A 54,717-nucleotide genomic window follows, 5' to 3' on the forward strand; every position below is an offset into this window, starting at 1 on the left:
TTCACTTGACAATAGCCCATCTATACATTAAAAATGAATGCTCCATTTCTTTGTACACACAAGGCGATATCATGTTTTCAAAACCAGTAGTTTTCAAGTCACTCACAAAGAATGAAGTTTGCATAAGAACAAAAGCAATAAAATAAAATGTATTTGTCTCAAGGTTCTCATGAAAAAAAAACTATGAACAAGACTCAATGAAATTAAACACAGACAAATGTTTTCGGCGGCTGATACGTTGAACCACAGTGCAAGCTTTGGTCAAGAATAATTCAGTTGCTTGAATAGAAGGGACTTGAAAGAAAGAGTGTCTCTTTGGTGTGTTGATATGCTGCTCCTTTTAGTGCTTGAACGTCTTAAAAGAGCAATACCCCCGAAAGACTGTCCGAAAATGTATTCTGGAGTCCTGCTGATGTTCTTTGTCATTGCTGAATATATCGTGACTAACAAACCCAAGAGTGGATTAGGCACAGAGGATTAAACGATTTGCCGTCTTGAGTTTATATTACTACTTATAGTTTCTACTCTTCGAAACATGCATATAATATAACTACATGTTCTGTCTGCTTTTTGTTTGTTATGGAATGGAACCCTGAAGAGACATGCAGCGGTGGCCGTGCACCCAATGGCGAAAGTCCTCTGATCATAGAAGATCTGTTGGGTTGGACAAATGCACATGAAATTAGGCATGAAAGCTTGTCATTATGCCCAGTATTTTGGGCTTGGGATGCACTTCAAGCAGTCAAAACAATTGATGTGCTCTGCCTTGGCAAACAAGGAGGCCCGTGACAGTAGCAAGATCATCTGGGACAGAAAAAAACGGAAACGGTTTCAAAATGACAAAGAAATGGAGCGATAAACAATGCAAAAGCAGCCATCGCTCTCAAAGGTTCAAAGCTGTGCAGACAGTATAACTACCACCTCCATTTGAATTTACCTTGTTACGCGATGCTTGTTTTTGTTCTGCTGAAATGCAGACGGCTCCGATTGTCTTGCTATGGATCACGTCCCGCGCTACGCAGTCTGCGGTATGCAGAGCCGCCATCTTTAATCACAACTGAGTTCATCTGTCGATGGTTCTTTCCTTTCTCCCTTCTCTTACTCTGTTCTTGTCTCTCCGTCCCGGCCCCCTCTGCGATTGTTGTGGGGGTTCTTCTTTTCTGACTGATATCAAACCGCCATATCGACAGGCTCATGTGCTGCCTGGTAGGGGGGCAGCTCAAAACAAGCAGCATTGGCCGCTCTCCTTTACCTCGCCGCACATTCACTGACCACATTTCAACATTTTCTCCAAAAAATAGCGATTCCAAGGAAAAATTAATCTCAGCACTGAGGCCTTTGATGTGTGGAAGGCCGAATTCAAAGCTCCTCAATAGGGTCTATTGAATACATCTTTCTGTCAGATGTTCCGAGTAATGAGATTTAGAGGACTTTGATTGATCTAGGCCAATTTGTTGTCACCCGTACAGTCTCAGTCACAAATTTTACGGATAACTAAGGTAGAGACACAAACGCTTGATCCAACCAATCCGACTTTGTTGTTCTTCCGTTCTTCCGATGTACGAAAACCGAGAGCAAAAAAACATATCGTAAGTAAACAAGGGCTCAGCTGGAGTTCTATGATCGCGCCATTTGAAACCAAAACAATTCTGAGAGGCCTTTGACTACGTTTTTGTTGTTGCTTTCATCCCGACAACGCTCTTCATCCATTCTGACACCCCACTCACATGACTCTTTTCCCTCTTTTATGGTCGGAGACTCGATTTTAAGGATAATCTTGTTTTACTGTCACAGTTTTTTTGTTTGTTCCGTAAAGTACTTTTTTCGTACAATAACCAGTTAAGTCTCAAAAATGGTCGAAGCTCTCACCTGGCTCTCCTGCTGAGTGTGTCGTCGGTTCTGATTTCTCTGGTCCGCCATGACTGGGCGCAGTCGCCTGCTTGCCACTCTCGACTACTTTCTTATACTCATGAACCTGTTTCTGTTTCTTACTAGTGGATTGCTGAAAGATGTGCATCTTTACTTCATGTTGCAGCTTCTTCACTGCAACCCCATTGGAGGATGCGAGGACCAGATGATAGTCTGCAGAATCCTATTGTAACTATAGCAACAGACCCCGCAGGCATGAGTGATTTGCAACTAATTGCTTGGTAAACATTAGAAATAGCCCACTTACTATTAGCAGATATGATCACAGTTTGTGATGAGACTTAGGGGTGACAATTACAAAAATGAAAGTGGCTTTGAACAAACAAAGCTGAACGGAGTCCTCTTCCGCAATCCAGTCTGGTTTTATCCAGTCTGGTTAAAAAATAAACTCTCTAGTCATGGAGAGTGGTGGAAATAGCTGTGCTTTGTTATACAATCTGAAGTTGGGTTATTTTTTAGATCAAAGCTAGCATGTGTTTACTGGAAAGTGAAGATTGCGAAATGCCACAAAACACACAACAGCCACTGAGAAGAGGTATAAGCAGATGAGAGTAGTGAAAAGAACATTGGGGAAAAGGGGGAGAGATGATTATTGCCTTTGTTGTATAGCGTTATCAGCTGCTTACCTTTCATATGAATTTCACACTTGCTTGTCTTGTAGCAGCCAGGGTCAGATTCAACAAACCCTTCCCACAATGACCGATTTTCCATTCACACTACCCCAACGAACATCCATGGTGTCGCCTGCCACTTGCATTTGCCTTGATTGCGCCACACTAAAACAAATTTTACTTTCAGATTTTCGCTTGATTTCAGTGGTTATCTTTTCGCTCCTTTGGGCACATTGGTCAGCATCTGTAATAGAAACAAGAGAAGCTACAAAGCTCAAAGACATGTAACTCTTAAAAAGAAGAGAGCATCACAGGACAAACAGCTGGCCAGTGGTATCAAGGAGAGCCAGGATTAATGTTCGGGAGGGGTGAGGTGTTGGAGCAGTCAAGTCCTGACTTGGGGAGAAACATTTTCATCGAAGATGAGTTGTAAGTTGTCATGGACACAAGGATTTATTTTGTCTTTGCTTCTTATCCTGCAGATTCTCTCTAACACTCCCCCAGCGGAACGCAGACCTACAGAGAGGAAATATTCACGGAGAGGAAATTTGATCTAAAGTTTTGCCTGACGTTTTTTTGTATTTTTACCTGAACAAATGGATTAGAGAAGAAACAAAATCTAGAGCTAAAGTACAGTCTACAAATCTTTCATTTGGTGGAATTGACTATTATAGTACTGTAGATGCACATTTGACAAAATAGTCTGTGTGTGCATGGGTGTGTTAGGAACATATTGTCCTCTCTATATTGTGTTTGATTTTGTTCGTATTGCCACCTCCCAGCATTCTCTGCACATTCTCTGACTATGACGTCCTCACTACATCAGAGAGACTCGTCAAACAGATCCACTACGGCAAAAATACAAAGCAAACATTACCCCGCCACGTACACAAATGAAGACATCGACATTGTCTGACCACAGAGACAAACACTCAAAGACCTTCGTTTGGACAAAATAAACTACAAGTGCTAAGACTTCTGGCCACACAAGTGTTTTATATTGTACTCTGTGCGTGTATCAGGTAATATTCCATAGTGGTGGATTTCTCATTTGAAGCCGACTGTGTTTTCATGGACACACTCCCTCCCATATTTCCCCTCATGAATGGAAAAACAAGCCCTGCTTATCAAATAGCAGTTTGGCCAGTGTGTCTATAACAAGGAGCAATGCATTATTAAAAAGATAGCTACATTAAATAGTTGTCTTATTCTCAGAGGGAGAAAGTGAGTTTCTTGGTGTTTCGTCACATGAATAAAAATGCCTCATAATGATGTAATTTCAGGCTAAGAAATAGCTCTCAGGGTTGAATTGATTTACGATTCTGTTTACAGATTTACGGAGCTGTTCTGAGCACAAAATCAATGCTGTATGACATTACAAACTCCACGGGAGCAGGCACCATTGTTTCAGTCTCATTTCAAATGTTCCCCTACATTCTCCATGCCTCAGATACCTGTTCTTTACTATAAAGCCTAGATGTTCTGCAGCCTTTGTTCTTCATCCATAATGGGCAGTAAAAGCCTAGTTAAAGTCACTGAACAAAATCCTATCAACAGAAGTGCAATGGACAATGGATATGGCTTGTAATGACTGCTAGGATGAATGTCCTCCTGTGTGGATCAGGATGTCCAAGGCCAGAGCCTCATTTTCTGTACCAACTGAGCTCTGGACAGAACCTTGAGCTCTGGCTACTGGAGAGTGTGATATATCCTGGATGTTATAGGCAGGTGCTTGGCATTTATAATAAGGGCCTGGCAGAGCAGAAAAGTAAGAATAACCTACAGAGCCTTGCGAAAGTATTCGGACCCCTTGAACTTTGCGACCTTTTGCCACATTTCAGGCTTCAAACATAAAGATATAAAACTGTATTTTTTTGTGAAGAATCAACAACAAGTGAGACACAATCATGAAGTGGAACGACATTTATTGGATATTTCAAACATTTTTAACAAATCAAAAACTGAAAAATTGGGCGTGCAAAATTATTCAGCCCCTTTACTTTCAGTGCAGCAAACTGTCTCCAGAAGTTCAGTGAGGATCTCTGAATGATCCAATGTTAACCTAAATGACTAATGATGATAAATACAATCCACCTGTGTGTAATCAAGTCTCCGTATAAATGCACCTGCACTGTGATAGTCTCAGAGGTCCGTTAAAAGCGCAGAGAGCATCATGAAGAACAAGGAACACACCAGGCAAGTCCGAGATACTGTTGTGAAGAAGTTTAAAGCCGGATTTGGATACAAAAAGATTTCCCAAGCTTTAAACATCCCAAGGAGCACTGTGCAAGCGATAATATTGAAATGGAAGGAGTATCAGACCACTGCAAATCTACCAAGACCTGGCCGTCCCTCTAAACTTTCAACTCATACAAGGAGAAGACTGATCAGAGATGCAGCCAAGAGGCCCATGATCACTCTGGATGAACTGCAGAGATCTACAGCTGAGGTGGGAGACTCTGTCCATAGGACAACAATCAGTCGTATATTGCACAAATCTGGCCTTTATGGAAGAGTGGCAAGAAGAAAGCCATTTCTTAAAGATATCCATAAAAAGTGTTGTTTAAAGTTTGCCACAAGCCACCTGGGAGACACACCAAACATGTGGAAGAAGGTGCTCTGGTCAGATGAAACCAAAATTGAACTTTTTGGCAACAATGCAAAACGTTATGTTTGGCGTAAAAGCAACACAGCTGAACACACCATCCCCACTGTCAAACATGGTGGTGACAGCATCATGGTTTGGGCCTGCTTTTCTTCAGCAGGGACAGGGAAGATGGTTAAAATTGATGGGAAGATGGATGGAGCCAAATACAGGACCATTCTGGAAGAAAACCTGATGGAGTCTGCAAAAGACTTGAGACTGGGACGGAGATTTGTCTTCCAACAAGACAATGATCCAAAACATAAAGCAAAATCTACAATGGAATGGTTAAAAAATAAACATATCCAGGTGTTAGAATGGCCAAGTCAAAGTCCAGACCTGAATCCAATCGAGAATCTGTGGAAAGAACTGAAAACTGCTGTTCACAAATGCTCTCCATCCAACCTCACTGAGCTCGAGCTGTTTTGCAAGGAGGAATGGGAAAAAATTTCAGTCTCTCTATGTGCAAAACTGATAGAGACATACCCCAAGCGACTTACAGCTGTAATCGCAGCAAAAGGTGGCGCTACAAAGTATTAACTTAAGGGGGCTGAATAATTTTGCACGCCCAATTTTTCAGTTTTTGATTTGTTAAAAAAGTTTGAAATATCCAATAAATGTCATTCCAATTTATGATTGTGTCCCACTTGTTGTTGATTCTTCACAAAAAAATACAGTTTTATATCTTTATGTTTGAAGCCTGAAATGTGGCAAAAGGTTGCAAAGTTCAAGGGGGCCGAATACTTTCGCACGGCACTGTAACTTGTGTGTTGCTGTGTTTGTTGATTCTAGCCACTGGGCACACACTGGTTGAATCAACGTTGTTTCCGTGTCATTTCAATTAAATTACATTGAACCAACGTGGAATAGATGTTGACTCAGGGTCCTGTGTGGCTCAGTTGGTAGAGCATGGAGCTTGTAACGCCAGGGTTGTGGGTTTTGATTCCCATAGGGGACCAGTACAAAAATGTGTGCAGTCACTCTGGATAAGAATGACTCAAATGTATTGATGTCTGTGGGAAGTCACTACTGTATGCAATAAGATCCATCCTCATTATACAAGTGACTTTCTTATCCTGAATTTGGTTAGTGAGCTACAGATTTGTTACCAATTTTTACTGTTTTAACAATAGTTTTTTTTTAGCTCAAGGATCATAATTTAGGCCTCATAGAAATGCTTTGGGTTGTGGTTGATGAATATTGTAATCCACAAATTCCATAACTTTCCACGCTTCACCACTTTATACCCTGTATTTATGGATTTCACAATTCCTGTGAACTAACAAATAATCTCCTACTATTGGTGTTGTTTTCACCTCATTTCACCAACTGGGCAGCCCTGCACCTATCAGCATCCCCAGACTAAAGAACATGTAACCCTGAGATAAACCGCACACAATGAAATTCCACCAATGATCAACAGAGGACAAAGTAGCAGCCAGCAGCTGCAGTCACTTTTAATCTCAACCTACAATTCAGTCACAAACAAAACAACGAGCACGGAAACAAACAATAGACACCCTCCACAACTAATCTTGACTGACACATTCTGTATGTCATAGACACTACGGCAGGAGCAGAGCTCATTCAAACCATTTGTGTCCTGAACATTGCATCATGACATATTGCATTTCTATTGTCCTTCTCAAATCACTCTGCTCATGTTACTTCCGAAACAATCACAACTATTTGGGACTTCATTAGCTGTGGTGGAAGTTCTATTTATATTGGACATGCCTGTGCCGTGATGTAGCAAGCAAAGACAAACTAAACACAACTCGTGCTTTTAGATTTCATTTTTTGTTTTAAATATGGCTCAGTATAGTTGCTTGCTATACTTACTAAGCATAAAAGCCAACACTAGTGTAATAAAGACAATGTTAGCACCAGCAAACCTCAGGAATAGTTTAACATAAAACAGAGCAAGCTTTTGTTCGTCTCTAGGTACTGATGATTAGGGATAAGCAGGTCAAGGTTTCATCCACAACATCTGTTGGTTTTCAACACTGACTCACTCCCAATGGTAATGAGTCTTATTCATTTTGGAAAGCCTTTGAAACAACCCCTAGGATATCTGATCAAATGAAAGCCCCAAGGCAAGCATTTCTCTCTGAGGTTTTGGGGAAGAAGAAGATAGTGAGAGCTCCACCAGCCTCATGCATATTATATCCCTAAATGTAGAGGCAATACAAATGTACTGACTATCCTTATCAATACCGTAGAGCAGTTCAACTCGTTAGCTTTTCTGGGGTGCATTTTCCCAGTCTCAGAAATAACACTTACATTTATCTACAGTATACAGATTTGTATTTCTATAACGATGTACCCTCAGTAATAATGTAACACCCCCCCGCCCCCCCCCACCCCCTAGAAAAGGCAATTCAATTTGAATGTTAGTCCGTCTGTTCCCAGTGTTCTGCAATTAACAGTCTGAAAATAAGGATACATCTCACGCTTACATTTCCTGTCTCATGACTCTCCCTCTCCTCTCTCCCCTCCCCCATCACTAGCAGTATGTCTCCTCTCTCTCTCTCTCTCTCTCTCTCTCCCAAAGGTGTTTGTTTATTCCTCCCTCCAGGCTGTAGGACTGAAGCCCACTCCCACTGTCAAAGAACCCACCGACAGAGAAGATTAAAGGACCCAGTAAAACAACTGGTGTAACTCAGCTGACCAAACCATCTGTGCCTCTAAGAACACATTGGCAACAGCACAGAACACACACTGCCGTTAACAAAATATTATTTTTTACAGATTATATTGCATTTCTGCTTAAGTGTCTTGTCGTTTCTGCATTCCTGTTTAGGCCTCAATAAGTATTTTGAGCACAAATTACAGACGTGTTAACGTTGGGCCAGTAACCCGGAAAGTCGCTGGTTTGAATGCCTGAGCCGACGAGGTGAAACATCTGTCAATGTGCCCTTGAACAAGGCATTCAAGGGCGCCGTAATACTATGGCTGACCTTGTAAAACAACATATTTCACTGCACCTAAAAAATATATAAATGTTTGGCCAATCGCAATTACATTCATTTTACATTACTAGCTGGGTCATTCTTAAAATGTTGTGACAAATGTGTCCCATGTCTGCAACAATGAAAACCTGATTGAATATCACATTTTTGAAGGGTCATTTAAATATAAAAAGCTGATTGAATAATAATTTTAATTGGACTGTTTATTGCATAAATTGTGTGTGTGTGTGTGTGTGTGTGTGTGAGCGTGTGTGTACTAGCTAGCCTTGTCAAGTAATGAAAGACATTGCAGTGTAATAGCCTCCCCTTGTGGTTCATGTAAAACATTTTATTTTCCTTGTTCTTTTTTTTTACTCAAACCAAATGTCACTTCCAAAGTGACAGTTCATTTAAATAGGCCTATGCTAAAATACATTATATTTGACATGCATTGTTAGGGGCCCTACTAGCTACTCCCTTTCAAGTGAAATTGTGTTACTTCTGTCTTGACCTAACATGACCTATTTCCAATTTAAATAGTTTGAGTGTAGAACATACAAAAAAATACATGCACACGACATAAGCCATGAAAAAAATGATTCTAAATTTAAGAAATTCAGTGGAATTTAACTGCATGGGGCCACCACGAGTTCGCTGTGTAACATGTACGTCTACATGAGATATGGAACACTCTTTCATGCGCTAACCAGCGCAGGCGCGGTGGCCAAGTGGTAAGGCGTCGGTCTCGTAAACCGAAGATCGCGGGTTCGAACCCCGTCCGTGCCTTTTAGGAGATTATCAATACCATTTCTGCTAAATCAAAGATCTATGTAACATTACCATACTCGAAGTAGAATTTCTAATGGAAAGCGTGATTAGCCACAACAGTCACATTTTTGCTGATTTTCACTTCGACTGCATACATGACTTTTGAAACATTGTGTGGGACTACTTTACCATCAATAGGGGGTAGCAAACACTAATGTTTTTAATGCGTCCATACGATCTTTCCTTTACAATGTGTACATAACATTGTAGCTAGAGTGAAACGTGACATATAGGCAGCAACTGCCTAAATTAGTGTGCTAAACTGCGCAATATATTCATATTTTAAAAGAGACATGGGGACTTTTGTAAGAATTGTACATTAAAACAACGTAATGTTTTGTTTTTGTCACATTCCATTTCATCTGCATTTTCAAACCCTTTCATCATTATCCTTATTGTGAAAATCTTTTGGCGCGCGCGGAGCCCTGTTCTGGGCACCATAAACGCACAAAACAGTGTGAAGTTCCATAGATTTCGAGGAATACATTTCCCTGTTTCAATATTTGTATAATACTTTCAGGAAAATAAAACTCATAATTCCATTTACAGTAGACCTAGCATATGCCAAACTTTCCCCCGATAGCTGCAGAAAACAACGCAGGACAACGCCATCTCTGACTCTGATACGACCCCCCCTAGAATGTTTTTCTGAATTCCAACAGCCTATAATTAACAACAAAAACAAATATATTTGGATAAATGCCATATTGCTGTTGTCTGTTTTTAAGACTGCTTCACCCCCTTCACGGCCTCTCTTACCCCGTGGCGTGACCACGAAGCAATATTTGAGGCGCTGGTAATCGAGATTTTATTTTAATGCATTGAGTCAAATCCGCCAGACACTGCTGAGCTCACCACTAGGAGCACGGATACTTAAAGAAACAACAACAGATAAAATCAGACAGTCGTTCCTTCCTATCCTGCTGACTGGTCTGATATTATCATGGTAAGTTTAAAGCGATGTTATATCCATGACATACGGAAGATGTTTGGCTTGAGAGGTCGGAGGGGCTGACATGTCGTCTGTCTACCAGGGCTGGGAGGGCCAGCAGGTGCGAGGGTAATTCTTATTGCTGTCACTCCGATTATCTAATAATTATAGGACTTTGTTATGGATAATTTTGAATAGCACAATGAACGCTAAACTTGTCTGTGGATGTTTAGATAATGCTATTGTTTTGATATTAGGTTTAGGTCGTATTAAATGTGTTGTTCTTTTCAAGGGGTGGTCTCTCAGAGTAGCAGACAGATTGTGTCTGAGAGTACCTGAACTCTCTATGGAGCACCAGACACTGTCTGGGACTCAACTAACGCCCAGTGAATTCACTAAATGCACACAAGAGCTGTATATTAAAACATGTCGTTTTGCATTCTATACAGAAGGGGTATATTGCAGCAATATGATATTAATGTGCACATTATAATCCAGTTGTACAGGAAATGTCAGCTTGATGCTAATCAAGTGTGTAGTTTATGAAAGGATATGTTCAAGGATTGCACAGTGATTCAAATCATGAGGATTGCATAATCAGTAATCACATCATTTGTATAAAATATGCAGGCTACTGTAAAGCCGTTGTTCTTATGAAATCAGCCTTATTGTAGGATGTAGCTAGATTGACTAATTATTATAGCAGGCTGACACTGACACATTCTCAATAACAGTGAGTGGAAGTGTGTCATCTGTTTTATAGCCAGACAAAACCCCAACCTAGACCATAACCCAATGTCAGTTGAGGACAAAAGCTGAGGATGATGTAATATTGTATCTATAAGTAATTGTCATGTGTATGAGAATGTCAGGTGGCCTCCGTGTGGTCTCAGTCACGGGATCTTGTGGGCGAGATGAGTTTGATCAGAATCCAACTGGCCCGCAAAGTCCCGCTTCTGGGACTCACGCTCTCATCTTAAAACCAATTAGCCCAACTTTATGTTTGTTTGTATGATACTGTGATTATGTTGGGACAGAATAAATTGTCAAACTAGTGACAGTCGGTGGTGCCCAGTGAAGTTCAAATGTAACACCGCAGGGAGAATGAGGGGCTTTTGGGGGCACTTGTGTTTCAGTTTCACCATCATAATGCCCCTAAAAATCCTTATTGCTCTTGCACTGATCTCCTATCATTGTGCTTATGGGGGTGTAGAAAATACATATCAGATAAAACAAAAATTCATATCCGATTAAACTAAAATATATATCAGATTTAACTAACCCAACTATTTCTCCTCTATACATTTCACAGTACCCTTGGATTAATGTCCCAACTATCTTTATTGTATTGGATTCCATTACATAGGCTGATGATGAGGGTGATGATGATGTTGATGATGATGATCATGTAATCATAATTTTTTATGTTTAGTTTTAGGTCACCATATTTTTGATGATGATGATGTTGAATTGATGTTTTTGAAAATGTACTTACCTTCTATGTAGGCCTTGCTTTGTACTATTGCTAGTGCTCATGTTGAACATTAATATTGGTATATTTATATTGATGGCTGCCAACCCATGACTAATGACTAGCATTGTATGTACTACCTTTACATTTAGTATCTTTGTGATTCAAATGTGTTTTTTTATGTTTCTACGTTGTATGTGCTCCTTGCTGCAAAACCAATTGCCCTCTGGAACAAGTTATTGTTGAAACATGAACTAACATAGACCACAGAGTTGCAAAGAAAAGGCCATATCTCAGACTGGCCAATAGAAATAAAATATTAAGATGGGTAAAAGGACACAGACACTGGACAGAGGAACTCTGTCTAGAAGGCAAGCATCCCGGAATCACGTCTTCACTGTTGACGTTGAGACTGGTGTTTTGCGGGTACTATTTAATGAAGCTGCCAGTTGAGGACTTGTGAGGAGTCTGTTTCTTAAACTAGACTCTCTAATGTACTTGTCCTCTTGCTCAGTTGTGCACCGGGGCCTCCTACGCCTCTTTCTATTCTGGTTAGAGCCAGTTTGAGCTGTTCTGTGAAGGAAGTAGTACATAGCGTTGTACGAGATCTTCTGTTTCTTGGCAAATTCTCGCATGGAATAGCCTTAATTTCTCAGAACAAGAATAGACTGACGAGTTTCGGAAGAAAGGTCTTTGTTTCTGGCCATTTTCAGCCTGTAATCGAACCCACAAATGCTGATGCTCCAGATGCTCAACTAGTCTTAAGAAAGACAGTTGTATTGCTTCTTTAATCAGAATAACAGTTTTCAGCTGTGCTAATATAATTGCAAAAGGGTTTTCTAATGATCAATTAGCCTTTAAAAATGATCAACTTATATTAGCTAACACAACGTGCCATTGGAACACAGGAGTGATGGTTGCTGATAATGGGTCTCTGTACGCCTATGTAGACATTCCATAAAGAATCTGCCGTTTCCAGCTACAATAGTCATTTACAACATTAACACTACTACACTGTATTTCTGATCAATTTGATGTTATTTTAATGGACAAAAAAAATGTGCTTTTCTTTCAAAAACAAGGACATTTCTAAGTGACCCCAAACTTATGAATGGGAGTGTACATCTCTGTCAAATTGTTAATTTCATGCCTAAGGATAAAGAAAAGGTTATACCTGTATTTTGTTTATTTGTCATAGATGCAATTAGGTCCACAGTGTAACGTTTATAAATAGTATTACATGTACTGTAGGTAGAAGAAAAATTATAATTTTGTAGATTGTTATCTCACTTCTAATGATGAATAAATAATGATTGCATTGCATAAATCATAATTCAGTATGGTTATTGGCTTTATATCAATTGTGAGAGGTTTGCATCAATTACAACATGTAAGGAGGCGTTCAAATTCCTCAACATATTAACGCAGGGGAGTTTTGACTTCTTAGCATTTCCCTTTAAAGAAAGGAGCCATGTCTTCTTTCAAAGCCCAGATTGTTCCATCCTCGTCCTGAGGCAAAGGCCAGAACACACTCTTTCAGTGCTCAGAGCATGTGACACAAACACAAGCCACTGCTCAATATTTGTTTGTGTTAACATTGCCAATGTATCTCCCTTGGCTTGAACAAGCCCTTTGGTAGGGAGTTCACATAATGTCATGCCTACAATTTGTGCTTCTCACAGATGGCCTTGAGTGCACAATTAAGTTGTTTTGCACCTAGGTCCGCTCACTTTCACTCACGTATCACTTTCCTGTTAAATTCCAGATGACTGGGATCACTGAATTACTATACACTGTAAAAAAAAATAATAATGTGCTGGTTCTACTTTTTAAAAATGAACTGTTTGCCTCAGCTTTTTGAGTATTTCCAACATGAGGTATTACTATGTATAATATACAATTCCAAAACAGTTAGATCTACTTCATCTTTTTGATCAGTTACTTTCATTGATCATGTCAAATATTTGTTTATGTCTTTGATTATTTGCCATTTTAACCCATTGCTGAACACAGTGCGCATTGTAAGATGCTGCACGTGTCTTTAGCATTAAGGGTTGTGTAACCTTGTTGATGGTGGGAATGGGTGGTCTCATCGTTGAACGTCAATTTGCCTGATGGTTTTCATATCAGTTCATCATGATCCATTATACCTCATAGCACAACAAGCTGCTTAATACTGATACAGAAACATGCATATGAAGTTGTGTAAAAGTATCATAAAGTCAAACAATTTAGGACTACCCACAATCCTCTAAAAACGAGGCCACATGGCAAGTTGTTGTGAAATTCTTTAATTATTAAGCTGAGAGTAAATATTATGAATATGTAGTAAATTATACACTGAATATTAAATTGAATTGACATGTTCAAATGTCATGCTCTTTGAACACATACAAATGAAGTAAGGTATTACAAGTTTTGAAGTAAAACCTGAATTTGTATGTGAAAATCATATATTTTGGGGGATAATATTTACTAAGCCCCTGAATAATTTTGTGCAGTGTAGTGCAGTCACAGCAGCTGTGGATTCATGATCAACTAATTGTAATAACAAACCGATGGTTTAGTTCGATTACCAGAATGTTTTGTAAATTAGATGAGGGAGAATAGATGAATTGCTAGGTAAAGCCCTGCTTTATCTCAGCTCACTGGTCACCATAGCAACACCCACCCGTAGCACGCACTCCAGTAGGTCTATTTCACTCGTTATCCCCAAAGCCAACACCTACTTTGGCCGCCTTTCCTTCCAGTTCTCTGCTGCCAATGACTGGAAAAAATAGCAAAAATCACTGAAGCTGGAGTCTTATATCTCCCTCTCTAAGCATCAGCTGTCAGAGCAGCTTATCGGTCACTGTGCCTGTACACAGGCAATCTGTAAATAGCACACCCAACTAACTCATCCCCATATTGTTATTTATCCTCTTGCTATTTTGCACCCCAGTATCCCTACTTGCACATCATCATCTGCCCATCTATCACCCCAGTGTTAATGCTAAATTGTAATTATTTCACCTCCATGGCCTATTTATTGCCTTACCTCCCTACTCTTCCACATTTGCACACACTGTACATAGATTTTTCTATTGTGTTAATGACTGTGCGTTTGTTTATGTGTAACTCTGTGTTGTTGTTTTTGTCACACTGCTTTGCTTTATCTTGGCCAGGTCACAGTTGTAAATGAGAACTTGTTCTCAACTGGACTACCTGGTTTAAAAAAAGATCAATGGAATTTTGATAAAAAGGAACACTTTCAGTAGGCCATTTGCAATTCTGCTCATCTTCATGAAATATGCTGCACAGCAAGCGGGCTAAGACATAAAACAGGTGGTCAGTGGTCATTCACACCCATCATGCTCTCTGTATGTCCACAAGCCTGTAGCTACTGCTATCAGGAGAGCACTTCCTTCTATGTGGGATATACTGTGAGTGAGCAGAATAGATATTTAGATATCTATAACTAAGCCCATCTAAATAAACTCTCAAAATATAAGTAAATAAACACATCTATATCATTGTAAACATATCCCAGCCATGGACATATGGAATCAAAACTAATAATTTGCATTGTGAGATGTGATCGTGAAGTCGTAAACACCTTCCCTTGCTGTGAAGGCGCTGTGTGTGAAGAATATGGTCAGGCTGTGTTGAATCACAGCATTTGCTGGATTTCCAGACAGGTTTGTCTTTGCTTATCGTGAGGGAGGCAGTTACAGCTGGGGAAGTCATTATTGACACCCTATACCTTCAACGGAACGTTCCAATCTAAATGACATGGCAGAAAGGATCTGTGCCTTTATTGATTTTAAATAAAACATCACAGCGAATGCCTATGGTAATAATATTGAAATATGAATATTGCAATATGAGAATTTAAAATATTAAACTGTGAATGACAAGACGAGAAAACAACAGATAAACTATTAAATAGACTGATTAATAATGATAGTAGAAACTCTAATTGTTGGTATACAGTAATTTCTGCATCAGGTGCCTTGTGCCTCAAGAAGTAGATGATGAAGTAAATGACTGTCATAGTTGAGATATCTTTAAAAGGGACTGCAAGATATTAATCTGAGACATTTGGTGTTCAATATAATGAGATAATAGCATACGCTTGTTTGACTTTTTTCCAATGGATGTAATACTTTGAGTAATCTCCATTAAATGATACCTCAAATCCAAACGATGTAGAATGTTTTCTAATGCATTGCTGTGCATAAACCAAAACTATGTTGATTATATTCTGTGATAAACTAATAAACTGTAAAAATGAATCCCCAAAAGCCTCTTGCTATGACAAACTGATGTCAGAGGAGAGGAATGCACTGGAGAACCTAATTTTCTTCTGAAGTAGCAATGTACATTCACAATGACCTGCAAAATGGTTTGGATTGTCACAACCACCGTTAAGATTCCAGATGTGACCAATATATCTTGGTCCTTGCCAGTCCTTAGACTGTTGTGTTTCTAATTGTACAACCTTCCTCTCTAGAGGCTTCTTTTACATTAACATATAGTACTCTGCACTGAGTATACAAAACATTAAGAACACCGGCTCTTTCCATGACATAGACTGACCAGGTGAATCCAAGTGAAAGCTATGATCCCTTATTGATGTCACTTGTTAAATCCACGTCAATCAGTGTAGCTGAAGGGGAGAAGACAGGTTAAAGACAGATTTTTAAGCCTTGAGACAATTGAGACGTGGTTGTGTACAGTCGTGGCCAAAAGTTTTGAGAACGACACAAATATACATTTTCACAAAGTCTGTTGCCTCAGTTTGTATGATGGCAATTTGCATATACTCCAGAATGTTATGAAGAGTGATCAGATTAATTGTAATTAATTGCAAAGTCCCTCTTTGCCATGCTAATGAACTGAATTCCCCCCCCCCCCAACAAAAAAAAATCCGCTGCATTTCAGCCCTGCCACAAAAGGACCAGCTGACATCATGTCAGTGATTCTCTCGTTTGCACAGGTGTGAGTGTTGACGAGTACAAGGCTGGAGATCACTCTGTCATGCTGATTGAGTTCAAATAACAGACTGGAAGCTTCAAAAGGAGGGTGGTGCTTGGAATCATTGTTCTTCCTCTGTCAATTGCCGTCATCATTGCTTTGCAAAAAAAGTCTTCACAGGCAAGGATATTGCTCCCAGTAAGATTGCACCTGAATCAATCATTTATCGGATCATCAAGAACTTCAAGGAGAGCGGTTCAATTGTTGTGAAGAAGGCTTCAGGGCGCCCAAGAAAGTCCAGCAAGCGCCAGGACCGTCTCCTAAAGTTGATTCATCTGCGGGATCGGGGCACCACCAGTACAGAGCTTGCTCAGGAATGGCAGCAGGCAGGTGTGAGTGCATCTGCATGCACAGTTAGGCAAATACTTTTGGAGGATGGCCTGGTGTCAAGAAGGGCAGCAAAGAAGCCACTCTCCAGGAAAAACATCAGGGACAGAATGATATTCTGCAAAAGGTACAGGGATTGGACTGCTGAGGACTGGGGTAAAGTCATTTTCTCTGATGAATCCCCTTTCCGATTGTTTGGGGCATCCGGAAAAAAGCTTGTCCGGAGAAGACAAGGTGAGCGCTACCATCAGTCCTGTGTCATGCCAGCAGTAAAGCATCCTGAGACCATTCATGTGTGGGGTTGCTTCTCAGCCAAGGGAGTGGGCTCACTCACAATTTTGCCTAAGAACACAGCCATGAATAAAGAATGTTACCAACACATCCTCCAAGAGCAAATTCTCCCAACCATCCAGGAACAGTTTGGTGACGAACAATGCCTTTTCCAGCATGATGGAGCACCTTGCCATAAGGCAAAAGTGATAACTAAGTAGCTCGGGGAACAAACATCGATATTTTGGGTCCATGGCCAGGAAACTCCCCAGACCTTAATCCCATTGAGAACTTGTGGCAATCCTCAAGAGGCGGGTGGACAAACAAAATCCCACAAATTCTGACAAACTGCAAGCATTGATTATGCAAGAATGGGATGCCATCAGTCAGAATGTGGCCCAGAAGTTAATTGACAGCATGCCAGGGCGGATTGCAGAGGTCTTGAAAAGAAGGGTCAACACTGCAAATATTGACTCTTTGCATCAACTTCATGTAATTGTCAATGAAGGCCTTTGACACTTATGAAATGCTTGTAATTATACTTCAGTATTCCATAGTAACATCTGACAAAAATACCTAAAGACACTGAGGCAGCAGACTTTGTGAAAATTAATATTTGTGTCATTCTCAAAACTTTTGGCCACGACTGTATGTGTGCCATTTAAAGGGTGTTCTTAATGTTTTGTACACTCAGTGTATGTGTGTCTTCAAGAACCTTCCCTCTATTCATCATAGGATGAATGGATTTGTATGTGTGAGTGAATAGAAGATGGTGGCATGTATTCTTTCACTACGCTCATGCACATGAGTCCTCCTAGTGTTATTTAGTGGTCTTCAGACAAGGCAGAGCAGAGAGAGAAGGGCACACAGCCCCAGTTGACTGTTTAATCATCTCTGCTCACAGTTCTCCACACTGACAGCCTGCCAGATACAACAATCTGAGGGTGTGAGAGTTAGCAGGCCAAGAGCACGCACACACACACACACACACAAACACAGACACACACAGCTTTTAAACAAAATACCAGGTGGCATAGCAAGATGAAATGTGCCTTTTCTTGTCAATGCACATAATACATTGGACAGGACCACAAGATGGGATGACACATTTAGTTTCAGTCCTTCAGCATACATCAGATGCTGATCTTACTTGTAAGTAATACAACAAGTATTGTAGTTACTGTAATTGCAGTAATCCTGAACCTTAATACAGCGTAAGAACAATGTCATAACAACACTTGTTACAATGTAAGTGTTACACATTCTGATGATAAAAAAGTTTGGAATTGTTCCAATCGGAAATGCTTTATAACAATGTTAGTCAGGAAAAATATATATTTCCTTGTCCAAAACATCAAAACACGTGTGAAGCAATAGGCACGGTATGAAACCCTTCCAGCCAAGACTCGCACCCACATCTAATCCTATTGTAGATATGGCCATATTGAGTGCTTTATTGTTGCTGATGTCAGATTCCGTTGTCATTCACGATGGGCACTGTTGAAGTCCCATTTTGAAGCAGGACTACTTAGACAGAGAGGGACACACACAGAGACCGTGCAGGGGAACTCTGCTGGGTAAAGTATATTGAAAAATCTCACATGACAAGCCACCCTCACACAGCGAGGGGGATACATTTACCCTTTCTGCCTCAGCAGTTATATTTAGAGCTTCAGTAGAACCGGTGAACAGAGGACATCATGATGCATTCCCTAAATGGGAAGGAATTTAGATGATTCTCTTGATTCTTATGCTCGAATCAGACACCAAACATGATTAACACAGTAAGACTAATGATTGTAGGCTGTGCTCTCTTGGTATGACAATGTAATAATGACAATAGAAATTTGTCCAGCAAAATATTACCAAGTTGTCGCTCTCACTTAAACAAAATTAATATATGGCCATCCAATACTTCAAGATGGAGCTGGCCCTTAACTCGGTAAGTAGCTGTCTCCTGGGCACATGTGCATCCAACCCTGTCATCAAAAGCTGATTTCTCACATAAATGCACACATTGATTCAGGTAACAGACCATGTAACTAGGCCTAGAACCCCTAGACAAAAAAGCAAGTGAAACAATATTAATAGGCTAGTTATTGGGTTCGTAACAATATACATTTGTGTAACTACTGTGCCAAGGTCCCATTTGAATCACAAAAAATTATTATATGCCCAGTGTTGGAAAAAGTACTCAATTCTCATACTTGAGTAAAAGTAAAGATACCTTCATATAAAATGACTCAAGTAAAAGTGAAAGTCACCCAGTAAAATACTACTTGAGTAAAAGTCTAAAAGTATTTGGTTTTCAAATACACAAGTATCAAAAGTAAAAGTAAAAGTATGAATAATAGAAAATTACTTAGATTAAGCAAACCAGACAGCACAATTTCCATATTTTTTTTATTTACGTATAGCCAGGGTCACACTCCAACACTCAGACATCATTTACATTTGTGTTTAGTGAGTCCGCCAGATCAGAGGCAGTAGGGATGACCAGGGATGTTTTCTTGGTAAGTGTGTGAATTGGACCATTTTCTGTCCTGCTAAGCATTCAAAATGTAACAAGTACTGCTGTCAGGGAAAATGTATGGAGTAAGAAGTACATAATTTTCTTCTGGAATGTAGTGAAGTAAAAGTAAAAGTTGTCGAAAATATAAATAGTAAAGTGAAGTACAGATACCCCAAAAACAACTTTACTTAAGTACTTTACACCACTGAATATGCCTTTAGGGGGTGCGGATCATATGACTCATCGCACGTCTCGTTTTCTGAGACGTCTTTGTGAAGGCAACATGTGTTTAGCATTGAGCATATTTGGACAACATGCATTGTAGTAATCACATCTATAAACCATACTTGAACGTTGTCCTGTGACCTATGTGAACACTCAGGAGGGTCATCAAAAGTGGACCAATTGCTAGACATATGGGGATGTGCACTGCTTTATTTCACTGTCAGGCTGCCAAGGACGGTTTTTCACCACACTCAAGTGCATGGCCAGACCACACAATTGGACACAGTTATTGAAAATCTAGGTGCATGTACAATTCCCAAACAAAACTGGGGGGGAGGGGGGGTTAAAAGTTCCAATTCACAGCATAGCACATTTTCCTTACTGAGCAGTAAGTAGGATTTACATGAACTGAATCTATGATTCTTGTTAAATCCAGAATCCTTGACAGGCATCCCTGGAGACCAGCTCTGTGCAGTAGAGCTCAGCTTCCTCATGTGACTGCCAGGCCTTGGAGAGAAGCCCCCAAATGAATCAGTAGCAGGCCCTGGTTACTGCATTCTGGCCCAGGGCTCTCTAGCATGCAGACCCAGGAGTAACAGCTTAATTAACAACCACAATGGAAATGTACGGTACCTAAAGATATATCTACATTAGGCAAAGATGCCGGAAAAGAAATGCAGGTAGTGTTGTTATTGTCTTTAAATAGGCAGGTAAAAACACAGAGGCAAAATAAGATCCTCCTGTTGATTCAGTGGTTAAGAAATCACTCAGAGATATTTTGGCTGGTTGGGTTATGACTTTGGGATGTAGCCATGTTGTTGTGGGTCAATGACAAGCTGCACTGCCAGCTATTATGAGTCCACCGTAGTCGGAACATTGTGGAAAGAGGCAGGTAATATGTCTCTATGCTTCGGCCCTCTGGCAGAATGTCAACAAACCCCTTGACAGTGTTTCAAGGATGCTGTATTGACAGGGTTCTGAAAAACAAGGACTATTCACATGACAGACATGCTCCATTTTGCACAATGGTGCTTATTTTACCTTTTTCTTACATCAAATGGTGACAAATAGTATGAAAGACTCCCTTTGTTCAATCCATCATTGCAACTGATCATGTTTCTTACCTTTGAGAGGCCATTTGTCTAAGGGAAATGTTACTGTAAGTTGAATATAAAACCAAATGGAGTGTGTTCTATCCTCCCAGTTGAAAAGATCAAATAGGATTTAAAATGCTGACTGGCACAATTTACATAGAATATCGTGCAAGACCTACTCCACTGGGCACACACTGTTTAAATCAACGTTGTTTCCACGTCATTTCAATGAAATTACTTTGAATCAACGTGGAATAGACGTTGAATTGAAAGCTTCAAATTCCTCTGCGTACACATCACCGACTATCTGAAATCGTCCACTCACACAGACAGTGTGGTGAAGAAGGTGCAACAGCGTCTCTTCAACCTCAGGAGGCGGAAGAACTTTGGCATGGCCCCTAAGACCCTCACAAACTTTTACAGATGCACAATTGAGAGCATCCTGTCGGGCTGTATCTCCGCCTGGTACAGCAGCTGCACTGCCCGCAACCGCAGGGCTCTCCAGAGGGTGATGTGGTCTGCCCAACGCATCACCGGGGGCACACTGCCTGCCCTCCAGGACACCTACAGCACCAGATGTCACAGGAAGGCCAAAAATATCAAATCAAATCATCAAATCAAGTTTTATTGGTCACATACACATGGTTAGCAGATGTTAATGCGAGTGTAGCGAAATACTTGTGCTTCTAGTTCCGACAGTGCAGTAATATCTAACAAGTAATCTAACAATTCCCCAACAACTACATAATACACACAAATTTAAAGGGGTGAATGAGAATATGTACATAAAAATATATGGATGAGCGGCATAGGCAAGATGCAATAGATGGTACATACATAATAATGTAATGTAATGTATGATATAAAAAGAAAAACAAGTGACAGTATTTAAAGGTGCGCTGTTTAAAGTGACTAGTGACCCATTTATTAAAGTGGCCAGTGATTGGGTCTTAATGTAGGCAGCAGCCTCTTTGAGTTAGTGATTGCTGTTTAGCAGTCTGATGGCCTTGAGATGGAAGCTGTTTTTCAGTCTCTTGGTCCCAGTTTTGATGGACCTGTATTGACCTCGCCATCTGGATGGTAGAAGTGTGAACCGGCAGTGGCTCGAGTGGTTGTTGTCCTTTGAACGTCTTTTTGGCCTTCCTGTGACACCGGGTGCTGTAGCTGTCATGGAGGGCAGGTAGTTTGCCCCCAGTGATGCGTTGTTCAAACCGCACCACCCTCTGGAGAGCCTTGTGGTTGAGGGCAGTGCAGTTGCCTTACCAGACTGTGATACAGCCCGACAGGAGGCTCTTGATTGTGCATCTGTAAAAGTTTGTCAGGGTTTTAGGTGCCAAGCCAAATTTCTTCAGACTCCTGAGGTTGAAAAGGCGCTGTTGCGCCTTCTTCACCACACTGTCTGTGTGGGTGGACCATTTCAGTTTGTCTGTGACGTGTACGCCAAGGAACTTAAAACTTTCCACCTTCTCCACTGCGTTCCCTTTGATGTGGATAGGGAGGTGCTCCCTCTGCTGTTTCCTGAAGTCCGCAATCATCTCCTTTGTTTTCTTGATGTTGAATGAGAGATTGTTTTCCTGACACCACACTCCGAGTGCCCTCACCTCCTCCCTGTAGGCTTTCTCGTCGTTGTTGGTAATCAAGCCCACTACTGTTGGTTCGTCTGCAAACTTGATGATTGAGTTGGAGGCGTGCATGACCACGCAGTCGTGGGTGAACAGGGAGTACAGGAGGGGGCTGAGCATGGACACCCCATCTTCAAGGACACCCGAGCCATGGCCTGTTCACCCCGTTGCCATCCAGAAGGCAAGGTCAGTATAGATGCATCAAAGCTGGGACCGAAAGACTAAAAAACTTCTAAAAAGCTTCTATCTCAAGGCCATCAGACTGTTAAATAGCCATCACTTGCCGCCTACCACCCGGTTACTCAACCCTGCACCTTAGAGGCTGCTGCCCTATATACATAGACATGGAATCACTGGTCACTTTAATAATGGAACACTAGTCACTTTAATAATGTTTGCATACTGCTTTACTCATTTCATATGTATATACTGTATTCTTTTCTACTGTATTTTAGTCAATGCCACTCCGACATTGCTTGTCCTAATATTTATAAATTTCTTAACTCCATTATTTTAATTTAGATTTGTGTATATTATTGTGAATTGTTAGATATTACTGCACTGGTGGAGCTAGAAACACAAGCATTTTACTACACCCACAGTAACATCTGCTGAATATGCGTATGTGACCAATACAATGTTATTTTATTTTATTTGAATTGACGTCTGTGCCCAGTGGGACATTTCATGATCCATGGCCAAATGTTTTTTCTCTCGCTCCCTCTTTTTCTGTTATGGGATAATTGCATGGCGACCTAGTAGTCTGCATTCTTTGTTTTAGTATTGCCTAACTGAGAGAAGATCATTGCTAGTCCGCACAGAACCATGCTCCTAATTTTCACAAGTCATGGGGTCAAGGAAGAGGGATGGGGAGATAGGTCGGGCTGAGCTGAACCACGCCTTCTCTGCTGATTAATGCAGTGCAGCACAGCCTCTAACCAGAAGCACATGCAGGCCTTTTGCAGCCAAACCAAATTAATGAATGTCTATCATGAGACGAGTAGAGGACGGGGACAGAACAACAGAGAAAATGTTGAGACACACAGCTTTGTTGTATGGCCTCTTGTTTGGCAGAATCTATTTGGGCCATCTATGTTTGCATCTATAATGTCTCTTGTTAAAAGTGCAATAAAATATGCTATATCCACATAGAGGTGTCATGGCCGTAGGGGCCACAAGGGCACCTCATATTTGTGCTGTTTTTGTTCAAATAATTGCTAAACAGTTTATTATTATGCATGAATTATTTCTAAAAAAGACCTGTCAGCGGTATTTTGCAAAGCGGGCACACTGACTGGACCAGGCAAAGAGTACCCCTACATCCTCCCTAGTAAGTGGTTCCTTCCAAGGTGCACCATGAGCAAAGATGTGCTAGGCAGGATGCTCGGTACTCTAGTGCGTGCAGACAGTATCGTCAGTGAAGGAGGAGAGAGAGTGTTGATTGACACATAGCGTTTGATTAGATTTTAGCTGCTGGTGATGAGCAGGACTTGCAGGAGGTATGTTTATAAATGAATTTGATCAAGCTATGTAGCCTATTGTTTCCTTCTTGATGAATACATAAAACAAAAATGTTTTGTTGTTTTTTTGTAATACTAGTTAATACTAGCTATAGTATTCACATACATACATCATCACATACTTTGTGAACCCTCTAAAATAATGGGTGCATGACGCCCCTGTATCCATATACAGGTTATACTGAGCAGAATTGCATGGCTCCATCCCTCTGTACTTTAATGAGAAATACTCTTCTAACCCAACCTCAATTAATCAAAATTACTTATATTTCTCTCCTATTTAGCTAAAGTTATATCCCACAAGACAGGTTGAGACATGTTTCACTGCACATAGCAAAACCCTCAGTTGCTGCAAAGCATTTTCACAATCTTCTCCTGCAAGTCAGGACACTTTCCTTGTGAATCATCACACATTCCCCTTTGTCTTTTCTCACCAAAGAAGTGAAGATAAAAGTCATTCCTCTCCAAGTCATGAAAGAGAAGAGACAGATCCCTCTAACTTCCTTATCAGATTACACACACTCCAGTCATCGGTCGATTATAGGCCTGTAAGTTGCCATGTGAATGATGGTCAACATGGTGACTCAGCAGGCTGAGTGGACCTGAGTGGTAGGTTTATTGGGTGATGGTAGCATTAATAATCACAGCTGCTCCTCTTCATGTCTACATGAGTGGAGTCTCCTCAAAGGAGGAAGGGGAGGACCATCCTTAAAAATCAAAATAGTGAAACACTAAAAATGTTGTTGTTTTTAGATAAAACTATATTAAATATATTAATGTCACCAAATAATTTATTAAAACACTGTTTTGCAATGAAGGTCTACAGTAGCATCAACAGCACTCTGTAGGGCAGCACCATGGTGTAGCCTGAGGATATCAAGTTCCCGTCTTCCACTGGGTACATTGACAGAGAGGGATGCTGTGTTAGCTAGCTGGCTATCCAACACTGGAACTCTTGTTAATTTTTTACCAGCTAAAGATGTAGGGTGTGTGTAGTGGTCAGCGGTTATGATATGAAAGTTTGGCTTGGAAAGTTTTTTTTGCCTGGTCACAGACAGCTGATTTGTTGTGCACTGAAGTCCAGCGAAGGGAAAGGGTGAGAGGAGAGCACATAGATGAGAGTAGGAATTTTTGTGATCATGCTGTTTGTATGTGGCTACTATGAAAGTGAACTGTGTTTGCGTGTGATCAGAGGTGTATTCATTATGTCGAAAAACATTTCTTAAATTGAAGCAAACGGAACCAAACAGGGATAAACATACCTGAATGTGTCCAATAGAAACACTTGTTCGCAAATGTTGGACTAATGATTACACCCTAGATCACCTAGATGCAGGCAAGAGGGTGCAATGTGTCACTCACTGCCTGTCACCTTGATTACTAACATTTTTCTCTCACCCTATGCACATACAGTGGGGCAAAAAAGTATTTAGTCATCCACTAATTGTGAAAATAAGCATTTGGTCAATAACAAAAGTTTATCTCAAATCTTTGTTATATACCCTTTGTTGTCAATGACAGAGGTCAAACGTTTTCTGTAAGTCTTCAATAGGTTTTCAAACACTGTTGCTGGTATTTTGGCCCATTCCTTCATGCAGATCTCCTCTAGAACAGTGATGTTTTGGGGCTGTTGCTGGGCAACACAGACTTTCAACTCCCTCCAAAGATTTTCTATGGGGTTGAAATCTGGAGACTGGCTAGTCCACTCCAGGACCTTGAAATGCTTCTTACAAAGCCACTCCTTCGTTGCCCGGGCGGTGTGTTTGGGATCATTGTCATGCTGAAAGACCCAGCCACGTTTCATCTTCAATGCCATTGCTGATGGAAGGAGGTTTTCACTCAAAATCTCACGTTACATGGCCCCATTCATTCTTTCCTTTACACGAATCAGTCGTCCTGGTCCCTTTGCAGAAAAACAGCCCCAAAGCATGATGTTTCCACCCCCATGCTTCACAGTAGATATGGTGTTCTTTGGATGCAACTCAGCATTCTTTGTCCTCCAAACACGATGAGTTGAGTTTTTACCAAAAAGTTATATTTTGGTTTCATCTGACCATATGACATTCTCCCAATCTTCTTCTGGATCATCCAAATGCTCTCTAGCAAACTTCAGACGGGCCTGGACATGTACTGGCTTAAGCAGGGGGACACGTCTGACATTGCAGGATTTGAGTCCCTGGCGGTGTAGTGTGTTACTGATGGTAGGCTTTGTTACTTTGATCCCAGCTCTCTGCAGGTCATTCACTAGGTCCCCCCGTGTGGTTCTGAGATTTTTGCTCACCGTTCTTGTGATCATTTTGACCCCACGGGGTGAGATCTTGCGTGGAGCCCCAGATCGAGGGAGCTTATCAGTGGTCTTGTATGTCTTCCATTTCCTAATAATTGCTCCCACAGTTGATTTCTTCAAACCAACCAAGCTGCTTACCAGATTCAGTCTTCCCAGCCTGGTGCAGGTCTACAATTTTGTTTCTGGTGTCCTTTGACAGCTCTTTGGACTTGGCCATAGTGGAGTTTGGAGTGTGACTGTTTGAGGTTGTGGACAGGTGTCTTTTACACTGATAACAAGTTCAAACAGGTGCCATTAATACAGGTAACGAGTGGAGGACAGGGGAGCCTCTTAAAGAAGAAGTTACAGGTCTGTGAGAGCCAGAAATCTTGAATGTTTGTAGGTGACCAAATACTTATTTTCCACCATAATTTGCATATAAATTCATTAAAAATCCTACAATGTGATTTTCTGGATTTTTTTTCTCTCACTTTGTCTGTCATAGTTGAAGTGTACCTATGATGAAAATTACAGGCCTCTCTCATCTTTTTAAGTGGGAGAACTTGCACAATTGGTGGCTGACTAAATACTTTTTTGCCCCACTGTATGTTGTAAACTTTCAGTCACAGGCTAGGTTTTAGCAACCTCATGATGGGTATAGGGAACATTAGAGTACCATGTATTGTAAACAGTTTTTCAAGATGGTGAAACCTTGTTGTGTTCACTTTTATGAGAAACAGCAGAGCCTGCCAAACAGCTACAGTAATATTCAAAACATTGAAGCACATGAGAAATGTTTTCCAGTTCAGCCTGTCTTCGGTCATGTGACAATAGGTGTTGTGATGCAACACCACATATCCCACAAAGGGCTGCTCCGCTCCAAGAAATGAACTCCTTGGCAGTCAGAGGCTCTTTTCTTGGCATGGCCTGTGAGGTGGGAAATGGTAAAACAGGAGACCCACACGGCAGCAGTCTTCTCTCAGAATATCTAGTCGATTTTAGCTACTGTGGTTCCTCATGTTAAAATGTCTTATGAACCAGTGACACCTTGAATTACAGGTAAGAGAGTTCTCATAGCTAATAATGGTATTTGACATATTGTGTGTAAAGTGAATATACATATTGTGTAATGTAATGGAGAAATTGTAGGAGTAGAGTAAACTCATAGAGGAGTTAAATTATGTAAATGACACACCACATTATGTCCTCTTAGTCAAATAAAAGTGAGGAGCTTCTAAAAGGAAGTTAACAGGCCAACATGAAAATGAGGAATTAAAAGCACCCTCTCTCCTCCTGCCTTGGCATGTGACGACCACAGCATATGACTTCCATCGCCCATTACCCAGTGAAGGGCTGGACACAATTGAGTGAGTGTTGTTTGGGCCATGCCCTAGATACTTGTTTCTCCCAGTCCTCAGCTATATCTGGCCACTGTGCAGAAGCATCCACTCCCATTTCAGGCCAACTCACCACTGGCCACATTGTCTGCAGGCTGCAAGGGGCTTTACATGATGACCCATACCGGGAAACAAATACATTTTAATGTATTTAATGTCACGCAAAATGTACGTATTTCTAATACATATGGATACATTTGCATATTTGCTCAAATGCATGTAATCCCTGACAATATGCCAAAGTGGTTCCTAATTCGGCTTCTTAAATTACTCTTTACATAATGATCAATGGAGATAATTTTTTGGGGCCACCAAGCCAAAACGTTGGCAGTGATATCATTTAAAGTGTGATGGTGAGTAAAAACAAACGTAGGATTTCACCAAATTTTAACATTCTTTCATAAAGAGCACATGTTCAACTTCATAAAAAAACATATTTTCCTATCTCCCACCAAAAAATATATAGTAAGTGCCTCTCTTCAGCTTAATTAAATAATTAAGTTGTTAATAAATAAAAATTGAGTTGTTTTTGTATAGTTTTTGTTTTAGTTTTTAATGATTTAAACAAAACAAAAATACATTTTACAACGCTCCACAATATGTCAAAATGTAGATCTATGTCTTGTGCTTCCAATGAGTTATATTATACAGCTCTGCAGTAGATGGTTAGCGGTGTTATGGTGCGTTCGTAGCCAAGTGGGAAGTGGGAATTTACCACATCTGGGAAAAATCCAATTGAACAGCCCTTCAACTGGTAGTTACCAATGGTGTATATAAACCCTGGATTGTTGATGCTATGTATTGGCCATTGAGAGGCTTTGAAGCCACCAGTCAGCCATATTGGCTTGTCGGAGCAGTCCTCCATATTAATTAATGTAATTCTACAGTATTTCGGACAAAATAACATGTATTTAAGTATTTTTTATGTTGTCGTGGGGACAGTAACATTAGTCATCTGTAAATTATACTTTAAGGAGAATGTTTTTATATATTTTTTCTTTGTATGTTTAGCTCACATAGTACACTGTAAAACTATGCATCAAGCTGTCTGTAATATAATAAATGTGGTAAACCTTAATGTAGACCTTAATACATGCATTTCTATAGTTTATAAAAATATTTTCTACAAAGGTGGGGGAGTTGCAAAATCGAGACACAGTGGCTTCAACACAGCTCCCTCTATCAGTCACCTAGTGTATACAGTGCCTTCAAAAAGTATTCACACCCCCTGACTTTTTCCACATTTTGTTGTGTAACAAAGGATAAAAATGTATTTAATTGGCATTTTGTGTTAAATTTTGTGTTAATGAAAAATACTAATATTAATATCTTGATTAGATAAGTATTCAACCCCCTGAGACAACACATTTTAGAATCACCTTTGGCAGTGAATACAGCTGTGAGTCTTTCTGGGTAAGTCTCTAAGAGCTTTCCACACTAGGATTGTGCAACATTTGCCCGTTATTGTTTTCTATATACTTCACACTCTGTCAAATTGGTTGTTGAGCATGGCTAAATCACCATTTCAGGTCTTGCCATAGATGTGCAAGCAGATTTAAGTCAAACCTGTAACTCAGAACATTCACTATCTTGGTAAGCAACTACAGTGTATATTTGGCCTTATGTTTTAGGTTATTGTCCTGCTGAAAGGTGAATTCATCTCCCAGTGTCTGTTGGAAAGCAGACTGAAGCAGGTTTTCCTCTAGGATTTTGCCAGTGCTTAGCTCCATTCAGTAAAAAAAAATATCCTGAAAAATTCCTCAGTCCTTAACAATTACAAGCATACCCATAACATGATGCAGTCACCACTATGCTTGAAAATATGGAGAGTGGTACTCAGTAATGTGTTGTATTGGATTTGCCCAAATGAGAACACTGTAATTGGGACAAAAAGTTAGTTTTCCAGTAATACCTTTGTGCATTGTTGCAAACAGGATGCATGTTTTGGGATATTTTTAGTTAGTTAGTTAGTTAGTTTGTACAGGCTTCCTTCTTTTCACTCTTTCAATTAGGTTATCTTATTGTGGAGTATCTACAATGCTGTTGATCCATCCTCAGATTTCTCCTATCACAGCCATTAAACTCTGTAACTGTTCTAATGTCACCATTGGCCTCAAGGTGAAATCCCTGAGCGGTTTCCTTCCTCTCCGGCAACCTAAGTTAGGAAGGATACCTGTACCTTTGTATAGTGTCTGGGTGTACTGATACACCCACCAAAGTGTAATTAATAACTTCACCACGCTCAAAGGGATATTTAATGTTTTTTTGTTTTTTGTACCCATCTACCAATAGGTGCCCTTCTTTGCGAGGCATTTGAAAACGTCAGTGGTCTTTGTGGTTGAATCTGTGTTTGAAATTCACTGCTTGACTGAGGGGTCTTACAGATGATTGTATGTGTGGGGTGCAGAGATGATGTAGTCCTTCAAAAATCATATTAAACACTCTTATTGTACACAGAGTGAGTCCATGCAACTTAGTATGTGACCTGTTGAGCATATTTTCACTCCTGAACTTATTTAGGCTTGCCATAACAAAGGAATTGAATACTTTTTGTCTGAATACATTTCAGCTCTTCAGCTTGAATTCATTTGTAAAAATTCCGAAAACATAATTCCACATTATGGAGTACTGTGTGTTGGCCAATGACAAAATAAAACTACATTTAATTGATTTTAAATTAAGGCTGTAACACAACAAAATGTGGAATAAATCAAGGGGTATGAATACTTTCTGAAGGCACTGAATAGAAATGATTGATAATTACTAGTTAAATCAGCCATGAATCCCCATTGTCACAGGGGAATGGAAGCAGGGAGGTCCAATTGAATGCAAAAAAATCACAAAAATTGTTCAAACATTTCTAGCCCGTTTATCTATGGGTAGAGCAAGGTTGACGTGTTATGCTCGACCCGCTCAGTTTTTCACGATAAAAAAACAATAAATTGGCTCAAAAGAGTAGAACCAGTCCACCTGCTTTTAAACTATGATTTGACTTGTGAAATAAATATTTTTTTAAATAAGTTTCACCATATTATGTATGTAGTTCTGTCCTTGAGCTGATAGCCTCAGACAACAACATTGATGTAAAAGCTGATTCGGTGAGAGAGTTTATTAGCAAGTGCATCGGTGATGTTGTACCCACGGTGACTATTAAAACCTTAGAACCACTGCTTTTAATCATGGCAAGGTGACCGGAAACATGACTGAATACAAACAGTGTAGTTATTCCCTCCCCATGGCAATCAAACAAGCTAATCATTAGTATAGCGATAAAGTAGAGTCGCAATTCAACTACTCAGACATGAGATGTATGTGGCAGGGTCTACAGTCAATCACGGATTACAAAAAGAAAACCAGCCCCGTCGCGGAAATCGACGTCTTGCTCCCAGACAAACTAAAAAAACGTCTTTACTCGCTTTGAGAACAACACAGTGCCACTGATACGGCCCGCTACCAAAACCTACGGGCTCTCCTTCACCGCAGCCGACGTGAGTAAAACATTTAAACATTTTAACCCTTGCAAGGCTGCCGGCCCAGACGGCATCCCTAGCCATGTCCTCAGAGCATGCACAGACCAGCTGGCTAATGTGTTTAGGACATATTCAATCAATCCCTATCCCAGTCTGCTGTTCCCACATGCTTCAAGAGGGCCACCATTGTTCCTGTTCCCAAGAAAGCTAAGGTAACTGAGCTAAACGACTATCGCCCTGTAGCACTCACTTCCGTCATCATGAAGTGCTTTGAGAGACTAGTCAAGGATCATATCCCCTCCACCCTACCTGATACCCTAGACCCACTCCAATTTGCTTACCGCCCCAATAGGTCCACAAACGATGCAATTGCAATCACACTGCACACTGCCCTAACCCATCTGGACAAGAGGAATACCTACGTATGAATGCTGTTCATCGATTACAGCTCAGCATTTATCACCATAGTACCCTCCAAACTTGTCATTAAGCTCGAGACCCTGTGTCTCGACCCCACCCTGTGCAACTGGGTCCTGGACTTTCTGACGGGCCGCCCCCAGGTGGTGAAGGTAGAAAACAACATCTCCACTCCGCTGATCCTCAATACTGTGGCCCCACACGGGTGCGTTCTCAGCCCTCTCCTGTACTCCCTGTTCACCCATGACTGTGTGGCCATGCACGCCTCCAACGCAATCATCAAGTTTGCTGACGACACTACAGTGGTAGACTTGATTACCAACAACGGCGAGACAGCCTACAGGGAGAAGGTGAGGGCACTCGGAGTGTGGTGTCAGGAAAATAACCTCACACTCAATGTCAACAAAACAAAGGAGATGATTGTGGACTTCAGGAAACAGCAGAGGGAGCACCCCCCATCCATATCGATGGGACAGTAGTGGAGAAGGTGGAAAGCTTTAAGTTCCTCGGCGTACACATCACAGACAAACTGAAATGGTCCACCCACACAGACAGCGTGGTGAAGAAGGCGCAACAGCGCCTCTTCAACCTCAGGAGGCTGAAGATATTTGGCTTGTCATTCACAAACTTTTACAGATGCACAATCGAGAGAATCCTGTCTTGCTGTACCACCGCCTGGTACGGCAGCTGCTCCGCCCACAACCATAAGGCTCTCCAGAGGGAAGTGAGGTCTGCACAATGCATCACCGGGGGCAAACTACCTGCCCTCCAGGACACATACACCACGCGATGTCACAGGAAGGCCATAAAGATAATCAAGGACAACAACCAACCGAGCCACTGCCTGTTCACCCCGCTATCATCCAGAAGGCACGGTCAACAGGTGCATCAAAGCTGGGACAGAGAGACTGAAAAACAGCTTCTATCTCAAGGCCATCAGACTGTTAAAACAGCCATCACTAACATTGAGTGGCTGCTGTCAACATACTGACTCAAATCTCTAGCCACTTTAATCATAAAAAATGGGACGTAATAAATGTATCACTAGTCACTTTAAACAATGCCACTTTATATAATGTTTACATACCCTACATTACTCATCTCATATGTATATACTGTACTCAATACCATCTACTGCATCTTGTCTATGCCGCACGGCCATCACTCATCCATAAATTTATATGTACACATTCTTATTCCTTCCTTTACACTTGTGTGTATAAGGTAGTTGTTGTAAAATTGTTAGATTACTTTTTAGATATTACTGCACGGTCGGAACTAGAAGCACAAGCATTTCGCTACCCTCACGTTAACATCTGCTAACCATATGTATGTGACCAACAACATTTGATTAGTCTATTACCATTCTGTATTATGTCATGTTTATGTATTTTCTGGGGTTGGTGGGTTAAAATATTACTCGATGTCACAGAGGGTGCACAGGGGAATATGTCAAAATGCTGAATATTTGCACTTTACAAGTCTTTATTCATATTGAAAATCTGATTTATTGAATTCTCCATGTGACCAATATTAAAGGGCACTTCATTTCATATACCAGACTTTTAAAATGCAATATTGCTGCATCATTTCAACTTAACATATGAAATGTATTTAAAAGGCACTCATTTCGTCGAACGCCCCCAGTACACGTTAAGTTCTGCCAGTTGGAAGTTGGTTGCAATGCACTCGTCAATATTTTTTACAATGGTGGGGGATTGCCAAGATGGAGACACGGTGGCCTCTATTAGTCATCTAGTGTATCTATAAATCATTGGTAATTACTAGTTCAATCCACCATGACAGGGGGAATGGAAGCTTGTTGTGTGCAACAGGGAGGTCCAATTGAATACAAAAGCTACCCAGTACACGTTAAGTTGGATGTTGGTTGCAACGCTCTCGTTAAGTTTGTTTGTTTATTTGTCACACACGGTCACTACATGACTGATGATGCATCATGTCTGTAGTCATTTATGTAGTCATTTAAATGTTTCTTAGTGCTTTTGGTATGCTTTTGGTATGTGTCAAGTACAATAATTGGCGGCAGCCTATTAAAAGACTTGGAGGCTTGTCTTTTGGGAGTGTAGTCTCCCATGAGATGGTTTGTCATGACAGTTTATGTGTTAAGTTGCGTTCTGTAAAGGTTAAGCTGCTGTGGAGTCGCAAGATGGTGGGTACACCTGAATGGTTGTCGGACTTGGGGATTGAGTCAGGGGAACCCATTGAGGTGGGTAGGGGAAAAAAAAGAATCAATTGGAACATTTTAAGAGTAAATATAGTGTGCTGGAGAAGGAAATTGAACATGACGAGAATGAGGAGGAATTAACTGCGGTGGCAGGTGTCAGGAAGACCGCCAAGTTTGAGCCTCGTCCGATGAGGATAAATCCTTTTTTTGCTAAGTGGAAGTGATAGTTTTGGAGAGAATGTGTCCTTGCCTTCTGGCTGATCCATATGTATTGTCGGGTTGAGTGGAGAAGAGGTTGGAGAATGTTGGGTCGGTGAAAGTGACTCAAAGTGGAATTATGTTGATTATTTTGCTTTTTTGCCATCCAGAAGGACAAGAACTATGACTTGCTTTCCTCTCCCGTGGAGGGCGCTGTTGAAAGGAGTGATAACTGGAGTGGCGTTAAGTGTTGAGGAGGGACAACTGCAGTTGAAGATTCCTGGTGTCTGTGACTCCCTCCGTTTGGTGCGATGAGAGTGTGGTGAAACAGAGAAGACACTCTCTGTACTACTGAGTTTTGATGCAGAGTTTTTTACCAGATAAAGTAAAGTTATCTTCATGTGGCAGCTGTGAGTATGAGGGAGATTCCTAGATGTGAGAAGTGTGCAGGAGGAATGTTTAGTGTTGTTGTAAAAAGTTGTGTGTGTAAACTGTAGGGGTACCCATGGTAGGGGGTACACATTGCTTTGTCTCAGATGTGTCAGCTGAGAGAAAGGCAGGTTTAGGTTACCAGGATCAGAGTAGTGCAGAAGGTGTCATATGCTGAAGCAGTGAAGAGAGTAGTAGATGAAGATGGGTCCAGGGTGAGGATAACTGTGAGTAGGCAGAGGTCAATAGAGAGTGATAGGAATAACGTGCTTCAGTAATGCTGTTTTCTTGGCGTTGTCACCTTTACCGTAGGAATGAAATGGAAATCACAGAGGATAGATGTTGTGGTGGCAGCTGCAGAGAAGTACTTGGGTGTACAAGATTTTACTGCAAAAGAGTTACAAGGTGTTTTGAATGATAGTGTCCTGTCCTTCTAGGCTGTTGGCTTGGTGTAGGATCAGATAAGGCCAAAGCAGTGGAATAGTGATGAGGTTTTAATGGGTGTGGGGTTAGTTGACAGGGCAATGTTTTCACAATGTGTAATGAATTTATACTATTTAGAGCCGATACAGTTGGTGGCGGCATGCACCTATAACATTTGTTTGCTGACCGCCATAATACCAAAGAAGAAGAAAGGTTAAGCTTTTACAGTGCTAGTTCTACAGTCTTAATGACACTGACAAAAGTGCATGTGATCATTGTTAAGACACTCACCATTTCGTGACAATATGATTGTCACGCCCTGGTCTTAGTATTTTGTGTTTTCTTTATTATTTTGGTCAGGCCAGGGTGTGACATGTGTTTTTATGTGGTGTGTTTTGTCTTGGGGTTTTGGTAGGTATTGGGATTGTGGTATAGTGGGGTTGTTTAGAAAAGTCTATGGTTGCCTGAAGTGGTTTTCAATCAGAGGCAGGTGTTTATCGTTGTCTCTGATTGGGAACCATATTTAGGCAGCCATATTCGTTGAGTGTTTCTGTCTCTGTGTTTGGTTGCACCAGATAGGCTGTATAGGTTTTTGTGTTATGTTTTATTTGTTTATTAAACATAAATCTAAATAACCACGCTGCATTTTGGTCTGCCTCTCCTTCATCGGAAGAAAACCCTAACAAGGATTTGGCAATTTTTTTTATGTTTGCCATACATTTTAATTTAAGAATGTATTTCTTACAAATACATTTAAATGCATGTTGGAATATATTTTACAAAACATTTCCAAATACATAAATATATTAAGTACATCAATAATTACACTTTAATGTATTTCAGAATGTATTTTGAAATACACAAAATACATTTTCTGATGCATTTAACATATATTGTGAAGCTAATGTTTATATACACATATTTATTCATTCTGTATTATATGTGAAATATTTTGGGGGGCCAATTTCAAATATTTCACATACATCCCACAAAATGTATCTAAAAAATATATTTTACATTTTATTTTTTTCCGTATGGGGAGTGTCCAGTGTGAGCTAGAAAATTGGACACGCAGGCTTAGCTACTTCACTGTGATCTGTGAAAAGTGGATGCACTTACTGAAGTAATCAGATTACACTAATATGGTTGTTTACATTAGTTCACATGATGAAGACTGTTGTACTTCTGAGTTTACTGGTCGGTAGTGTCATACAGTATATAGCAACAGCGATCATCATCGGGTTATATAAGTGGGAAGGAATTTATGTGCAATATAGTTTGGATTCAAAATAGGAGTCAGACATAATTATCTCTTGACCCCTACTGCTCACACTTATTGGAAAACTATTTTAATTCATTTTGGGTCCTTGTGCATTACATGAGGTACAACAGTAGACAATGTTCAGCCAAACTAAAGTACAACTATTTATTTCTTAGCAATTTAATTGAACTATGATTCAGACACAATAAACATCTGTGCTGTCTTGTCCCTTCTCCATCTAGTCTCGGTTCTAGTTAACTATGTTTATGACACCACCTGCTGGTGCTGAGTACTCGCTGACACTACCTACAGCAGATTACAAAACAAGGAAACCATTCAGATGGGGGAACATCCTCCACCACCACACCATTAACACACAAACAGATGTACTTCCTAACCGTATGTCCTTAAACTCAGGGTTGGAAACTGAGGCCATCTCTGTAAGGAACTCACTGTTGAGCCATGTGGGAGTGACGTGGGAAAAAGCATCATACCAATGACTGTATTGAAGGAGGGGGGCCTTCTTCAAGCAGCCTGTGTTTCCTTTTGCCCAGAGGGGGAGCCAGATTCCTTTCATGAGCATCTGTGGAGCTACTTCTGCACTGCCGAAGGAGAATGCCCCACATTACCAGAATACGAACACATACCGCTGTAGATTAGACTAAAGCAGGACTTCTATACAGACTACTTATAGTCATAGCATCTGTATGATATCTCCAGCTTATTACAGGAGTTTGGGTTTCTAATGAAAGTTAAGGCTATTGTTGTCGTTAATAATTTCAAAGAGCCATGCCCCAAAACAGAAATACTAAAACATTCCAAACAGCTTAATCATTTGAAGTTAGGAATTCATTTCTGATGCAGCATCGCAGGACAAAACATGCCCAAATAAAGTATAAGACAGACTTCAGTTGCCTCAAATTTGACATTCCCTATGCTGGTCATATTTCACCTGCCACACACGTAGACAAGAAATTGATCTACCTTGGAGGAGACCTGGGTTCAATACATGCATATTTCTGTGTATTTGAGTATTTTCTAATGATTTTGCCAGATCAGCTACTTTAATTTGAAGGATTTGAAAGTATTTTTGAATAATTATATAAATAGCCATCCTCAGTTATTTCAAATACCCTAGGACCAAATGGACCTGGGGACAAATGCAAGGAGTATTTTAATATTTGTATTCGAAAATATACTTGTCTGTGTATTTAAGCATTTTCAAATACATTAAATAAAGTGTATTTCCAAGTACATTGCAATATTCAACTACTTGTATTTTCAAATAAAAAAGATCAAGTGTTCTTGTAAGTAATTGAAATACCCTAAATAGTATTTGCACCCAGGTCTGCCTTAGATAGAAATTAACTAGGCTAGATGTAAGTATACAGTATGCTACTAATAGTGTATGAACGTGTTTGCATCGTTGCTGTAAACTGTAACATAAACATGCATCTTAGCTTTGCAGTTAACATTCAACATTGCCATCTGTTGGTCACGTGCTGTACATCATACTTTACGACTACTGAGCTCCAGCAAAGTAAACATTAAGTTGAAAACGTCAATCAGGTGAAAACCTCAGGATGCTTTTAGAATCCTTTTAAGAGGTGAAATATCATGCTGGGTTAGTTTGAGAGGATTAGAGCAGTGGAAAAGAGACCTCGGCAGAACCTCAGGGAGTATAAGGTAAGGCACAACACACCCAGGTATAAGTACACTATTGTAAGGACTTAGGCTACCTGATCTCACCTTGGCTGCAACATTCCACCCCCTAAGAATAAACCCTTGGATGTTATGTAACCACTACTGAGCTCTCTCTGTTTTGTACACTAGTTTGTTACCTGTGCTTGTAATTTCTGGTCATTATACTCAATTTGGAGAGCCTCATCGCACAGTTTGTTTATCTAATGACATAGTCACACTGTGATAGTGGTTTAAGCATGTTTTTCCTTTTCATATAAATGGAAAAAAGGAGATACCAACACAAAATGCCCTGAAGTATTACTGCTGTTACATGTCATTATAATGTTGTGAAGGAGATCCTTCTGATATTCTAATAACATAAACAGACACACAGCAAATGTAGAAATCAACAAGTGTACATTTATTGAATCAGTAGATATTACATGTTGGCAGTGTACACCCACAGAGAAAGTCTGGCCACATAGCATATTTCCGGATGAAAGGTGCCTTTCTCAAGCATTTGGCTGCCTCCCTGTCACATTTGCAGAGAATCTTCTCACATTTGTCCTTGAGATCATCTGGAATGAAAAGAGGGTTAAGCGGGTGAGTAGTTTCCATAAATGACAGCTGATGTGAAAGGAGTGGTCTGTGGAGGATGTGAAGGAAACACTCTGAGGTTTAGAAATGTTAGAAAATATCTGATGCTCAAATAAACACTGTAAACATCCTGAACTGTGTTGCTTGTCCTATGTGCTTTTGCGATTAGCAATTATGGTTGGGAGCTTAAAATACCTGCAAACGTGGGTGAGAAATGATTCCTTTCGTGCCCATTCCCTCCTAGCACTCCTGTCCCCTATAATGTCTGCAGTGTTTGTAAACTTCTCAGATGTTTGTTGATCACACATCTGTTATTTTCCATGCACTGAAAAGACCCATTCATTTTCAACAGCAAAACAATGACAAAGTCATAGGATGTAGTATTTTCTTTCTCTAAATGACCACACCTCTGTAAGGGGAGGGACTTAATTCAGCTTGATTTAATCATTATGTCTCATTCATGTGCATAAAACTGAGATGGCATACCACATTCTGCAGTCCTGTCTTCACATGTCCATTGATACTTTCTTGTCTTGGTGTGGCAACCAGCAATTTCTGCATCTCCGTAGCAGCAGTCATGTTTGTGACAGCACCTTAATGAAGGAAAAAATACACTACCGTAACACTTAAAACGGGGCATTATAAGAACTATTTGCTGTTTCAGTGATGCACTACATAAGTAATACAGTCCCTTTTTCTAGAAACTATTAACTGAAAAGGCAGAGACTGGGCGTTTTTCCATATTATTGTAGCTTGGACCAACAGCAGCTCTATTTAAAACAAAAGGAAATGAAAGAGGATGGGCTCAACTATTGTTAGTAGGCAGGCCTGTGACAGATTTGGAGGCTAGAGGTTCTGTAGTTTAACGGTTTTGTGGGAGTTCATGTCTGTGATTAGTGGACAGAAGGAAGTTATGGCTAGGATTTTGGGTGTGGGAGCGCTGGTTGTGCATGTCTATTTCGAAATATCCAATTGACAAGAGGGCAAAACCTCAAAAGAAAACCCAAAATGATACACTTTGCAGTTTGAACTGCATCGCATAATGCAGGTTGTTATTGTGGCCTACCAGACTGAAAAGTAAATGGAGGGGTTTTTCATTCAGTGGTACTTTAAATGATCAGAGTTTGTTATGAAATGGCACTCCCCCCCCCCAAAAAAAAAGGTATATTTATAACATGTTTATAACACATCATTACAACTGCCTCACCAGTCTGCTTTATCCCTGGGCCAGCCCTGACCCCCCAGTCCACAGTAGCAGCCATACATCATATAAGCCAGGGCTGATCTGCCTGTGCTGCACTTGATGACTCCTGCCAGCTCCAGTAGCCCTCTCTTAGTCCGTGGGGGGCTCTGCAGTGCCATAGAGGCTATTACCACTGCAACAACAACAACAACAACAGAAGAAGAACATGAAACTCAGCGCATCACATGTACACCAATCACATATACACACATCTTGTTCAAAACGTGCACTTACATATACTTGTCTGTATGTAGCAGCCTTGGTTGGTATGTGCCATTTGCTTCATACTATCTTTTTAGTCATATGTCCTGTCATCAAGTGAATATTGAGAAGTGTAGCTCGGTGATTAGTCTCTCATATGAAGATTATTCTGAATGTCTAAGTGTTCAAAGTGTCGGAATGGACATGCTGTATTATTACAAGTCTATTTATGTGACGACCTAATATTGCAATTGCAAGCCTGGAGAAGTCCCTCACATTTTCCAAGAAAGACGCACTTTGTAATGGGGAATATTTAAGACGAATAAAGTTCATATTCATTTAAAAGTAATAAACACAATACTTTAACAATAAACAAAATGTTTATGTTTTCCCTTTCTGTCAGACACATGATTTCCAGTGTTCTGTTTGTGACACTCATTCGTGTACGGGTTGATGGTCACTAGACTTGTCACTGAATGTTATGGATTGTTCTCATATCGTTTGATAGTGATTGATGCCAGAGCTACTGAATGTGCAAGGACTGAGGACACAATGACATTATGAACTCAGTGATTCTGTAGCAGCTGGCAAAGTCACTGTCTTTTGTTTTGACTTCGTACAAGCCTCTCAGGCTGATGTTTAGAGAACGTTTCATACAGTCTGATTAATATATAAGTACTTTCTCAGAGAAGGCCCGTTTAATGTTTTCTATGCTTCTATGCTGGGGTGTCTCCTTTTTGCAACTTGTATTAAACCAAATGTGTTTATGATTGACTATAATTTCGCTGACACTGATATTTTTAGACAACCATAGCTTTTGAAACCCCTTTCCCACAATACAAAACAACTTCACACTTTTTATGGGACTGCTCTCCTTTTTGTTCAGCTGGAAATTCCCTTTACACTCTTATACTATTGTCTAGTTCTATAACCTCTTTTCCCAGATCAAATTAACATGAATTTGTAATGTGCATATTAGTTGTCAACATACAAGACATGACAATTGACATTGGTACTGATTTGTTAAATCATTAAACATGCATTAAAGTACAAATTCAACCATAAAATGAGCTCTATATAAAGATCACAAGATTATGGAAATAAAAGATTCAACCATTTCAAGATGATACAGTTGTATTGTTGTGTGAAATTAAGGAGTTGAATCATCAGGCTATAACAGATCTAAGTTCCTTTTATGTTAGATCCCTGAAGGCACTCATGACATTGTCCTTTAACATTACTTCACTCCCTCCCAATCCCTCTTAATCATTCCCTGCAAAATGTGTTAAAAAGGTAAAGAAATTCAAGCAGCAATTTACCAGAGAACAGTAGAAGTATCCGATAAAGTGCAGGCATGGTGTGCAAGAGGGAGTCTGCATGCACTGCTGCTTATTTACACTCTGGTGGACATAGGCATTCAGTGCAGTGGGGAGTTTTTTTTTAGAGTCTGGTTTGAATAATCTCCCGAGCATCATTCCCTCCTCCTCCCGGAATAATCTGCTGTAAACTAATCCTTGAACACTGATCTGAACTTGGTTTGAGTTCCCTCTCTGTTAGAATCACCCCAGTCCATAATGTAGTATTACTTAAAGCCAATTGCTCAATGACTTTTGTTCAGATTCTGAAAAACCAAGGACTTCAGTTGACTTTTGTTCAGAATCTGGAAGACCAAGGACTTCAGTTCAGGACTAATGCCATGTAGAATACTAGAAGTAGGTCTAATTGATCAATAAATGAATGTCTGTGGTCATTTTTTATCACGTCAACAGCCTTATTGCATGCAATTCCTCACAGAAAACATGTTCATAAAGGCCCAGCAAGTCAACAGTGTCAAAAGGTTGTATATCATGCTATATTCCCATTAATAGTTCATTTGAATTATATTTATTTGTTGACATTTCAAGATCTCATCATGTACATAGTACTTTAATTTCATAGTTTATTAAAGTAAAAAGTCAGAACACAGTTTGTGGTCAACAGGGGGCCCTGTTTCCTCGAATAAGAATGGAATCTAGCAAACATTTAAAAAAAACGTCATGCCAGAGACCAGGCCACATCATGATTCGTGTCCCCAACACTCAAGAAATCACTGATGTTGGCCAGGGAACAAGTCATACATCTTAAGCTGTACTCATTTAGATGTGGACTTTTTTTTTACATCTAAATATTCCTTAAGGGTGAGCATATTTTAAATGTCATTATTTGCAAGATGGCTAACTAGCTAGTTTGCTATCTAGCTGTTAGCTACACCGCTAACAGTCATGTACTGTAGCTAGCTCTCTTGCATCTCCCGCCCTACATATTGCTAACTAGCTTGCTAGGAAGCTAGCTAACGTTACTGTAGAAAAATGTAGATTCTCTACTAGTGTACGTTATCTTTGACAAGCATGTAACTGTAAACTGTATAGCCATGGCTATCTAGCAATCACATTGCATACTGTTTGTGTTAAGAATGTCAATATCTTTCTCGTGCCAGATCGGTTAGTCTAATTTAGTTAAGCTAGCCTACCTAGGTTGAGGTATTTGTTCGACCTAGACGCTAACTAGCTAGCTACATATGTCAGTGGGTAACGAACATTTCCTCTGACGTTATGGGGCTAACTTGTGATAATGTACACTATACAACGTTCGTCCAGGATCAACTCTCCCAACTACTGTACTGTAGATTTGTATATTCAGACTCGTTGTCAGTCGTAAGCAGACTCACTTTAGCTAGTTAGATTTTTATCTTCTCGAAATATTGACCGATTACTTTTAACTAACTAGCTTGTGAAGACGACAGACAGGAAGTTGAAGGCATGACGAATTTTAAAGCCATGGGTTTTCGAGGCTGTCGTATGCTTTGTTGAATCAGTAGCACGTGAAGCCTGAAAAGTACTTTTCACCTGTTTAACGTTATACAAATTGATGATGTGAATTGTTTCGTCTTTATTTGAGTAGTTAATGAGTGAGTAACTTAATGAAAATGTATGTTTGGACGTATTCTTAAGGCCTACGACAAAAACGCTTTTGACAATAATACAATTATACTCAGAGTAGGCCTAAAACATGTTAACTAGAAAGGTAACTAACTTTTTTTTATGACATATTGTGTTGACAGAGACCAGGGCCTAAAGAAACAGGTGAACATGTCAATCCTGTGTCAGGACCGAAGCAGTCGCTGGCAGGATATTCAGAATGGGCTGCAGTTCATCCAGTGAGTATGATCAGGACTCCCCAGTTCAAGTCCGTGTACCCAGGGAATGCAGATTGGTTGAGCGCATAGGGAAATCAGGCTACAGAGCTGTTGTCAGCCACCAATGGATGGTCTTGGGGGAAGAGAATTACAATTAATTTTCGCAGCAGACAGCCTAAGTGTTTGCGTAGTGGTAACTGCCTGGAACTGTACAACAAGTCAGATGTTGTTTAGCAATTTCTGGATCTTGTGCCTTAATGTGAGTAATATTGACATTTTATTATTTGGGAAAAGATTACTCCATGAAGCCCTTGAATGGCGTAACACTTGAATATGCTCATGTTTTCAGTGTCAATGGAAGGAGATCTAAGTTTGAACTTGTTTGTTTCTAGGTCAACTCTGCCCTATCCTGGAACTCAGGAACGATATGAGGTGATTATGCAATCAAGCCAAATGGCAGCACCTACATTTTTATTTATATATATATATATATATATATATATATATATATATATATATATATATATATATGAAGCTCAGAATGCACCTCATATTTTGGTATTTATTTAGAAGTTGAATTAGTTTTTTATTTAGGAAGTTGAATTTGTTTTTTCAGGTGTTCATTCAGGACCTTGTGAAGAATCTGTTTGGTGAAGGAAATGACGTGTTCAATGAAGGGGAATGGATGCGATCTATAGAAATGTACACTGAGGCCTTGAGCATAGCAGAATATGCAGATTCGGAAGACATCAGTGTACCTACTGGAACGTTGGAAAAGCTGTATGCCAATCGAGCTGCTGCTTACTTGAACGTTGTACCGGTAAGTCAGGGTTAAGAAAGTGGTGTGTTTTGTCTTACATTTATGAATGATGTATTATTTCTCTATTTATTTTTTGTTCAAATAGTGGTATAATTTGGGAATTTTATTTCAGGGTCTGCATGATGAAGCACTAGTAGACTGTGAGAAAGCTCTTCAATTGAATGAGGGAAACCATAGAGCTCTTTATAGGAAAGCCAGAGCCTTGAAAGAGATGGGCAGGCATAAAGAGGCCTATGAGACTGTAGCGAAGTGCTCCCTTGCAGTGCCTCAGGTGAGACCGCAGAGGAAATATACCATGTGGTAAGGTTTTGTAGATGGTTCCTTTTATTGTCTTAAGTTCATAATCCTTATTGTCAATATGTGATTGTTTTTTCAGGATCCCAATGTCATAGGATTGACTCAGGACCTGGCCAAAATGTTGGGATTGAAAATCCGTAAAGCCTATGTCAGGAGTAAGGTGAGAGTGTACTGTGTTGAGTATGAAATATGGCACATAGGCTACTTCAGTATGTGGCTTGGTATCTAACCTTGAGACATTTCTTTCAACAGCCTGCCTTAAATGTTTTGCCTGGATCGAGCTATTCAGGTGCATCCAATGACAAGGTAAAGGGAATTCCATTTCTTTGTGTGAATCTGCACACAATACAGATTACTTGCACCAAATGAACATGGTGTAGCAGCAAGTAAAGATGTTAAGAGCATTCTTTTTTATTTGTTTCAGTCTCATGGATCTACATCTGTGGAAGATATAGAAATTGGTAAGAGATTCTGTGATTTAGTTTGAGTAATTTACTTACTTATACAATATTAAGAACACCTGCTCGTTACATGACAGACTGACCAGGTAAATCCAGGTGAAAGCTATGATCCCTTATTGATGTCACTTGTTAAATCCACTTCAATCAGTGTAGATGAAGGGGAGGACACGGGTTAAAGAAGAATTTATTCACAGGAGGTTGGTGGCACCTTAATTGGGTAGGACGGGGTTGTGGTAATGGTTGGAGTGGAGTGAGTGGAATGGTAGAAACCATGTGTTTGATGCCATTCCATTAGCGCCGTTCCAGCCATTATGATGAGCCGTCCTCCCCTCAGCAGCCGCCATTGTTTTTAAGCCTTGAGACGATCGAGACATGGATTGTGAATGTGTTCCATTCAGAGGGTGAATGGGGAAGACAAAATATTTAAGACCCTTTGAACAAGGTATGGTAGTAGGTGCCAGGCTCACCGGTTTGTGTGAAGAACTGCAACGCTGCTGGGTCTTTCACGCTCAATAGTTTCCTGTGTATCAAGAATGTTCCACCACCCAAAGGACATCCAGCCAACTTGACACAACTGTGGGAAGCCTTGGAGTCAACATGGGCCAACATCCCTGTGGAATGCTTTCGACACCTTGTAGAGTCTATGCCCTGACGAATTGAGGCCCCTTCTGTTCTAAGGACAGAAGGGGGGGTGTGCAACTCAATATTAGGAAGGTGTTCCTAATGTTTGGTTTACTCAGTGTATATTTCTACTATGAGGTTGGAATAATACTGTGAAATGGTGTACATTATAATGCCCTTTTAGTGTAAGAGCTGTTTGAAAAGACCGCCAGGCTATTTTGGTGGGATGGAATTTTGGCCTACCTTGCTAAATTAGTTAATAGACCAATAGATGGGTTGACTGACATCACGTAAGTGATGCACTGCATTGACGTGGCTGGAAGGCGTGCGTTATGATTCTGAACAGTCAGATGGATAGTAACAACTGACAAGAAGCTGTCATGTATGGAATTGTAGTAAGCTCGCTTCAACTCGTTGTATATTGTTATTGATACCATGTCTTGTTTTGACTCATGTCTATGTTGATATGGCAAACAAAACGCATCGTACAACAATTTCAAAGATTTTACGGAGTTACTGTTCATATAAAGGAAATCAGTCGATTGAAATAAATAAATTGACTGACATGACTGGGCAGGGGTGCGGCCAGGTGTGGGTCTGGGAGGGCATAGGCCCACCCACTGGGGAGCCAGGCCCAGCCAATGGGGAGCCAGCCCCCCCGTGAACATTAATGCAGTCGGCATGCCAATTGCACACTTCCTCATCTGTGGCATTGTGTTGTGACACAACATGGCCTTTTGTCCCCGGCACAAGCTTCTTGATATGCCACATCTGTCAGATGGATGGATTATCTTGGCAAAGGAGAAATGCTCATTAACAAGGATGTAAACAAATTTGTGAGAAACTTTTTGTGCATATGGAACATTTCTGGGATTTTTTTATTTCCGCTCATGAAACACAAACTTTACATGTTGCATGTTATATATTTGTTCAGTGTATTTGAGACAACAATTGCTCATTGTGCAAATGTATTTCTTTTCAATTAACATTTCGTGACAAAATAAGCCAACCCTGTCTGTTTTGCCCCATAGTTGCGCACGTGTCAGTTTTGTTGATAAACAACCAACACGTCCATAAGAGAGAGAGATCCAAACCTCTGCCAATAACAGCTTTCTTTTTCCATTTCCACTCTCCTCTCAGACAGTCTTAGCAAAATATCTTACTTGAGAAATTGCTCTTTGTGAATAGGTTATTTTTCAATTGTTTAACTCATTTTAATTGAAAGCAATCACAGTAAGTTACTTAGTTGTTTCCTAGAAATGATTTGATGAGAGAAAAACGGCTGCATTGGACCTTTTTAAATGTGGAAGGTCTTGTTGCTAAAAAATTATGTTTGCACTTTCCAAATTCCCACCTGTGTTGTAGAAGTGAATCAGCCCCCTCAGGAAACTGACGGTCCAGACCCAGCCCCCCCAAGCCATGACCCATTGGCAGCAATGAAGGTGCACCCCCCTCGGAATGAGAGACTAGAAACTGAATCCCCCCCTGTCAGCATCATCCCTTCAGTATCGCCTGTTGAGGTTCACACCCCAGAGCCCAATCATGTTCCGGTGCCCCTGCCTATGCCCATTTCCAAGCCCATGCATACGTTGGTCAATGGTGCCAGAGCCAGCCCTACCCAGTCTTATCATTTGCCAATGCAAAAGTCTCACCCGGACTTCGATGCGGAAATTATTGGAGATGACCTGGATGATCTGCTGGACCAAGCTGGCCCCGGGCCCACAGAATCTCCCATGGTACGTTCATGGGAGATTGCTGCTAATGTAGGAAAACCTTTTTTTAAATGTTTAAAAATGTTTTCATTCAATTATAGTTTAAAAAAATCTGTTTTTGTTTTAAATTTGGCCTTTTCACTATCATGTTAAAACAATATCTAATGTAGAGTGTATTGTTCTCTCTCTAGGTCATTCCCACCATGAAGGGCCCTATCCCTTTTCCAACCAGTGCCCCCTCAAATGCCATGTCTAGTCCTTTCCTTATGCCATCTCACATGAACCCTTTTATGCATGTGACATCACAGTGCACAGTGACTCTGCCTCCTCCCTACCACAAGCCACAAGCCAGTGGGTACTCTTTAGGTCTGGACACCTTCGGGGTCTCCTCTCCATTGGACTCACTGGACAGTCTCTCCATGTCAGAGCCTCAGACAGGTATGCAAGGAGTTGCATACAGCCAGTTTAACGGTAATACCTCTCGAATGTGTTGAACATTTGTTATTATCCTTATGTCTTATATCTGGGGCGGCACGTAGCCTAGCGCTTGAGAGCCAGTAACCAGTAAGCTGGTTCGAAAATCTGTCCCTATGCCCTAGAGCAAGGCACTTAAACTGAATTGCTCTGGATAAGAGCGTCTGCTAAATGACTAAAATGTAAATAACGTCTTATTGAATAATGAAATCTCAATTGCTAACAAATTTGGATTTTGACAAAACAATCAACTGAAATTAGATTTTTTTTGTTATTTACTTTTCATAAACGTTTTGTCAATGTTGTCTCTGATGTATTTTTCTCCCCCCCCCCCCCCCCCCCCAAAAAAAAAATCTAGGATATAGTCAGCATCCATTCATGCAGGTGAGTCTAGCTAGTCTAGTCTTCATGTCCCACTGATATTTTCACAACAGTGCCTTGTGTTTTATATGTTTTTAGTTTTTCTTGTCTATTTTTTTTAAATAAATAATGATATTTGTTCCCCCTCCAGTTGACTGACCATGATAAGCCAATGGGAATGGCCCTGGGGATGCCGGATGTAACCCCCCTCCCTGCTGTTGTGGATCTGGCCAAAAATCCCCTGGCTGATACTCATGAATTCAAACAGGCATGCTCAAACTGCTATGTCAAAACTGGTAAGAACATGCTTTATGTAATATAAACGCAACATGCAACAATTTCAAAGATTTTTACTGAGTTACAGTTCATATAAGGAAATCAGTCAATTGAAATCAATGATTTAGGCCCTAATCTATGGATTGCACATGACTGGGCAGGGGTTTATTTCAGCTCATGAAACATGGGACCTACACGTAAAGTGACATAGCAGTTTGAGCATGCCTTTTGCCTTTTTATATTTTTGTTCAGTGTATATGATTGTCTGTTTTGCTTATTGTGCAACATCTAAGAGTATGAAACTGGGTTGATAAATGGGTATGGGACATGATAATTATTGTATGTGAAAGCTCATGTTGATATCCTATCACTAGGGCTTGGAGTGTTGGATTTCACACTCTATACCGAAGAGCACAAATGCAAGAAGGACATATTACTTGGAAGGATAAAAAATCAACCAGACAAGTCATGGAAGCTGATCAGACCCAGACCGACAAAATCCCAGTATGTTGGGCCATACTACATCTGCAAAGGTAAGCCTTGAAAATACTACTACTCTAATACTACTACTCCAATGTGCTTCATGGTCCGTCTGTGCCAGTGTTCAGCTGCCTATGGAGATGTATTAACTAAAACGATGATCTTGTAGATGTCGCCATTGGAGAGGGGTGCAGGTACCCTGGTCACTGCACATTTGCCTACTGCCAAGAGGAGATTGATGTTTGGTCCCTGGAGCGCAAAGGCTTCATCTGCAGAGACTTTCTCTTTGATCCATTTGGGCCCACCAGTAAGATCAATCTGACTGTCCCGAAGATCCTACAGGAGCATCACGGAATATTCATGTTCCTCTGTGGAGTAAGTTGGGCTTTTTAATGTAAGAAATTGTGACGTGTTCCTCCTGGAATGGGGTGTCTTCATTGATAAGTTCCTGAGTCTGTCTTATTGCATTGCCATTGTTGTGTTCGAGCAGCAAGGGTACACAACTCTGGTTCTTGAGTGCTGCAGTGGTTTTGCCTTTTCATCAGCCCAGAGTAATAGTGTGTGTGTGTGTGGACCCTAGACAATCAATTTAAGTTTCAGGGAGAAATGAAAACCAGCAGGACTGAGGACATCTGACTGGAGTGGAGCACCACTGTGTTATAGAGAGAACTTTTGACTTGAGGTTCCGCTGATGTAACCTGACTGTAACCACATCCTGTGTCCTCATTCTTCTCACGAGCAATAGAATTCCACGGAACAATGATGCTGAGACTACCATTTTTTATTTTTTTATTTTTAAAAGTATGCCAAACAAAAACCAATGATTACAAAGTTAAACCATACAAATCTATGCATTAGGACAACTTTTAACAATTTTCCACTGATAAAAAATCGAATTAAACATTTACTTGAAGATACAAAGTTTGGTAACAGAATGACGGTTTGTTGTTTTTTTGTCATCATTCTGTTACCGTGGAATTACACTAACGTTGACTGTCACATTACTGCCTCTGGTATAAGCGTCAGTTTTATGAGTGGGAGTTGTGCCCTTTATTAAAACCTCTACTCTGTGTACAGTGTCTTGTAAGACTTGTCCATCCCTCTAATGTATCGTATCTGATCACCAGGTGTGTTTTGATCACAAACCCAGAATAATCAGCAAAACCAATAAGGACAACCCATCTCTTTGCTCTCACCCCGTGACAAAACATGCCTTTGAAGATCAGAAGTAAGCCATTTCACTTGTTTACACATGCTGAGACGGATGCAGAGGTTTTTAAGTGAATTAAGCAGCGGTCTACCTTGTAAGTGATGGTTTGTGGCTGACCGCTCTGGTTCCTTTAGTAATTAAGCCCACTAGTGTATATTGTAACATGATTCTATGCCCTGCACAGTGGGGTTGTGAACTTGATGAGTTGTTGTGCTTTCAGGTGCCTGGTCCACATTCTGAGGGAGAACACTGTGCGCTACTCCAAAATCCGTCCGTACAGTCCGCAGAACCAGATGGACATCTGTCGGCATGAGGTGCGCTACGGCTGCGTGCGGGAAGACGAGTGCTTCTATGCCCACAGCCTGATCGAGCTGAAGGTGTGGATGATGCAGCACCAGCTAGGTAAGCCCTTACCACCTATTAAAGGTGCCTTCAAATAGCATCTAATCAAAGAATGTTATTGGTAATTCAACAAGATTACTTTTCCCAGTTGTAAGAGGTGCCGACAGACATGGCACCTCTGCTTCTAGCTCCTAAGCAACTTTGTAGTATTTAGTTTGTGTTATTTCTTACATTATTAGCCCAGAACGTTTTTTTGTGTTATTACATACAGCCGAAAAAGTATTTTAAGGACCTTCTGGTAACTTTTGTGGGTTTTCTAAGTGAACATCCCTCTTAACTCTTTGCAATCTGTTTATGATCATATAGGCATCACTCCTGAAAATATAGTCCATGAGGCCAATAGGTTTTGGAACATGGAGGCAGGCTCCCAAGGATCCCTGGTAAACAGTCATTGTACACAACACCAAATTCAGAACATGCTTTATTTCCTAAATGTATTTCTAATGTTCATTTGACTGCAGATTTTCCACATGACCTGACACAAACCATTTATTTTGTGTCATTCCAGCAATTCACCACACCACTGAAGAGGTTTGGACCCCCAAATCTGAAGATGCAGTTTGTGTGTGGGCAGTGTTGGAGAAACGGCCAAGTTAGTGAGGCAGACAAGAACAAGAAGTACTGCACTGCCAAAGCCAGGCATTCGTGAGTAGTTCTTTCCCCTGAAACCATTTCAGGACAATTTGAATAATGAGCCTGGTCAGCATAGTGAATTTCATCTGACCTGTGTTGCAGGTGGTCAAAAGACAAACGAGTGGTGCTGGTGAGTTCCATCGAACGCAAGAAGTGGACAACGATCCGCCCTCTCCCAACAAAGAAGCCCATCCCGTCTCAGTTTGAGGTAGGCCTAGGAGGGCTGAAAATGCTCCCAGAGCAACTGGTCTGACCACATACTCAGCTGACTCGTATGGGAATCTCTGAGAGAATCATGTTTTGTCCTCGTGTAAAGTGCTCATGTTTTGTTTGTGTTTTACTTACAGATTTGTATGCACGTGTCTACTGGCAAAAAGTGCCAGTACATCGGAAACTGCACGTTTGCACACAGCACAGAGGAAAGGGACCTGTGGACATACATGAAAGAGAACAACAGTGAGTTTGTTACAGATGGACCGTAGTTTTTGTACAGCAGTTCATGCCTATGTGATGTACAGTAAATATATTATGACTAATACAAACTTAATCAGATACTAAATTGTGTGTGTCCATTTAGTTCCTGACATGGAGCAACTGTATGAGCACTGGCTGCAGTCTCAGAAGCCTGGCTGGAGCGAGGATGCCTCCAACAGCTCCATCAAGGAGAACGGGAAGCAGATCCACATGCCCACAGACTATGCTGAGGAGATGGTAAGCAATCTCTGTTTTAACCACACCCAGTTGGTTATATGACCATCAACATGCTGTAAGTGACCACAAACCTTCAACATGCTAATATCATCTTGATGATATCTGTTATGCTAGACTGGCAACCACTGTTGGCTTTGTGGTAAGAACTGCAACAGTGACAGGCAGTGGCAGCAGCACATCACTTCAGAAAAACACAGAGAGAAAGTGTTTAACTCTGAAGACGATCAGAACTGCTGGCAGTATCGCTTCCCCACTGGCACCTTCAGAGTTTGCGAGAGGTAAGGTTTCTATGCTAATTCAATGTTTATCTAGGTCACTGGTGCCTAATTTGATTACTGGAAATGGTATTATTGGTGACTGACATTTCTGATACTGCACCCATTTCCACAGATACCTTAAAGGCACTTGCACAGAGGAGGAGTTGTGTAAACTGGCTCATGGAAACGAAGAACTAAAGGAATGGACGGAGCGCAGGGAGTTCCTTTTGATGAAACTGGCCAAAGCCAGAAAAGACCATCTTATAGCCCCAAATGACAATGACTTTGGCAAATATAGTTTTCTGCTTAAAGACATAAAGTAATGATTTGATGACAATGATTATGTTGGGATGCAATATATTTTGCAGTGTTAAGTAAAAGAGGTACAGGTTCAGGTAAGCCTTTGGGAGGATCTAGTCTGTACCATTAAGAGGAGAGATGCAGATCACAGCTTGATTTTAATGGGAAGTACACTGTTGGCCATGTGCTCCAAATAATCATAGCGGTGTTCCTTTTATCACAGATAAAGAGATGCACCATTGCCTTTTACGTAACGTAGCAATCATTGACGCGTCACAAGGATCGCTTGTCATAAAATGGATTGATGTCCTGCTCAGAGAAGCCAAAGCAGGGGTAGACACCATCAGAACAGCTCTTATGTCGAAAGGTCACAAAAAAGGCTTGTTTTTGTATTTGAGTTTTTAAGAAAGGTTCCTTTTTGTTTTATACGATTCAGAAGTCTGAAGATTGGAATGTTTTGAAATGGAATTATGCATCCTTTCAAAAATTATGTTCACGTAGGTCTTTTTCATTATTTCCATAATTTGTTGCATTTATGCCTGTTGGTTTTGGAATATGCCAACCAACCAAAATAAAATCTTGATTTCTTGTTGCAAGTATTGATTTTGTACTTTCATTAGGGTAGCAGCCTAAAAAATGTAGGTTGACATTCTATGCAATGTGCTTAGTTGTCATGAAGTCTAAAATGGAAGACATTTTGCAAAGTTTAATCAGTGGTAGGATGGATACAATGGTTTGTGGAATGACAATAGTCGAGTTCCTGCCTGACGACATTGCAGATGCATGCCAGATCTTACAACTCCTGGATAGGTGTCAGCTAAACACAAAATGGGCAATTCCTCTGCCCAGGCGTTGCTGACACCGGCCAGATCTTACAACGCCTGGATAGGTATTTTACGTACCAGCTAACCACACACGATATATACAGAAGTATGGACACCCCTTCACATTTGTGTATTTGACTATTTCAACCATACCCGTAGCTGACAGGTGTGTAAAATCAAGCACAAAGCCATATTATCTACATAGGTAAACATTGGCAGTCTTACTGAAGAGCTCAGTGACTTTCAACGTGGCACTGTCATAGGATGCCACCTTTCCAACAAGTCAGTCAAATTTCTGTCCTGCTAGAGCTGCCCCAGTCAACTGTAAGTGCTGTTATTGTGAAGTGGAAATGTCTAGGAGCAACAATGGCTCAGCCGCAAAGTAGTAGGCCACACTAGCTCACAGAACAGGATCAACGAGTGCTGAAGCGCATAGATTTTTTTTTAACGTGCTATCTTGCAACACTAACTACCAAGTTCCAAACGGCCTCTGGAAGCAATGTCAGCACAAGAACTGTTCGTCGGGAGCTTCATAAAATGGGTTTCCATGGCCGAGCAGCCGCACACAAGCCTAAGATCACCACGCACAATGCCAAGCGTCAGAAGGAGTGGTGTAAAGCTCACCGCCATTGGACTCTGGAGCAGTGGAAACTTGTTCTCTGGAGTGATTAATCACGCGTCACCACCTAACAGTCCGACTGACAAATCTGGGCTCGGCGGGTCCCAGGAGAACACTCCCTTGCCCGAAAACATAGTGTTAACTGTAAAGGCTTGGTGGAGGAATAATGGTCTGTGGCTGTTTTCATGGTTCAGGTTAGGCCCCTTAGTTCCAGTGAAGGAAAATATTAATGCTACAGCATACAATGACATTCTAGGCAATTCTTTGCTTCCAACTTTGTGGCAACCGTTTGGGGAAGGCCCTTCCCTGTTTCAGCATGACATTGCCCTCATGCACAAAGCAATGTCCATGGTTTGTTGAGATTGGTGTGAAAGAACTTGACTGACCTGCACAGAGCCCTGATCTCAATCCCATCAAATACCTTTGGAATGAATTGTGAACGCCGACTGCGAGTCAGGCCTAACATCAATGCCCGACCTCACGAATACACTTGTGGCTGAATGGAAGCAAGTCCCCGCAGCAATGTTCCAACATCTAGTGGAAAGCCTTCACAGAAGAGAGGAGGCTATTATAGCAGCAAAGTGGGGACCAACTCCACATTAAAGCCCATGATTTTGGAATGAGATGTTCGACAAGCAGGTGTCCACATAATTTTGGTCATGTTGTAGCAACCTGTCAGTCAATACCATTGGTTGACGCATGCCATGTCTTGAGCAGGGGAATGTGACCCATGTGATATACAGGGCCTATAGAAAGTCTCTACACCCTCCTTGGATTTCTTCAAATGTATTGTATTACAAAGTGGGTTGAAAATTGATTTGTTTTTTGTCTATGATCTACATAAAATAATGTGGAAGACAAATTATAACATTGACAGATGAATGAAAAATAAAAAAACAAATACACACTTCCGTTCAAAAGTTTGGGGTCAATGAGAAATGTTGTTGTTTTTGAAAGAAGAGCGTCCATTTTTAAAATAGCATCAACTTGTTCAGAAATACAGTGTAGTCATTGTTAATGTTGTGAGTGACTTTTGTAGCTGATTTTTTAATGGAATATCTACATAGGCGTACAGAGGCCCATTATCGGCAACCATCACTCCTGTGTTCCAATGGCACGTTGTGTCAGCTAATCCGAGTTTATCAGTTTAAAAAGCCAATTGATCATTACATCAAATCAAATTTTAGTTGTCACAAGTGCCGAATACGACAGTAACCTTACAGTGAAATGCTTACTTACAAGCCCTTAACCAACAATGCAGTTTTAAGAAAATATCTACAAAAAAAGTAAGAGAAAAGAAAAACTAATAATTAAAGAGCAGCAGTAAATAACAATAGCGGGGCTGTATATACGGGGGTACCAGT

General features: G+C 40.6%; 2 protein-coding genes and 1 non-coding gene across 14 annotated transcripts; 2 read left to right on the forward strand and 1 right to left on the reverse strand.

Moving 5' to 3' along the window:
* Positions 1–8,849: 8,849 nt before the first annotated feature.
* On the forward strand, positions 8,850–8,921 carry trnat-cgu (transfer RNA threonine (anticodon CGU)). The gene has a single exon. It is a non-coding gene; the product is annotated as a tRNA-Thr (tRNA).
* A 29,159-nt stretch (positions 8,922–38,080) lies between these two features.
* Positions 38,081–41,820, reverse strand: LOC110538252 (phospholipase A2). The gene is made up of 4 exons (XM_021624961.3): positions 41,041–41,820; positions 39,485–39,653; positions 38,764–38,870; positions 38,081–38,258 (listed from the first exon to the last, which is right to left on the reverse strand). The coding sequence occupies exons 1-4, from the start codon at positions 41,075–41,077 to the stop codon at positions 38,110–38,112; spliced, it is 462 nt and encodes a 153-aa protein (XP_021480636.1). The 5' UTR covers positions 41,078–41,820; the 3' UTR covers positions 38,081–38,109.
* On the forward strand, positions 41,708–52,506 carry LOC110538251 (zinc finger CCCH domain-containing protein 7A). Of its 12 annotated transcripts, none has more exons than XM_021624955.3 (23): positions 41,708–41,898; positions 42,822–42,917; positions 43,289–43,328; positions 43,513–43,716; positions 43,829–43,987; positions 44,093–44,173; positions 44,266–44,319; positions 44,438–44,474; positions 46,461–46,858; positions 46,999–47,278; positions 47,640–47,665; positions 47,793–47,937; positions 48,292–48,450; positions 48,567–48,772; positions 49,525–49,625; positions 49,828–50,009; positions 50,316–50,389; positions 50,518–50,654; positions 50,745–50,850; positions 50,990–51,098; positions 51,220–51,353; positions 51,468–51,631; positions 51,744–52,506. In XM_021624955.3, exons 2-23 carry the CDS (start codon positions 42,850–42,852, stop codon positions 51,931–51,933), a joined length of 3,054 nt encoding a protein of 1,017 aa, XP_021480630.3. In that variant the 5' UTR covers positions 41,708–41,898; positions 42,822–42,849; the 3' UTR covers positions 51,934–52,506. The 12 variants fall into 12 exon arrangements, with proteins under 12 accessions (XP_021480630.3, XP_021480635.3, XP_021480634.3 ...); XM_021624960.3 differs by having other exon boundaries at positions 46,461–46,831; positions 46,999–47,245; XM_021624959.3 differs by having other exon boundaries at positions 41,710–41,898; positions 46,999–47,245.
* Positions 52,507–54,717: the final 2,211 nt, after the last annotated feature.

This window comes from Oncorhynchus mykiss, chromosome 12 (assembly GCF_057628025.1).
Source record: "Oncorhynchus mykiss isolate SJ-2025 chromosome 12, ASM5762802v1, whole genome shotgun sequence".
In the NCBI taxonomy this organism is placed as follows: Eukaryota; Metazoa; Chordata; class Actinopteri; order Salmoniformes; family Salmonidae; genus Oncorhynchus; species Oncorhynchus mykiss.

Excerpts from the sequence above, each read along its gene's own strand:
- LOC110538252 (XM_021624961.3), bottom strand. The coding sequence starts at position 41,077 with ATGCCTGCACTTTATCGGATACTTCTACTGTTCTCTG. Across the intron at positions 39,654-41,040 it reads GATACTTCTACTGTTCTCTG|TGGTAATAGCCTCTATGGCA; the intron begins GTAAATTGCTGC and ends TTGTTGTTGCAG. Across the intron at positions 38,259-38,763 it reads AGACAGGACTGCAGAATGTG|ATGATCTCAAGGACAAATGT; the intron begins GTATGCCATCTC and ends TTTTCATTCCAG.
- LOC110538251 (XM_021624955.3), top strand. The coding sequence starts at position 42,850 with ATGTCAATCCTGTGTCAGGACCGAAGCAGTCGCTGGCAGGATATTCAG. Across the intron at positions 49,626-49,827 it reads CATGCCTTTGAAGATCAGAA|GTGCCTGGTCCACATTCTGA; the intron begins GTAAGCCATTTC and ends TTGTGCTTTCAG. Across the intron at positions 50,010-50,315 it reads GATGATGCAGCACCAGCTAG|GCATCACTCCTGAAAATATA; the intron begins GTAAGCCCTTAC and ends ATGATCATATAG.